This window comes from Marmota marmota, unplaced genomic scaffold (genome assembly GCF_001458135.2).
Source record: "Marmota marmota marmota unplaced genomic scaffold, marMar, whole genome shotgun sequence".
NCBI classification, from domain to species: domain Eukaryota; kingdom Metazoa; phylum Chordata; class Mammalia; order Rodentia; family Sciuridae; genus Marmota; species Marmota marmota.
The window spans coordinates 8,724,910-8,795,969 of NW_026000240.1; the positions used below are offsets into that span (position 1 = coordinate 8,724,910).

General features: G+C 49.7%; 2 protein-coding genes across 2 annotated transcripts in view; both read right to left on the reverse strand.

Moving 5' to 3' along the window:
• Positions 1 to 6,473: 6,473 nt before the first annotated feature.
• Positions 6,474 to 43,654, reverse strand: Erich6 (glutamate rich 6). Its single transcript, XM_048794488.1, has 17 exons — positions 43,519 to 43,654; positions 42,181 to 42,281; positions 39,050 to 39,171; positions 38,706 to 38,914; positions 37,897 to 37,954; positions 29,698 to 29,789; positions 25,210 to 25,272; positions 24,351 to 24,406; positions 24,143 to 24,259; positions 21,751 to 21,849; positions 20,481 to 20,638; positions 20,042 to 20,115; positions 18,962 to 19,107; positions 13,429 to 13,514; positions 11,144 to 11,299; positions 9,106 to 9,334; positions 6,474 to 6,737 (listed from the first exon to the last, which is right to left on the reverse strand). Exons 1-17 carry the CDS (start codon positions 43,652 to 43,654, stop codon positions 6,474 to 6,476), a joined length of 2,166 nt encoding a protein of 721 aa, XP_048650445.1.
• Positions 43,655 to 65,715: 22,061 nt separating this feature from the next.
• The window catches only part of Siah2 (siah E3 ubiquitin protein ligase 2), a 17,231-nt gene continuing 11,886 nt past the window's right edge, over positions 65,716 to 71,060 (reverse strand). The window contains exon 2 of the mRNA XM_015486903.2: positions 65,716 to 67,291. Coding sequence (XP_015342389.1) covers positions 66,734 to 67,291 — 558 coding nt within the window. The 3' untranslated portion in view covers positions 65,716 to 66,733. The remainder of the gene's footprint in view (positions 67,292 to 71,060) is intronic.

Below are 71,060 nucleotides of genomic sequence, written 5' to 3' on the forward strand. Positions count from 1 at the left end.
CTTAACTTACCACCTTCCTTAAGAAATAAGGCCCTTTGTGCCTCTCCTCGTCACGTGGAACTCCAGTGTAACTTGACAGACACCGTCCCTCCTGTGTGTGTCTTCCTTTTCCTTTTTTTTTCCTGTGTGTGTGTGTGTGTGTGTGTGTGTGTGTGTGTCTGGGGATTAAATTTAGTTGTGCTCTACCACTGAGCTATCTTCCAATCCCCCCCTTTTTAAAATTTTGTTTGAGATGGGGTCTCACTAAGTTGTTGCAGCTGGCCTTGACTTCGTGATCTGCTTGCCTCAACCTCCTGAGTCGCTTGGATTACAGATGTGTGCATCCACTCATGTATTTTTTTCTTTTTCTTTTTCATATGGGGGATTGAACCCAGAGGCACTCGACTACTGAGCCACATCCCCAGCCCTGTTTTGTATTTATTTAGAGACACAGGGTCTCATTGAGTTGACTAGCACCTCGCTGTTGCTGAGGCTGGTTTTGAACTTGCAATCCTTCGGCCTCAGCATCCTGAGCCGCTGGGATTACAGGCCTGCAACACCGTGCCTGGCTCAGTGTGAATTTCTTTACACTTTTCTTATGCAAATGTGTCTATTGAAAGATCTGTGGGGTCATTTTGCATGTTTTAAAACTACATAAATTAACCAATTGCAGCCTTGGCTTCTTTGCACTGAATGGAGGGTGCCCAGAGGCTGGGGTGGCCCCGGCAGCTCTGGTCCAGTCGCCTTCCCTGTACAGAATCCCACGTGTGAGCACACGAGGCTCCTCTTCCTGTGGTGGACGGTCAGGGCTGCTGTAGACACATCTGCAGGGCGGAGCCTCTTGTGCTGGCTGTGCACACCCCTTCCTAGATAGTGCGTTCTCTGAAGCAACGCCCACATTCACCTGCTGCAAAGGTATGTGGGCGTTCCCGTGACTGCTGTCCCTGCTCCAGGCTGCATGCGATGGTTAGGACAGGGCCACCCTGCGGTGTCTGAAATGGGCCGTGGGTGGAGCGTGGAGCCTTTGCAGGGTGATGGATGTGGGTAGAGGATTTTCAGGTAATCATCTCCCTACTGTGAGCACGTGCTGCTTGTCTGCTTCCTCCCACCTAGAGGCCCTCCTCTGTCCCCGCGTGGTGAACTCATGCCCACCCCCACCTGGCTTCTCTTCCCAGCGCAGCCTCCCACTTGCTTCCCGCCTCCATGACTAGTGCAGCCTGCTCCTCCGAATTGCTCCTTGCCTGCCCTCGCATGCATGCAAGGCTGCTGCCCTAGGAGGCTTCTCTGAGTGTCGAAGAGTCAGAGCCCAGTGCTGGGCTGCCAGCTTGCGTGAAAACACGGGGGAAAGCAGAGGACCCCAGAGCATCCTGAGCAGAGCCTCCGCAGGGTCGTGTCCTGAGGGGCCCAGGAGCGCCCACCTTGGCTCTACCGTAGCTGACCCCTGCTCTCTGGCTAAGGCCAGGTGCCCCCTCCCCCAGCCTGGGAGGCCTGGGCCTCCAGGCCTTCTCTCCTCCTCCCGAGGCCCCGTCAAGGACAGCCCCTGGGTGCTGATGGGTTGCCGCAGGCCCTGGTGTCCTGCACAATGCCAGCATGCCCCAGGGTCAGCCGCTGTTCCCGGGCAGGGCCTAAGGTTCTTCTAAAATCAGGACTTGTGGCCTTCTTTGACTCTCCCCCCTTGGCCCCCACATGACTTCTGTCCCAGTTGGGCAAGTGCTGTCTCAGTACTTCTTTCTGTGACTTATTTGACTATTTTGTTATGGCTTTTTTTGAGTCTCTCTTTCTCCGAGGTCGAGGACCTGTGGTTTCTAGCTTGTTTCACTAGTCCTTGGTACAAAGTTACCACTGAGTAAATGACCATTAAGCAGATAGACACATGGACGAATGGGATGGAATCCAGACCTGGAGTGAAAACCTGGCATGTGGGGACCTCCTGTTCCTATGGAGTGCCTGCTCCACTCCAGAGAGCCAGGTGCTCCAGGCAGATCCAGGTGGTCTACCTGCAGCCCACGCTGTTGCACACATGCCCAGCGTTGCTCCATTCAGAGTCTGGCAGGTGCTGCACTGTTTCCTTGTGAACAGGAGATAGAGAGGCCGAGATTTTTCTGGTGTGTTGTCCCTCTTCTTAACAGAGACCTGTTGGAAATGGCACCTCAGGGTGCCACTGCTGAAGAGTCTGGTGGATGTCAGCCCGTCACTCCTTTTCCAGTGCCACACCTAAGAGCTGGGATATGAGGAGCGGAGTGAACAGAGACTTCCTCTCCCACGCCTCTGCAAGCGGCCTGCTGCTGGACCGCAGCTCCAGGAGCAGTAGGGACCCTCGGGGGGTTCTCCACTTGGCCTAGACACACACCCTTTCCCTGGCCTGCTCCAGACTGCGGGCCGGCTGTGTGCTAATGACAGCACCACAGACTGGCCTGTTACCAAGAAGGAGGTCTATTGTGGCTATCCTCCAGTCTGAGGTCCAGGAGCCACATGGCCTTCTCCCTGGCAGGGTCTGGGGCAGCTCAGGGTGTCCCGGGGCTGGAGACGGGGTGTGCACACATGTTGTGAGGGGGCTCATCTGCTCACAAGTATCCAATCAGAGGCTCCACACAGATGATCTTCCCTGGTCCTAGTGACCGCCCAAAGGCCCAATTCAAACAACCAAGTTCCACCCACCTGGTACCTCACTCGGGGATCAAACTCCGACATGTGTTCCCTAGAGAGAGCGAACCATACCCACTCCCTCGAAGGCCCAGCCAGAGTCCTCATCCCCAATCTCACTGTCACCAGCGAAGGCTGAAGGAGACTCTGGCCTGTGGACGAGTGTTGCTGGTTCGTCATCTTTTCACTACAGATTATCTTACCCCCACATCGGCCAGGATATTAGTGTCTGTGGGGTGTATTTTGGAAACAATCTTACTCCTCATTTCACAGTATTTTCTTTAATGTTTTATTTATATTTACGTATTCTTTAATTATTTTATTGTTGGATATAATCCTAAAAGGTATCTTCTGTCAGTTCTAGAGTAAGGCAGAGAGCATCAGGAAAGAAAAATAAACAAGTATTTACTATATGGCAAGAAAATGAAACAAAGAATGATCAGGATAAAATTACTTTGAAGTAAAATCTACTTTTTAGTTGCTCTTAAAGTACTTTCTAAAATAACTGGAGAAAAATGTAGTACATTTCATGTTTTAAAAAATTATTATTAAAGTGTAACACTTGCTTCTGAATTTGTAATTGGCATTCCAAATCTATCAATGTTATATAAATATTAAAACAACTTAGACTTTTAAAGCCTTTTCTTAATTAACTTGTTCATTCATTTTTAATAAACTAGTAGTAAGTTTATCAGTGAAAATGGAAATCCTAACAATTTCACAATACATTCCTAGTTTACTAACAAACAATGGGCTTTCATTCAGTTGGCCTGTCTTGTGGTTCTATAATAGTTTAATTTTCTTTGGCTTTTTTTTTTGGGGGGGGGGGGGGGGAGGAGCAGAAATTCAGTTTACTTTTGATCTTTTTTTTTAAATTTAAAATATATATGTGTGTGTGTGTGTGTGTATACAGTTGTTGATAGACTTTTATTTTATTTATTTATGTGTGATGCTGAGAATTTAACCAGTGCCTCACACATGCCAGGCAAGTGTGCTACTGAGCCGCAGCCCCAGCCCTACATTTTATCTTTCAAAATTCTTATTGGCCATGACTAATTCTCCTGCTTGAAAGTAGAAATGTCCACCTTTTCTACAGTGAGCCGGCAGTACTGTTGTTAGTAGGAAAAGCTACCGACAGCGTGTCGTCTAAAACGTTTTGCTCATCTGTTCTGAGGGAGTTGCACGGGCTAACAAACTGGAGACTTTTGCCAAGTCTCAGTCCCCACAGGGCTTTGCAAACACACTTGGCTGCCATATCTACCTGAAGCAAAAAGTTTTTATAGCTTTACCGAAAGGTTACATTGAAGGGCATCTATGCTCAAAAGATCATCATTTTGTCTGTACAAAAAAAGCACAAATTAGATCTAACATATATGAACAAAGTAATAACGAAATCATAATCCTGAGATCAGGACTCAAAGGAGGCGGTGGTTCCTGTCACTACTTTAAGCTGGAAGAACATCAGTAACTCAATCCTCCCAAAAGGGGAGAGCAAGAGCAAGTCAAAGAGGCTGAAGAGAGAGAGAGAGAGAGACAGACAGACAGACAGACACGGACGGACATTCAGAAGTCAGAAGTGGGCTTCTATCTGGGCGGGGGCGGGGGTTGCTGTTTCTTAGAAAGTTCTACCCAAATAAGGCAGAAGGGGAAGGATTACAAGGGACAGGTACCTGAAGCCACGCCTTGGTATCAGAGCTGGGACAACGCCCAAGTCACTATGAAGTGCAGTAGTGGGTCAGAGCCCCCTGCGTCAGGACTGGAAGGCGCGTCTCTTCAGAGCAGCTCCCACATTTAACATGACATCTGGAAAAATCCACCCAGCTAAAGTGTTTTCTTTTCCCTCAATTAATACAATATTACCATATGGCAACTTTACAGCCATAGATTACCTAAAACAGACACACAGAAAAGCAGATATTCTATATAAAATTTAAGGCATACCCAATACATTTTTGGTATAGATAAATGTTCAGTATAAGATTTATCCTTATTTTTAATAATTAAACCCTCAAATAAATAGAACTGTCTTGAAATATGACACTAATTGGCGTATGTAGATACATGAGACTTTTTGATTTATGATGATATTATATCTCAGTGAGCCCATGGTAAATTAAAGATACCCTGAGCCGGAAACACCACCATAAGTCAAAATGCCTCTAACTCACTCGCTCAGCCGTGACCTGTGCTCTGGACACACGTCAGACTACTTGGGCAAATCGTCTGGGCAAGGCCTATTTTACAGTTGTGTGTGCACACGGGTGGGCATTTCACAGGCCTGACGGGACCTGCCAAAAGGCAGTGGCAGACCATCTGCTGTCTCCCTCGAGGTCAGCTGACTGGCACCCCGGGGAGGGTATCCTGCTGCTTGCTGCAGCCCAGGGAAAGAGCAACCCCAAAGGTGAAGGGCAGCTTCTACAGAGTATGTGTGGCTTTCCTGTCTTCCTAGGACAAGAGACCGAACGTTGGGACTACCTGAGAGTGCTTTTCACCCAGGGAACCTTTTCATTTTTAGTGAATTTTAAAGAAGCAACATTTATTATTTGCAGTGTTATAACTTATTAAAAGTAATTTAAAATAACATTCTGGCATTGACGTGAAGTAACTTGGTGAAAGATGTTGTCCATTATTCTGCTAATCTCAATCAATCAAGACTCATAACACCTTCTATGGTCCTTGCACCACACCTAAAGTAGTTTTTAATGATGTGCAAAATCCAATTTCAGTGAGGGCTTTGATATGATATGCTATTTTTTAGAGCTACGCAATACATTCCAGCTTAATTAATATTTCTGTTTCACTTCACGTAAATTGAAAGTTCACTCAGCAATCAAAAGGAAGAGGCTGAAGCAAAAATAAAAAGGACACTTAGCATCGATTAAGAGATGAGTCTAGGAACTTATTTTTCATAAAGGCAGCAATGGGGATTCCAAGAGTAGAAATTAAGAAATAATATAACAATCCTCAGTGTTAGCCAAGTTCCCGGACAGCAAGGGAAACCCGAGGCGGTAAATGGAGACGAGTGAACCCAGCCCTCTCTCAGGGCTGCGGCAGTCCCTGCTCCCATTTATCCTTCCCCTTCTGTTGGCTATTGGGGGAAGAGTTTGGTGTTTTGCTGAGTCCCTCACGTCACACATTAATGCCAAATTCGGAATTGAGGGGTGGGCCCCCCAGCTGCATTCCTCCCTCCCTTGAAGACCAGAGCACCAAATTGGGGGAGTCCAGGCGCAGTGGGGTCCAGGTGCCACTAGCAGGCCATCAGGCTCCCCGACATCCAGCTCTCGGCTCGCTGACAGCTGAGGGCACTGCCAGATGGCCACTGCAGGTTCAGCAGGCCCCTCGGGATTCCTGCCGCTTTGCCTAAGTGTTGTGACGCCCAGCGCCCCTGCCTGAGGGTGCAGGAGAGGAGCATGTCAGGTTGCTCCTGTGGCTCCTGTGGCTCCTACGCCTGGTGTGATGCTGTGACGGCCTCCTGGAGACGTCCTGCAGCCTCTCTCGCATGGTGGGTGGCGGGAGTCACCTCTGGATTTCCCCAAGGTAGCGAGCAGTCCCCTCCCCAGCGCCCTCCCCGTCCCCACCTTCCTGGCCGCTCTGACCCCAGGGTGCTCTGCTGCTGTCTGGTGCTGGGCAGTGAGTGGTCCCTACCAGGAGGTGTCTGGACTCAGAGTGCAGAGAAGAGTGTGGACCTTGGGATTTCCTAGTCATGTAGTACCCTGACTTTGAGACTTCCCAATGAGACTCCCCACCAAAAAACCCTTAACAAAACAATGATACGGAAAAAAGAAAATACATAAGTAAATGCAAAGTAAAAATATGAAAACAGCAAACAAAGGAGAGCATCTCCCCCTTGTTTAAATGTTTTCCTTTATTCTGTCTCTGACTGTCGTCAGGATATCTTTCTTTGCCCCTGAGTTGTGACAGAGGGCAAGTAGTTTTAGACAGAGTGAAGAAAGGTAGGAAGGCTGCTTCAGTCTTCCCCAGACCTGGCTCGAGGGGAAGGCTGCGCCACCTTGCAGCCTGTGGAACAGCCTGCGGATCTTGATTAAGCTGGCCAGCAGGAAGAGGTCCTCTCCACTCACGTACCACAGTACTGGGATCTCCTCAGGCAGGGCCACCTTCCGAGCAGCAGGGAGAGAAGGAGGGTCAGAGTGCGGAGTGGCGCCGTGGTCACCCCTGAGCCGGACAGTGGTGTCCCTAGGAAAGGGTGGAATGCCCTTTTGGGACCCGCTTGGGGCTGGAGGGCAACCAGCGCTTACCAGTTACTCGAGCATCTTAACCAGGTCACAGAGAAGGGAGCGCAGAGGTGCTGGGGCAGACCTGCCTGGGGAGCGCCCCGGGGCTGTGCCAGGCCGGCCTGGGGGCAGAGGGGTGTCCTGCCCCAGAGAAGGCCGACCTGGGACTGCCCAGCCTCCCTGCCTTCTCGTAATGTGTCCCCATCTCTGTAGGCGGGGACAAGTGAACCTCTCTTTAGCCTGTGTGGCCTCTGCTCTCCCACTCTGGGGCCTCAGCGGGGACTCTAAATGCGGGCAGAAGCTTGTCACCGTGAGCAGAGGGACTGCTTACCTGCAGAAGGCAGGACTGTGGCATCTTTCTGCATTGGCCCTCCCTCCACAGAAAGGAAAGCAGGGAGGAGAGGACAACCGGACAAAGGGGAATGGAGAGGTCCCAACCTCCTGTCCACTGTCCAACCCCCAAACCAGGAAGGCCACTCAGAGGTCACGTTGGGGATGGTTCTAATGAGATCTTGTCCCCAGAGACGATTTTAAGGAATTACTGAAAATCAAAACACAGAGGCGACTCTCTGTAGGGATTCATGGCCGGAGACCCTAACCCAGCACACACACGCCCTGAGCTCTGCCGAGTAAGAGGCAGGGGGACCCTCGAGGATGGGGACCCTCAAGGATGGGGACCCTGGGATGGTCATGGGAGGCGGCCCTCTCCGTGCCCCTTGTGCAGGCCGCTGGTGGCCATGGCTCACGCTGCACCAGGCTCTGTGCAGGTCTCCTGCCCCCAACAGCAGCCCCCTGCTCAGATTGCAGCCGGTGGCAGAGCACGCAGAAAAACAGGTTTCAAAGGCAAAAAGGAGCCCGCAACTGAGAGTCAGCCAGTATGAAGGGCACCAGGCTCTCCTGTGGTCTGGTCTAGAGAGAACGGCTACAGGAGAGAAGGCTGATTCTGAAGGAGCACAGACCAGCACCTGATCTCCACCAGGTCAAAATGAAGACCAGTGGGGAGATTCTGGGGAAACCCCAACTGGTCTCACAGTGTCCAACAACTAAGAACCAGGTGCCCCTCTGGGGACTGATTCTTGCCTGAGTGGACAGGAGAGGCTCAGGGAACATCCACAGAGAAGGGCTTGCAGGCAGTGGCGGAGATGTGCACACAGCTTGTGTCTGTCTACGATGGGCACAGTGCGCATGTGTGCATGGACCCACCGTGCCAAGGAAAGGCGGCAGTGGGCATGTTGCACAGGAGCCAAGGACAGCACAGTCTCCTTTACGCCGAGCTCTTATCTAATGTATATAAGCATATATATAAAATATGTAATTCCCCAGGGATTTGAGAGAATATTATCGTCAAAGAAAGGCACAAATTCTATGAAACCAGGCACAGTGGCTCAGGCCTGTAATCTCAGCAGGCTGAGGCAGGAGGATCGTGAGTTCAAAGCCAGGTCCAGTAATGGCATAAGGCTCTAAGCAAGGCTCTAAGCAACTCAGTGAGACCCCCGTCTCTAAATAAATACAAAATAGGACTGAGGGCTGGTGGATGCCAAGCACCATCCCTGGCACTCTGCATCCTAATCCTCGCAGTGGCTGTGGATAGGGTCACCTAGCTTATGGAAGAGAGCGTGAAGTTCACTCAGCCAAGCAGCAGCACTGGGGTTTGGAACTCGAGACTGTGGAACTTACAGTCTGTGTCCTTAACCACAGGCACCACTGCCATCCAGGGGTGCACTCTGGGCTGTGCCCTGAGCAAGGCAGCAGGGCAAGAGGAGAATAGTGTGGAGGTCCACCTCAAGAAGCCCACCATCCAAGGGGAAGGGCAGCCCGATCAGCATGGGTGGGCAGAGGCAAGGCCACAGAAAGCCCCAAGAAGGATGTGCTCAGTGCGGGTGAAGGCCCAGGAGGTCTGGTGTGTGTCTCCAGGAGGTGCTTGGTCTTGAGTGCAGCCAGACCAAGTCCCCTGGCCAAGCTCAGGGCTTATGCCATAACAGGGCGAGAAGCAGACAGGAACCCTAAAGCCCAGGCTCCAGCAGCAGGACAGTCACAAGGCTCCAGCTGTGCTCCCTGGACCAGGTCTGACGGAGGGGTTCAGGAGACACAGTGAGGCTGCCTCAGTCCACCTGAGACACTTGCTGTGGCTGTCACTGAGCTCCCTGGCCCCTGGGGGATCAGGCACAGTGCAGCCCACAGTAATGGCACCTAGCACGTTGCTTTACTCTTGGAAGCTGAAACGCTTAGCCCATTTTAGAGATGTGCCTACCTTCACTTTGGTCCCAACGCTGATTCTTGCCTGTTGTCCCATTGCTAGGAAAGTGATGGAAACCTTGTCCTGCTCTAAGATGCGAATTCCAACGTGATGGTTCAGAGCCAGGAAGACAGGCTTGAACGAAACCAAGGGCGAGGACGTCACGGAACGGGACCAATTCCAGACTCTTATTCTATTGCCAGCTTGATCTGAATATTGACCTCCCAGGAGATTGATGAACACCCTGGAAGGAAATCAGAAACCACAGATAGTGACACCACTGTGCAGGGCTGGAATTTGCTTGTCCTGGCCAGAGCACGGGTGATGGGACCTCAGGTCATCCCGGGAGCTGTCCCACTCTGAATGACTTGCCTACTAATCACCAGTTGTGGTCTGATGGTGGGTCCAAAGCGGGGCTGGAGGGGTGAAGATGGAGCAGGGAGGTTTGGTCTAGAGAGAACGGCTACAGGAGAGAAGGCCGATCCTGAAGGAGCACAGACCAGCACCTGATCTCCACCAGGTCAAAATGAAGACCAGTGGGGAGATTCTGGGGTAGCCCCACTGGTCTCACAGTGCCCAACAACTAAGAGCCAGGTGCCCCTCTGGGACTGATTCTTGCCTGAGTGGACAGGAGAGGCTCAGGGAACACCCAGAGGTCTCTGCAGTGGAGAAGGCAGAGGTGGGCTTCACCTCTCCAGTCTCGGAGCGCCTCACGTTTTACCATGTTACATGTCAGCTTCCCTGTGCTGCCTCAGATCTGGTGGCACTAGTTACCATCTGTCCTACTCAGTCACCTTCTTCCAACCAGGATCACCATCCAAACAAGAGAGCATCTGGGCACTGAGAAAGTTGGCTTAATTGATAATGAATTATTTTTTTTCAAAACTATTATGAACTGCCCATGAGGTCTCCCAAGGCAAGGTAGCTAATGTCTCATATTCCCAGGATTTATAGCTGGTAGTCATCTAACCAAGCACTAATTAAAAACTAAGGTGATTCTCTTGTTTGATCTGGAAAGGGGGAGATTTAGTTTTACCTTGAAATGTGAGTGAAAATAATATCTAGCTGAAAATCCCTAGATAAATTAGCCCTTTTACTTTTTAGCAAACATTCTTTGAGTCTTTACCCTGAACAGATATGTTGCTATATAATGGCAAAGATTCAGAGTGTGCCTCAAGGAACTTCCAGCAAGCCACTTGCACAGAAGGGGCTCTGGGAGCACCCAGGACCGCCGCACCCACGGGAGCCCACTCTCAGGCTAGGGGTTCACACAGCCAGAAGGAAGCAGCCACTGTGGTGTGCGTTACTAAAGCACCCCGCCAGAGGTGACACAGAATGACTGCCAATCACATCCAGTGTGCATGGTGGTAATGGATTGGCTGCTTTGGACTGAAAACACAAATAACTCATCCTGTTCGAGCTTCCTCAAGAACGGGCAGTCTCCAAGTTTCCCAGGTGAGATCGTTATGCCTAGAAATAACTTAAAGAGAAATATTTCTTTCTGAAAAGCTCGGGATGTTAAACTTGTATCTGAAGTTAGAAGCCAGATTTCACTTTGTCAGGCTAAATGAAGTACAAGGATGTCATGAACTGCGTGCTCAGTAGGTCAGCGCAGGGTCAGGGTCCTGGTCCTTCAGGGGACTGCTGGCACGCTCCTCTTCTGGTTGTGCCATCAGACGCTCCTGGTGAGCTGTGGCAGTGCCCGCAGTGACTGTCCCTGAACAGCTGCTTCCACAGATGGGCATCACCCCACCATGAAGCACAGGCTCCTGAGACTGCCCGGGCTCCGGTCCCCAGTCCCTAGAGGGACCACACTGTGTGGTTCACATGTTCTTACTGCGGGTAGAAAGAATGTGACAAGCTTGGTTTTATATAGTTGGTGGAATTTTCCTGCTAAAAAGCTTACGGAATAATACACACCAAAAACAGCTCTGTGCTGGGCATCGTCACCTAAAGACCACTAACTGAGATCATCCTAAAGCCATTCCTGTCCTTTTAAAAAAGTCACAAAATCAAACAGCCAAACTACAGCAAAAGGAACACAGAGGCCTACCAGACATTTCCATTGGGGTGGTAGCAGGAGCTTCTGCCCGAGGAGTCCAGCAGCGCCAGGATGGCAGGGTTTGTGGGCACGTCTTCTTGGACTATACACGTGAAGCCATTTATCTTGTTGGGCACTTGGATGATGGCTAGGTTTCCAGATGGATAGCTGAGATCAGATAAGGTCTGAGTTGTTCTAATGGTCTGTGACTATACTGGGAATAAGTTCAATTTATGAGAGAGCTGTTTAAAATTATAAAGCATTCTGGCATGGGAGTTGCTGTTAATACCAAATGATTTTATGTCTTTTATGTGGATCAAAATATATTTATGAGATGTAAAAATTCCTCAACAAAACCATAGCAAACAGAATTTATATATGTAAAATTTATGCACCATGATAAAATGGAGCTTATCCCAGGAAGGCAAGGTTGGTTTAACATCCGAAAAAATCAATCAATGTAATATACACTGCATTAACAGAAAAAAGCAAGAAACACATGAGCATCTCACAGAGGACAGGAAAATACCTTCAATGAACTTCAACACCTTTTCATGATAGCAAGACTCAACAGTCTTCAAATAGAAGGGAACACCTTCCACCTGATAAAGGCACCTATAGAAACACTGCAGCTGAAGTCGTGCTTCACCACGAGATGCTGCTTGCTTTCCCTACGGTCAGAACTAACACGGACCCTGTTGCTCTTCTCCACTTGGTGGTACCAGAGGGTCTGGCCACGGAGAGTTTGGAAAGGAAAAGAAATGAAGGCCCCTAGATTAGAAAGGGAAGTAAAGCTGTGTTTGCAGATGACATGATGTTGTGTACAGAGAACCCAAGGAATCCACACAGTGGAAGGGTCAGCACTGATGAACAAGGTCAGCCGGGTCGCAGGCTGCCAGCTCAATACACAAAAATAACTGCACTTCTGTATGTTAGCAGTGAACATTCTGAAAGTGAAATAAAGAAAACCATTCCATTTAGATAGCATCAAAAAGGATAAGGTATGCTGAGGAAAATTCACTTAATGTCAATGCTGGGTCCACATGAAGGCCAGTCATAAGACCAAGAAGACACTGGATGGAGGCTGAATCGTTTTGAAAATCAGACACAGCCTTCAAGAGGGCTAAGAAGAATTAAAATCAGGACATTAAATGACAATAATAAAAGTTGGATAGGTTATCTGTACTGATGTAATTGAAATGAAACCTGCTCTTTTTCTCATAGAACCTAGGGAACTAAGACTGCATTAGGACTCCTCTGCTGTGAAAGTCTTGAAAGTTCTGGTTTGTCATTAGGGTTCGGCTAAACATTTGGGAAATTATGACTAAAAATGATTATCTTTTATAAAGGGAGACTCCTTAGTTCATGAAAAGTCCTCATGAAAAAGAAAACTTTCTCTCAGCAGCTCAGGAGGCTGAGACAAGAGGATCGCGAGTTCAAAGCCAGCCTCAGCAATGGTGAGGTATTAAGCAACTCAGTGAGACCCTGTCTCTAAATAAACTACAAAATAGGGCAGGGATGTGGCTCAGTGGTGGAGTGGCCCTGAGTTCAATCCCTGGTGCCCCCCCCACACACACACACACAAAAGAAAACCTTCCTAGAGATAGCAAGAGGTATTAAGAGGCTTTTATGTCAGAATATCCAGTGGCCTGGCAGTCAGGCACCAGCCTAAGTGGTCGGTGACTTTAGTGTTCCAGGGAACGGATAGAGGATTTGGGCATTAAAAAGTAACCTGCTGCTCATGGGTGTGTAAGCAGCACACATGTTCTGGGGAGCAAGACCCATCAACGCTATAAAGTAAGAGGGCAAGAGATGTGGTGAGGCGTTTCATTTCCTAGGAACTAAATTCAAGGAAGTAAGTGGCAGGTGTGCACCAGAGTTGTCCCCGCAGCTGTGGAGCATGACTACAAAGTGGCACCCACCTCCCCCGGGGAGCAGGAAGTAGGCTAGAGGAAGCACAGTAGGTCCATGCCATGAGGTTGCATGGTAACAGCAATGGCCTCGCCTCTCCACGTCCTCGCATGTCACTATTCAGGACGTTATTGATCTACAGTTTCAGCAGATTCATACTCATCCCAGTTACAAACTACAATAAGCAGTTGAGGAACTTATTTTAAAGAACTGTATAGGTGCTTGTAGATAGAAAAAAGTATAAGAAGATGTATTTTATGTCACCAGTTTTTCTCTGGGAAGTGAAATTTGGGGGGTGATATTTTTTTCTTCATACTTCCCAGTATTTTCTTCATCTTTCTTTCTTTGAGAATGAATTGGCAATCTCTTGTTGATGGAAAGGATACAAGATCTGTGTGGTCCCGTCTGGGAACGAGGTCAGGAACTTGCGGCCGTTCTTGTAGTGCCTCTCTAGGAGCTCGCTGGTCACCACCTGCACTGGGAGAGAGGGTGCCAGGCAGCGCAGCCCTGGTGACAGGCCACTTCCTCACGGCCATGTTGGCCTGCTCTACCCACAGGGGCCACCCCAATGGCCATTCAGAGTATGTCCCTAACCCCACAGTGCAACTTGAGGAGAGCTCTCTGGGGGACTCTGACGTCACGTGTCTATATGAGGTTCTTTCTTGTTACGTTCTACACAAAACCAAAGAAGGCAAAACCAGTCCCCCACGACATCCTTCCACACCCTGATCGTGTGTTGGCTGCACACTTAAAAAGGGTGAGTGTCACTATGACATTTGACTTCATCAGGGGAGAGCAGTTCTGAGAAAGCGACTGCAGCCAGGTGTCCCAAGCTGCAGGCACCACTGGTGGAGAGTGGCCTTCTGACGGAGCCCAGCAACAGTCCCAAGCTCCATCCGCTATTGTAGGTCACACTCCACGTGCAGTGGTCGAACCCACATTTCACCATACAGCGAAGGTTTGGTTTAACTCCATCTATTCCTAACCTTGAATCTTACCAAAATGGATGGAGGAATTCCTAGAGCTAAGCCACGAAACAACCTGTTTTTGCATCAACGTTGCCATTTATTTTAAGAAAGAGTTATCCCATCTGGAAATAAAGTCCATGTTTTCACTTTTTAACATAATGAGACATGGAATGCACCCAGGCAAGCCGTGCATTAACGAGTCATTACAAAGCAATCACCCCCAGTGGCCACCCAGGTCAGGGGACAGAGAGCACAGATCTGCTGCCCCAGACAGCCCACCTCAGTGTCCTCCAGAGCAACACTTTTTTCCAGGATGTGATTGTTATCATTTTATCTATACAGAAATTTATTTTTCCCCATTTTTGAATTTTACATAAATGGGATCATATATTGTTTATTTGTATTGTCTTGCTTCTGTCAAAATTGTTTCTAAGATTCATACTCATCCCAGTGTTCAGGTGTAGTGCAATGACTATAATCTAGGTATAGTATTCCACTGTATGAATTTATCACTGTTCATTTGTTCTGTTGTTAAAAGAAATATAGGTTATTCTCAGTTATTGGTTATTACAAACAAGGGTCCTAGGGATATTCTTACACATTTTGTTTGTTTGTTTGTTTGTTGTTGTTGTTGTTGTTGTTTTGGTATCAGGGATTGAACCCAGGGGCGCTTTCCACCAAGCTACATTCCCCACTCATTATTATTATTGTTGTTATTATTATTATTATTTTGAGACAGGGTCTCACTGATACTTAGGACCTCACTAAGTTGCTGGGGTTGGCTTTGAACTCTCAATCCTTGTGCCTCAGCCTCCCAAGTCAGATGGGCTTACAGGCATGTGTCACTGTGCCCAGCTTTATTATGCATGTATTTTGATACCCAGAGGTAAAACTGACGGATCCCAAGGTATACCAATCTTCTACTTCACTAGATAACGTCAAAATGATTTCCCGATTCCATTAGAGGCAAATAACAGCCACCGTTGTTCTGTATCTTTTCCAAAAAAAAGATTTTACACTTTTGCTAATATGATTTGCATGTGCTGATCTCTCATTGTGGTTTCAATTTCCATTTCTCCGGTCACAAATGAGGTTGAGCACCTTTTTATATGCTAATTGGTTGGATTTTCTCCTCTAAAAAGTGTTCAAGGTTGGGTTTTTTTAGCCCATTTTTCTGTTAAGATTGACCCTTTTCATGTTGATTTACAAAAATTCTTTATACATTTAGGATAGAAGACCTTTTGCTTGTCATATGTACTTCAAATATTTCTCCGTTCTGGGTTTGTCTTTCAGTTTTAATGTGTTGAATCCTTTTATATCCTGCTTTTAGGTCAGAGGGCTGTTCTTCAATATTTAAAAAATTCCTTGTAGCTTTGCACTTCAATATAGGTCTTGAATCCTCCTGAAACTGGTTTTTACATGTGGGGTGAGATAAGTGGTTCTAATTTCCTTAGTAAAATACATGGATACTAAATTGTTCCAGAACCATAGAATGAAAGATGACCCTTTCCCCATCGTTGGGCAGTGCCATGGCTCTCCTAAGTCAGGTGTCTGTGCATATGTGAGTCTGGTTTTAGACCCTACCTTCTGCCCCAACACCACACTGTGCTAACTGCCATTTTGTAATGGATCTTAATATCAGGTAGAGAGTGTTCTCCTCCCCTCCATCTTCCTGAAGAGTGTCCTGGCAACTCTAGCCTTTCCATATTTCCACACAAATTTTACCGTCAAGTTACCAAGACTGCCCTTTCCCCCATCCACAAATATGCAATCCCATTAGAATTTGATGGAGTTGCATTGCATCACTGAGGGAAGACTGCCATCTTTAAACTGTTTCCTGTTCCAACCCATGAACGTGAGGTCTGACCTGTTAGATGTACCAGTCAAGTATTCTGTAGCTTGACTTCTGAACAAGGCTTCAGGACACTGCACAGTTGGCCCTTTGCCTCTGTGGCTCCCACATCCCTGCAGTCACCCAAGTACAGAATCAAATTATTTGGGGGGAAATTGTGACCATACTTAACACATGTAGACTTTTTTCCTTGTCGTGATTTGCTGACCAATGTAGCATGAAACCATGGAAACAGCTTTACATTGCATTAGGTATGACAAGCAACCCAGCTGTATGTAAGGTTCAAGGAGGGGGTGTGGGTTCTAGGCAGACCCAGCTAAGCACCTCTGATTTGAAATCTGAAACGCTCCACAGTTTGAAGCTTTTTGAGCACCAATATTATGCCACAAGAGGAAACTTCCACAGTGACCTCAGGTGGTGGGTTATGTCAAAATGCAGGTTCACTAGAAATATGATAGAAAATCACCTTTAGGCTATTGTGGTAAAGTATATATAAAAACAAAAGAATTTTATGTTTCTATGTGGTCCAGTCCTCAAGATATCTCATTATATATATGAAAATATTCCAAAAACTTTTTAAAAATCCCAAATATGAAACACTTCTAGCCTCAAACATTTCAGATAAGGGACATTTAACCTGAACTGTGTGGTAGGGGACTCCAGTATCTCCAGATTTTGCCATCTGCAGGGAATCCTGGAATGTCTTCCCCTAGACATCGAGAAACATCTATAACTGCATTTGACCTTCCTCCCAGTTCACATTCTATTGTCTTGTGTGTTAATTCTGCACTGCCTTCATTATTGCTGTTATCAGCCAACTTTTACATTTATCCATACATACCATGTCCCACTTTCTTTGCTCTTCATTGAATCTCAGGCTGTCTAACTACCACAGAACATTCTTTAGAATTCCTTTAATGAGGAGCTACTCAATTCTGGTTTTGCCAGAAAATGTGCTTCTGGTACGCTGTATTGAGAAATATTTTAGCTGGATATAAAATTCTAGATTGGCTGTTGTTTTCTTTCACATAATGAAACCATTCCACCATCTTCTAACTTCCATGATTGCTTCTGGGAGGTCATCTGCTAGTCTGTTCTTCCTTAACTGCTGTAAACTGAACTTATTTTTTCTTCTGCTGATTTTAAGATTTCCTTTTTGTCTTTGGTTTTGTGCAGTTTTACTATAATGTGTCTGGGATATATATATACACATACATACACACACACACACACATACACACTGCTTGGGATTCACTGAGCTTCTTAATCTATGGATTGGTCTCTTTTTTTTAATCAGTTCTGAAAAATTATCATTCATCATTTCTTTAACTATTACCTCTGCATAATTATATTTTTCCTACACCCTAAGGCATTTTGATAAGCATAATTTGGGCCTTCCATTTTAGATATTGCATCCTATACTCACTTTTGTATCTCTTACCTTTTTTTTCATGGTGAATTTTGATTTTTTTCTTTTTTACTTTTCTTTTAATAATTTTTTCTTCAGCTGTGTATAACCTGTTTTTTATTTAACTCTTATCTCTTAACGCTCTATTTCAGTCATATTTTCTTTTTTTTTTGTATTTCAAACCTGCCGTGTAGTTCTCTATTCCCTCCAGGTCTTTGACCTGACCTTTCATTGTCATAAACATATGAAGTTACTTCCGTTTTGGAGATCTTTGCAGTTCTATTATTGAAGGCTGTTCCTCTGCATTTTGGGCTGTGGTATCAGGTTTCTTTTGTTCTTTGTTATTTTTCACTGTCTTCTAGTAACTGAACTTGAAAACTATCTGAGGGTTGAAGGAGTGACCTTCCTCCAGACAGGATTTGGATGTGCTTTTTGTCAGCTCACTGGCACCTCTTAAATTCCATATCATTCAAGAGAAACAAACTTGCTCTCAGTAATTTAATCTCTGAGAATTTATTCTGAGGAACTATACTGATATACAAATACATACAAAACTATTCAAAAATGCTATTTATAATAGCAAAAAAATGTTAATAACATCTATGTCTAATAACAGGGGATGGTTAAATTGTTGTGTGAAAAATCACTAGTGCCAGTGGCTCAGGAGGCTGAGGCAGGAGGATTGCAAGTTCAAAGACAGCCTCAGCAACTCAGCTTGGTCCTAGGCAATTTAGCCAAAATAAATGAAACATAACAATAAAATATAAAAAATGAAACATAAAAAAAAGACTGGGGATGTGGCTCAGTGGTTAATACCCACTGAGTTCAACCCTGGTACCAAAGGGAAAAAAAAGAAAAGAAAAGAAAAGAAAAATCATTAGCTTTTCAAATCATGTTCGTTTTCTCTATATAATGGAAAAATGTTCTTAATTAAGTTTAACGAGATAAAAATTGAATGTATGATACAATTACAATCACATTAACAAAAACCTATGCAAGGAAAGAAAAGTCTGGAACGTTGCCAAGAGAACTTTTCAGCAGAGCGAGGACATTCTGCGTCTGTCCTGCAGAGAGGCAGCGCTGTCTCCAGGTGCCTGGGACAGGAGATCTGGCTCCAGTGACTGCGAATTTTATTTTAATTGGGCCTGATTTTATCTAGTTGGTTCACTCTGTGAAGCACAAGTCTAGAAAACATTTGAGATTGTTTTGGAGACGTGGTCTGGAGATTTGGAGGTTTTCTTCCCCTCTTTTTAATTTTCTAAGGGCTCCAATTTTATTAATGTGGAACCATCATGATTTAAGATAAAAGGCTTTGTCTAAAACATTTGAAGACAGTGTTTTTTAAAGTCTAGTAGAAGGGCTGGGGATGTGGCTCAAGCGGTAGCGCGCTCGCCTGGCATGCGTGCAGCCCAGATTCGATCCTCAGCACCACATACCAACAAGAGATGTTGTGTCTGCCGAGAACTAAAAAATAAATATTAAAATTTTCTCTCTCTCCCTCTCTCTTTCAGTCTCTCTTAAAAAAAAAATCTTAAAGTCTAGTAGAAGCTGAAATGCCAAATTTGAACCAATTCTTCTTGACAAACAGTTAAATGTGACAATGTGGCCAAGCTTTAGGAGAGCTTTTATAATTTTAGGTAAAACTAAAATTATAGTAATATATTTAAATAGGAAAAAAACAAGACGATTACCTTTCCACATGCTCTCCTGGAATCACAACAAAGGATGGATATATTAGTGTACTTCAGATAAAAGTCAGATAGCCTTTCTACAATTGGCTTTGGTTTTGGAATATCCACCGAAAGTTGATATGTAATTGTTTTTAAGCGCCTTGGATCTAATGGAAAAAGAATCACATGAGAGTAATTATATTTTAAATTTTCTAAGACCATTCTTCTAAAATAAAGTTCCCAGTCCCATTACAGATGCACTGATTTATTGAACATTTTTTTTTTCAAGAAGAAAAATGAGGCTCAGTGAGGGGGCACTTTTGTTTAAAAAAAAAAAAAATAGAATATTTCTGTGTTAAAAAAAGAAAAACATGAAGTGGAATTTTCTGGTCCTTATTTTAGTAAGAAACAGTTGAACATCAAGAAACTTTATACAGTATTAAGAATTTAATTACAAAAACATAAATAAGATATGTCTTCTCAGGGTGCCTTTTGAATAGCTCTGAGTGATAGAGAAGTTGCTTGATGCTGCTGGACTGTGGCTCAGTGGTAGCGGCTTGCCTAGCATGTGGGAGGCACTGGGTTCCATTCTCAGCACCACATGCAAATACATAAAACAAAAACTTTCAAAAGAAAGAAAGAAAGAAATGCACCCCAAACCAGATGGCTTGTAGGGAGAAGGCAGGGTGTATACCCGGGGCTCGGGTTCTGCCATCAGTGCCCTCCGCCATCCATCAGTCTCAGACAGAGCTCAGGTAGGTGACAGTCTGTTCCTGCCTGAGCTTGAAAACAAGATGGGACTGTGTGCTGCCTAAGACACCAGGAGGTCCCGGATCTCTCTGCAGCCTGTACAAAGGCTCCGCAGATGTCGCTAATTTATTTTAATCAATAACAACAATGAGATGGAGACCAAGAACTCCAAAAGCCAGATGGCCCAAACCTCAGATTTCCTGAGTGATTTTGATGGGTGAAGGCTTTACAATACTCAAAAATGAAAAAAATCTCTATATTACCTTTAAATACACCAGTTTTAGGACTCGGCCCAGCCTCAGAGCTTTCTGATGTTGTGAGCAGGTTTAAAACTTGGAGGTCTCAACTCACCTTCTGGTATGGAACTAGTTTGCTCGGTGTTGGCCAGTATTGCAAGATGCCTGGCGGCCAGCCGCTCCTGTTTCCTACAAAATCAAAACCGTGCTGTGTGAATAGGAGGGGGGGCTGGGGCTCCAGCCGCGCACTGGAACTGTCAGCTGCCCAGGTCCCTCCTCACGCTGACCTGGCCTCCGCCCTGTCCCCGGGCAGATTCCTCCCGCAGAGCAGCTCTGAGTCGCCCAGTCATGTAGGGCTGGTAAGTCCAACTTCATCACTAGAGCTCACTGCCCCTCTGGGAGCTTCTGAACCCCTGGTGTCCATCAGGAATAATTATAATAGGTTTTCTTTGGCCAATTTTTAGTTCTTCTCAAGAAGCACATCTTCAAACTTACACATTTTAAAAATCAAAGCAGCTGTTCCGCCTGAGCTCTGGCCCCTGGGCTCCCGTTACCTCCTCTGGGCCCTCTCCTTGGCCTTGAGCCGCTCCGCCTCGCTGCCGTGGGCCGCGTGAGGGGCAATCCTGATCAGCTCCGACGCAGCACATTGGGATTTCTGGTTTTCCTCATAGATGAAGTCGATGAGGTTTTGGAAATGATGGCAACAGGGGGCCTGGAAAGCAAAGAGGTCATTCTCTTCTCCTGAGCCCTCGATGACGGTGATCAGGGAGGAGGAAAGCAGAGCCACCGGGTGGACATGGCAGCCTTGCAGGTTTTCCTTCCTGTTAACAACTTCTCAGGATATAATGCACATCCCACCCCCGTCCCCCAAAAGGCACAGCCCAGCTGGCTTTCAATGTCCTCAGAGTGGAGCACCCATCACCACAGTCACCCCTTCCTCCCAAAGCCAGCAGCCACTCTTCTTGCTATCTCTACTCCCCTGTTTTTCACTGTTGGTATGAGGAACCGTCTGGCCCGTGAGGCCTTACTGGTACTTCTTCCACTTGCCACCATGTTGTCAGGGCCTGTCTGTGTTGAAGCATGTTTCAGGATTTCCTATTTCTATTTCTGGCTAAATAACATTTCATTGGATGGATATACCATATGTCATGTATTCAATCACCAGTTGATGGACAGTTGGGTTGTTTCTACTTTTTGACTATTAAGAAGCATGCCAACTAGGTGCAGTGTGACCCCAGCTACTTAGGAGGCTGAGTCAGGAGAATCTCAAGTTTGAGGCCAGCCTCCACAACTTAGCAGGCCTTGTCTCAAAATAAAAAATGAGAAGGGCTTGGATGTGGCTTAGCGGTAGAGCATGTGTCTAGCATATGTGAAACCCTGGGTTCACTCTCCAGCACCACACACACACACACACACACACACACAAGGGATTGCTGTGAATGTCTATGTACATGTTTTAGTGTGAACCTAGTTGCCCATTTTCTTAGGTATAACCAGGAACAGAATCACTGTCCTGTGGCGACTGTGGGTTCAACCTCTCGAGGACTGGCCAGACCTCGTTCTGAAGGGGCTGCACTGTTTCCTGCCGCCTGGCACCCCAGCAGCGTATGTGGGTTCTGGTTTCTCTGTGTCTTGGCCAACGCTTGCTACCCTGGGTCTTTCTACTCAGCTGTCCTGTGAAGTGCTGAGACCTGCACTTCCCCAGCAGCTAACATCCCTGCACGGGGGACAACGCGGAGGAAAAAGGCAGAAGAAAGGACCACATATTCTAAAAACAGGCTTAAGCTGACACCACTTCCTCAGCACGCCTGCCTCAGGACTTACAGATCCTTCCATGTTAGAGGAAATGTCCACGTTGGAGAGGAATGAGTGGAGGTCACTGTCACAGAATTCACACTTGGGGGCAAGATCTTCCTCTTCCTCCTGCAGAGAGAGGGAGAAGAGGAAGTGTGTGCAGGAAACCTGGGGCTCAGAGCAGCGGCAGCGGAGCCCTGCGCAGCCCAGCGGGTGTCCAGGGGCCAGCAGAGAACACGGGTGTGCACACTTACCTGGGAACTCCAGCCAGACACCTGGGGCTCCCAGGAAGACTTGGTGGGGGACTTCCCAGGGGCTGAGATCCCACACCAGTGGGATGGGGCCAGCGAGGTCTGTGTGTTCTAAAAGAGTGACATCTACAGAAGGGCTGATGAGGACTTGGGCCGCGTGCGCGGTGCCTTGGGCGTTGAGTCCCTTGCAGGCAGGGGATTCACAGAGTATGACCTGAGTACACACACCATGCCGGGCGATGGTTTCAGGCACTTGAACAACATGAACTTTTCCACTCAGTGCTGGGTAAGAAAAGCTCGCCATGCACACCTGGTCACGCTCTCTCCAAGGAGCCTGGGATGGTCTGCCACTGCCCAGCCGTGAGGGGTTAGGGAGATGAGGACGCAATTGAGAGATGGATTAGGGGCTCGGGCTGCTCTGCGAGGGGTGTGTGCACTGTGGCCAGTCGGCTCCCAGAGGCTCCGGGGCAGTTGTCTCGTGGGCCATGGGGGCCATCCTCTGAGACTGGCAAGAATGCCCAGGCAGGCCGGGCGGTGAGGGAGGTCACCAGGGCCACAGGGGACTCTCCACCGCCCAGAGAAACGTCCATACCCCCGGCCACAGCACTGCCCACAGTGAGCACCACGGCTGCTGCAGGCAGCTCTCAGAGCCAGGGCTTGCAACAGGGACGGTGGCACTGCCAGCTAGGAGCAGGACAGCCATGTGGGCGGCCCCGTGATGACCTGTTCCACAGCAGGGGCTGGCTGGGGACCTCCTCAGTCCACCACCCCTCACCCCTTTGCCTGTGTGTGAAGCAGGGTGCGGTGCTTACAAAGACCAGGAGTGGGACAGAATCACACCCAAGGCGGCTGTGGCAGGGGACCAGGCCCCTGAACTTCCCAGGGTCGAGGCCAGACCTTGCAGGGCTGCCTGAGGAGTGGAGGAGGAGCCCAGGAGGCGGCCCTGTCCAGGTGCCCCTGGAAGAGAGGCCACAGCTGTCCTCACATTCAGGGATGTCAGGGTGACCTCAGCTCAAGTGACTCTGGGTACAAGACTGGTTCCAAATAAAAAGGTGCTCTGTTAGGTGGAGAATCTCAACCCCAGACAGTGTGGGGTGACAGGGGTTTAGGAGCCTGGGTAGATCACGCAGCCAGTGCTCACGGATGTCACTGCTGGGTGACAGTGTGGCATCCCCTTGTTGGTGTGAAATTCAGTGCGTTGTCCGGATGGCTGTGAGAGCCCCGTAGGCGCTCACAGAGGGTCTGTCCATCCATCCCTCTGTGGGTCACTGTGCAGGAGTGGTCTCTCTTCTTGTCAGTGAGACAGTCTGCAGCTCTGTGGCTCCAGAAGAGTCCTGCCTCCTGGCCCTTCCTTCACTGCTCTGGTGGAGGGTGGTACGCTGGCCTGGTGGATCACTGGGGTGGCCTGTGTCTGCCCCACAATCAGGCACTTCACAAACACAGCGGTATTCACTTCTATTTCCAGGCTCTGAGGCCACTGCTGTGGGTGAGATCGTGTCCTCCCAAAAGTGTGTTGAAGCCCCCACACCTGGTGCCTGTGCACAAGGCTCGTCTGTCTTCCCGGAGGTGAAGGTGGGGTTGCTGGAGTAGGGTGCAGGCCCACAGAGAACCCAGCGAGGAGGCAGGAAGCGGCCGGGTGCTGCTCCTCCAATGCCACCGTCCCAAGCAGGAGGATCGAGGAAGGATCTTCCTGAAGTGCTGACCCCGGCCAGACCCCGGTCTTAGACCCTGGCCTCCAGAACTGTGAGGCCGTGCTTCTTTCGTTGGAAGTCACTCCCTTTTGCCAGGTGGGGTGGCACACACCTGTAATCCCAGGGGCTCAGGAGGCTGAGACACGAGAATCTTGGGTTCAAAGCCAGCCTCAGCAACTTAGTGAGGCCTTAAGCAACTCTGTGAGACCCTGTCTCAAAAAATAAAAAGACTGGGGATGTGGTTCAGGGGTTAAGTGGGTTCAACCCCTGGCACCAAAAAAAAACAAAGTCCAGCTGCTCAGTTCCTGGTGCGCTGTGGCAGCAGCCCTGGGGGTGAAGAAGCCTTCCTGGGCACCGTTCCAGGGACGAGCTCCTGCCTTTCTTCATTTTTAGTGTGCTCACTGCCAATTGTGCAGATGATAGTGTGGCTGTTTACGTCACTTTTAACAGTAATAGTCTTAAAATACAAGTTGGAATTACCTTGAAGTAAATGTCTAAGTCGGAATGATCTTTTTTGTATGCCAGAATGGACGGCGGCCCAACGCTGGGCAGTGTTGTCAGGGAAGGCTCAAAGAGCTGTGTGAAGTCTTCTTTAAACTGAATTTTAAGAAGAGAGAACAAAGGGACACTCAGTAAGCTGTTTTTCCTGGGAGAACAGTGCGCCGGTTGGTGTGAGGCCACTTCTTACCTCCAGCTCACACAGCACGCTGAGTTTGGGCTCCTCGGGATTGATCACCCATCTGTCTGCAGGAGCGGAGAGTCAGGAGGGAGGGCCGGGCCTGCGCAGGGGACTCCAGGGAACCCCGCACCCATCCTCCCGGGCCACTGCTTCCACGTTTGCACACACACCCTCACACACACACCTTCACACCCTTAGTCATACCCACACCCTCACACCTGTAGTCACATACACACACCCTCACACACATCCCCTCACACCCATAGTCACACACCCCTTACACCCATAGTCATACAAACACCTTCACATCCATAGTCACACTGTCACACTCAGTCACTACACACCCCTCACACCCAGTCACACATCCCTCACACCCATAGTCACACACCCCTCAAACCCATAGTCACACACACCCTCACACACACCTCACACCCATAGTCACATACCCTCATACACAGTCACACACAAACCCACAGTCACACACCCTCAAACCCATAGTCACACATACACACACACACAACCTCACACACACACACCCTCACACCCATAGACCCTCACAGTCACACACACACCCATAGTCACACACACACCCTCACACCCATAGTCATATACCCCCACACACAGTCACACACCCTCACACACAGTCACATACACACCCATAGTCACACACACCCTCACACCCATACACCCTCACACACAGTCACACACACACACCCATAGTCACACACACACACTCTCACACGCCCTTCCTTCTCCTGCCTTCCTGCATCTCTCCGGGGGTGCTTTCTAAGGGGCAGGCACTGTGCAGGTAAGGCCAACCCTCCTGGTGACCTACCTTGTCAGCAGGGGTGACCTAAATGTCCATTACCTCTAATCCTGGAAGCCAGAAGCCCAAAGGCCACTTCCTGTGCTGTAAGGCCTGTCATTGTCCCTTCAAAAGAGAGCACGGTTACCATCAGCCCCCCAGGGTAGGAACAGCAGAACGTAACAGAGAACAGGCTCCTTGGGGGACCACAAGCCAGTGACCTGCACTGCTTCTGTTTTGTCCTTTCTCTGGTCTTCCCAGGTAACCCGTGTCTAGTAGGGACGACAGAGAGGGCTCACCCCTGTGTGGCACACTCGGACACTCCCTGCTTTCTAGTCCTGGGACACTGCAGGAGTAATGTGTTCCTATTTTTTAGCAGGTGTGGCACGTCCTTCTGCTTCTTGCTTCCCGGAATGCCACCAGTCTCATTAGCCTGTCCCTATGAGGCCTTTCCAGGTAGGAGGGAGCTGGGGGACGTGCAGTCCATACAGTGAGCTCAACCACCAGGGCCCTCTGCGGACCCAAGAGCAGCACCCAGGGAGGGAGGGAAGGTGCCAACCTGCCTGCAATGTGAGCAAGTGTCTGGAAGGTCTAGGGCGGCCAGCACGGGGGTGCAGCCAGGACGGGGGTGCAGAGGGTTAGGGGCGCAGCCAGGATGGGGTGCAGAGGCACAGGGGTGCAGCCAGAATGGGGTGCAGAGGCACTGGGGTGCAGAGGCACAGGGGTGCAGCCAGAATGGGGTGCAGAGGCACAGGGGTGCAGCCAGGATGGGGTGCAGAGGCACAGGGGTGCAGCCAGAATGGGGTGCAGAGGCACAGGGGTGCAGCCAGGACGGGGTGCAGAGGCACAGGATGCAGCCAGGATGGGGTGCAGAGGCATGGGGGTGTGGCCAGGATGGGGTGTAGCCAGGACGGGGTGCAGAGGCACAGGGGTGCAACCAGGATGGGGTGCAGCCAGGATGGGGGTAGAGAGGCACAGAGGTGCAGCCAGGATGGGTGTGCAGAGGCATGGGGGTGTGGCCAGGATGGAGTGCAGCCAGGACGGGGTGCAGGGGCATGGGGGGGGGCATGGGGCGTGAAGACCCCTGTCCCAGCAGTCCACCCAGAGGGACGCTGACAGAGGGAGAGGGCTCAGCGTTGATCTATCTGGGTTGGGGCGAGGGGGAGTATCTGAGCCAAGGTTACCTATGTTCTGAGGCACTTTGTCCCACAGAAACGCCACACAGTGTAAGATATTCATGCACAGAGATTCCCACTAGAGCATAGCTTGCCACAGGGAAGAACTAAACAACAAGCACACACACACAATAAAACAACAAAACCCAGCCTTAAAATGTCCAGCAACCTGCTGGGTGTGGTGGTACATGCCTGAAATCCCAGTGACTCTGGAGGCTGAGGCAGGGGGATCATGAATTTGAGGCAATTTAGCAAAAGTTTGTCTCAAAATAAAATAAAAGGACTGGGGATGCAGCTCAGTTGTAGAGTGCCTCTGGGTTCCATCCTCAGTACTGGAAGGAAAGAAAAGTCTAGCAACAAGGTTTATCGCCTAAGTAACAAACAGCAGTATTCGAGGAATGCTGTGCCCTGAAGTGGAGAGGTGTTCCGGCTGCACTCCCATCTTAGGCCATCTGGGCTGCCATAGCAAAGCACATGACACAGAAATGTGTCACTGTTGGTTTTGGAGGTCGGGAAGTCCAAGGTCAAGGGCCAGCAGAGTCAGTGCTTGCTGCGGGCCTGTTTCTTGGTTGCTGGTTGGTGCCCCCCAGCTGCCTGCTCACCTGGTACAGGAGGGAAGGAAGCTCTTTGGCTTCCCTCCCAACCATGCTGGGGATCAAATCCAGGGTCCCACGCGTGTTAAGCAAGTGCTTCACTGAGTCACACCCCGACCCTCGGGGCCTCTTCTATAAGAGCACTAATCCCATTCAGGAGAACTAAGTGGCTTCCCAAAGGCCTGATCTCCAAACACCACCACACTGGCTTGCACATATGGATTTGGGGAGGATATAATAACCGGCCTCTTCCCCTGACCCTAATGCTCATGCCCTCACATGCAGAATAAAGACAATCCAGCCCACAGCCTGGCCGGCCTTGACTCCGCTGCATGGATGTCACAGTCTAGGCGCAGAGTCTCACCTGAGTGCTACCTGAATACAACCCCTGCAGTGGCCGCCTGCTCGCCAGCTGGGCACCTGGGAAGTCAGATATGCATGTTTCCAAACATGACAGTGGGCTGGCATTGGAAGGATGTCCCCAGTCCAAAAGGGAGAATTGGGAAGGAATAAAGAGTGGCAGGTCCCCTGTAAGATGGATGCCCACCAGGGCCAACACTAGGGTCAGGCTTAGGAGCCATCATCTCTGGCTGGACGTGAGACAGGCAGCCCCTCTCCACCTCATGTACTCCAGGGGCCTTGATGCAAGCTGGTCAGCTACTGAGAGCACAGGGGCCTTCCTACCCCTCACCCACTCACTCTCTCAGCCTCAGAAACTAGGGAGCTATTAAAGCTGGGACACCCCACCAGGACTCTTCACGACAAACGACAGTTAGGGAAACAGCAGGTCTGGCCTCGACCTGCCATTGCAGGGTGTATGCCCACCTGTGGGCTCTCAACAGGCAGCTGCTCACCTTCTCAGCAGGCAGAACTGGGCAGGTGGTCCCAGACCCAGGCCCCTCCCTCGAGGTTGAGGCACCCACACTGGACCCAAAGAGAACGCTTTAGAGAGGACCAGGAGCCAACTGAAAGCCCTAGAATCCAGCCCGTCCCTGCAGGCAGCCCCTTCCCAACAGAGCTCTCTTCCCGTCCAGGGCCAGTTGTCTCCCTTCTGCCTCAGCTCGTAGTCTCAGGAGTCTTGTCCCCTTGGATGGAGTACACAAGAAACCACCCTGCGGGGGGCAGGTGCCTCCTAGGCCCGCTGAGACGGAGCTTCCACCTTCCAGACTCTCTGTGGGAGTGCCTTGCCTCCCGCAGTTCTTGGCTAGGGTCAGGAAGCCGAGGTTCCCATAGCTGCGGCCTCTGAGGCCCAGGTGGAGTAGCCACCCCCACTGCCTCTGCGCCCTGCAAGCTGGTGTTCATGAGGACAGCACTGAAGGTTCTACCTATGCCTCCAGAGGTCAGCCACTGGGACCTGCACCACCCCTGCCACCAAAGACACTCCAGGGTGGCTGAAGGGCAGGCAGCAGGGTGTGGAGGGCAAGCCTGGGCCAAGCACCCACTCACTCTGGGCTGTCTCCAGAAGGCCTCAGGACAGGTCTGGGCTCTGCTGTTGAGAAGCTCCACGCTTGGGTGGGAGGCCCCAGCCAAGCTGTCCCCTGTCAAATTTGGCCACCCTCGTTCTCTCTTGAACAAGGTTTCTCTTTTTTTTTTTCTCAACATGGATAAGCTGAGATTTTCCTGAATTTTACATTCTGCTTCCCCGTTAACAATTCTGCCCACGTTCGTCCACCCTTCTCACCCTTTAATGGAAGCCCCCCAAGAGGCCAGCGGCTCTTTTAGCACCAGGCTTGGAGATTTCTTGAGCTCGAGTTCGACCTTCACAGAACACTTGGACACAAGCCCAGCTCAGGCAAGTTCTTTCCACTTTTTAACAAGGGTGGCTTTTCCTTCATTGTCCAATGACACCTATTGTGACCACTTAGAAGAACGAGGCTTTCCCTACGAGCTCACTTTCAAAGCCTATCAGAATTAACTGTGTAAGACAAGGGGACAGTGTGCTCACTCTCCCTGCCTCCCGCCCTGGGGTCCTCCTGGCTCTCTCTATGCAGCCTCCCTCTCCCAAAAGGAGGCACCTGTTGTTCCTTCCACCTGGAACATCTTCCCTCAGAGAGGGACACGGGGCCTTTTTACCTCCTTCAGGTTTTTGTGCAGATGTTTCAGCCCCTATTTCCACAGGAGGCTCCCTGAGTGCCCTGCACATGGGCTCCCACCTGCCTCTCCCGTCCCTCTCCACCTGGTCTTCCTAGTGGGCTGTGTCCTTGCGTGTTTGTGAATTCTTTACCTCAGCATCACCTCCGCCTCCAGCACTTTGGCAGGAGCTGGGGATCGGGGATTGGGTCATCCTGCTCGTAGCCATTTCCCTGTGGTGGGGGCTCAGTCACAGGCAGCTGCTCAGGGGCCTTGGATGAGTAAGTGACCCAACAAGAGATTTGGACATGAAGGTGAAGGGAGAGCCCCAGGGTCCTCCCGAGGCGAGTCAGGACTTCAGGGTTTACATGGTCTATTTCCCCATAGGTGTGTCATTTCTATGATAAGATGAAGGCATGCATCCAAACCATGGCGACAGACTGTCTCTTGGTGAACAGATACAACCATTTACTGAATGTAAGTGCCAAGGTGTCTGAATACCTAACCTCACTTTGGTCAAGGAAACAATCAGGTGATGGTGTTATGGTCACTAAGAGATGAAGAACAGACTCTGAGGTGGAGTCACTTGCCAATGTTGCAGTGTGAGTCCTTGCTGCAGAGGGGATTCAAGGCCAGCTGTGGGCCATCCTCACCTGCAGCTTCTCCCACTGAGTCCCACCTCCCAGCAGTCGCAAAGAGACCCAGCTGCTCACCTGTGTCCTTGTCACCAAACATGTCCTGAAGCCAGCTCTCTTCTGTTTGTACCGACGTTGGAACTCCTGGGTACAACCCTTTATAGATACTTCTGAAATCAGATAAGACGTCAGGTATAAGCAGACCTACCTGGTCACTTGGAAGCCGCTGGGAGACACTGTCCACTGTGGCTCTCCTCGCATCCCTGGAGCCTGACTCTCATTTTATTTGAAATACTTCCCTCCATTCCCAGTCTCTTCCACAGAGCCAGGCGCAGAGTCATTGGGCCCACTCTCTGGAGCGTCTTCCTTCCTAACCCTGCAAGCTTCAAGAGCTGCCTCGTCCCCGTGGACACCAGCACTGCGCTGCAGGAGCATGGCACTGTGTCACTGTGCGGCCGCTGTGGGCATGGGACACTCACTCAGATTTAAGTGAGCACAGAGTGTTCATTTTCAGTAGCTTCAAAACTGCCCAGGCTCCTCTTGCAGGGCTGATGTTGACCCATGAGCTGTAAGGAGCAGGCTCTGCTTCCATGTAGTGGGGTCCAAGGTTGAGCCCCGCAGGATGGAGGCAGGGAGGCAGGTGTGCGTGTAGTGGGGTCCAAGGTTGAGCCTGCGGGAGGGAAGGTGGGGGGAAAGGTGTACGTGTAGTGGGGTCTGCGGTTGAGCCCCACGGGAGGGAGGCAGGGAGGCAGGTGTGTGTGCCTTGCGCTCCCTACAGTGACTCTTACTGGGGACTACTGTCAATACTCCGTTTGGGTTCCTTGGTCTCTGACTTTCAGTTTTACAAGATAACTTGCTGGGTCTTTGTAAGTACTCAGACAACATTTTCCCAGATAACTCAGTCAGGTTCGGTGTGTGGCCTGTGTACCTTTCCAAGCCGAGTGTCTGTTTCTGGCTTCCTTTTGGTGGCTTGCTCCAGGGCACGGGCATCCGGAGGAGCTCTGTTGTTCACTTCTGAGCTGACTGTGCAAAGCCATGCAAAGCCCTCCTCTGTGGAGGCCACCTGCGCAGTCTCTGGGGGCATCCTGTTTACCTAGCCTCCCTGAGCAACAGGCTCCGGGGACGTGACAGCCGCAGTGGACAGAGTCCCCAGACGGCAGTGAGCGTGGAGTCTCAGTCACCTTCCAGCCCAACAGTCAGCAACAGCAACAATCATCCACCCAGAGCTCTTCCCCTTCAGTAAGCCAGCTCCCCAGATTGTCCCTGGAGCTCTGCTGAAGATGGGGGACAGAGGATGATGGCAGCACCACTCAGGATTCTCACGATCACAGAACCCAAGCAGCTGCTTGTCCTTGCTTTGTGAGACACGGACATTGAGGCTCGTGGCAGCGAGAGAACCTCCCTCACCCAGAACCTGTTTCTCCACAGGCATCTGCCTCCTGAGTGTGGCCCCATTTCCAACCCCAATAGCGAGAGGGCTGCTGAAATAGGGGTTGAGCCTCAGAGGTTGCTCTTTTAAGACACGTTTCTTTAAAAAACAAAAGAAAAAACAACAAAACACTCATAATCTCATCAAATTCGCCAGAGAATACTTTGGAAACATGTGATTTTAAAATCAGAGCTTGATGGTGCCACTTAGTAGCAGGTTCCTCCCGACAAGCCCGCACGTGACATCATTCACAAGATGCCTGTTCCCTCCTGCTACACTCCCTTTCTCATCTGTTTATTTATATCCGAGTGGTTCTTTTCACTTGTACACAGGGTGAGGTTCCCTGTGGTGTATTTATAGATGCACATGACATGATTTTTAAGACTCCATGTGCCTCCTGGTGCCTCCCCGATCCACCCTCAGCCTCTCTCTTGGCCCGTCAGGGACCTTCCCTTTATGATGCCGCCTCCTTCCTCCTCCTCTCCTTTATTTTACTCTAGCTGCCTTCCACATGAGACGAAACATTTGACCTTCGAATTTCTGAGTTTGGCTTATTTCATGTAGCATGATACTCTCTGCTTTCATCCTTTACCAGCAATTTTTTTATTTTTTAATGGCTGAGTAGAAGATATATATAATCACAATTTCTTAATCCATTCCTCTGCTGACAGGCGTCTGGGTTGATTCCATGATTTAGCTATTGTAAGCTGAGCTGCTATAAGCATCAAGGTGGCTGGGCTGTTGTAGTATGCTGATTTTAGGTCTTTTGGGAAGGGACAACTGGGTCATATGGTGGTTCCATCCCCAGGTTTTTCCCCAGGCGGGTTGCACTAGTCTGCAGTCCCACCAACCAGGTACAAGTGCAGCTATCCCACCCCCAACCTCACCAGCATTTACTGTTATCTGTGTTCTTGAAGGCTGTCCTTCTGACTGGAGTGAGATGACATCTCAGTGTAGTGTCCACCTGCATTTCCCTGATTGCTAGGGATGTGGGACATTTTTTTCATCTATTTGTTTGGCCATTCCTGCTTCTTCTTTTCCGAAGTTTCTATTTAGTTCTTTAGCCCATTTCTTGATTGGGTTATTTCTTTTGGGTGTTCAGTATTTTGAGTTCTTTATATATTCTGGATATCAATCCCCTGAGTAATAACTGGCTAAGATTGTCTCCCATTCTGTAGGCTCTCTCTTCATGCTCTTAATTATTTCCTTTGCTGTGCAGGAGTTTTTAGTTTGATGGCATCCCATATCTTGATTCTTGGTTTTATTTCTTGCACTTTGGGTGTCTTGTTAAGGAAGTCTGTGCCTGCACCTATGTGATGGAGTGTTGACCCTACGTTTTCTTCTGGCAGTTGCAAAATTTCTGGTCTAATTCCTGTCTTTGATCTATTTTAATTTGAGTTTTATGAAGGGTGAGAGATAGGAGTCTAGTTTTATTTTTCTACCTATAGCTATCTAGTTTTCCCAGAACCATTTGTTAAAAGGCCATCTTTTCTCCAAGATATATTTTTGGCACCTTTGTCAAATGTCAGGTGGCTATAGGTTTGTGGGTTTGTCTCTGTGTCTTTTATCCCATTCCATTTGTCTTCTTGTCTGTTTTGATGACAACACCCTGCTGTTCATTTGCTACAGGTCTGCAGTATCATTTCAGATCAGGTATTGTGATGCCTCTGGCTTTACTTTTCTTGCTTAACATTGCTTTGTCTATTCTGGGTTTCTTATTCTTTCATATGAATTTAAGAATTGCTTTTATTCCAGTTCTGTTAAGTATGTCATTGGTATTTTGATGGGGATTGCTTTGAATCTGTATATTGCTTTTGGTAGCATGGCCATTTTGACAATATTTGATTCTGCCTATCCAAGAACATGGAGTGACTTTTTGTCTTCTAAGGTCTTCATTGTAAAGCACTTTTCCTCCTTGGTTAGATTAAATTGTTTTGTTTAGGTTATTGTGAATGGGATGACTTTTCTGATTTCTTCCTCAGCTGAATCACTGTTAGAGTATAAGAAAGCTATTGATTTATAGGTATTGATCTTATATTCTGCTATTTTGCTGAATTCATTTATAAGCTCTAGGCATCTTCTGGTGAAGTTTTTTTTGGTCTTCTAGATATAGAATCATGTCATCAGCAAACAGAGATAGTTTGATTTCTTCTGGAAAAAAATATTTTAAAGCATCTGGAAGAGAAGGTCATGCAATTTATGAGGAGAAATTGAAATTCTGACCTAGGAAAGAGAGATGCTCATGGACTTGAAATGATGTCACAGGACTCCCAAGTCAAGATGACAGCTGAGGACACACTTCTCGTTCCCTCCCAAGATTTTACCAAAATAACAGATACTTCAAACAACCCCCCTCCCTGGAAAAACAAGGTATTTTTGGTAGATAACTAATATGGAAGAAGTACTTAAGAGAAAGGCAATAAGTGGCTACAGAGTGACGGAAACCACAACAGAGAATCCTGCAGCTCAAGACTAGTGATGAAGGGTCTTTCCAGAGGGAATAGGAAGCCTCCAGCTCAACTCGACCAAACCAGAGCAGAGGGGTCTGGCAGCCATCAGAGCAGTCTAAGGAGTGACCCTGGAGCCCCTGTCCAGGCAGGCCCCTTCCTCCCTCTGCAGCAGGGCAGCTGGCAGCCCTTATTTTCAGAGGAACCCAAGAGCAGCTTTCTGAAATACTGAGCAGTCTCCTGGGGAGGTGTTAGCCCTGGAAGAGAAGGTCATGCAGGACATGCCCCACAGGCTCAGGGAAAGAAGGACTTCAACCAGAAAGTGAGCGTTCTTGTCCTAACTCTAGCAATGGTGGGGCTCCTCAGCCTGACTGCTTTCTGCCCAGACACTCCACCCTGAATGGGGCTCTGACGTGCTCCACCCAGCTGCCCAGGGGCTCCTGTGAGGGGACAGAACCGCCCAGCTGCAGGAGGAGTCCTTTCAGCCACCTCCCAGTCATTCCAGTACACAGATAATCAGGATTGCCAGTGATTCAAGGACTAGCCATGAGGTGAAGGACAACTGACCCTGAGAAGACAGGGGAAATGCACAGAATAAAGGAGCACTTTACTACACTGCAATAGCGCCCTTTGAGAGATCAAAAAAACTATCGTGAATGCCAACAATCAGAGAACAACTGGTTCTCAGAAATGAAAAATATGAATCACAAAATTAAAAAATTCTGCACAAGGGCTATATAGTAGCATGTAAACATCAAAAATCTTGAAAATGTGAAGGAAAGGCAGGGAAGATGGAGGAGCTATGGTCGACATCCTGCAGGAGCTCTGAGGGGAAGAAGACAGACGGGGAGCAGATCACGGATGGTCAGCAGGGTTTGAGAATCAGCAACTCTGTACCAAGAGGGAAGGAGGCAGTATCCTCAGCTCTGAGGGAGAGCAGTTTAAAGCGATTCTTTTCTGCTAAGATGTATCATTAGTAAATAAAGTAAAAGGGCAAAATGAAGACACTTCCAGGCAGGCAGGAACTCAGAAATTCGACTACCCAGGAGACCTACACAAAAAAGTCACCTGAGAAATCTCTCCAGCAAAGGAAATGGAGTAAAAGAAAGAAAGTAAGATGGGAATCAAGAAAAGGTGGCAGTTGAGCCCAACACAGAAAAACTGAAGGTAAATAACTTCATTACATGCAGGAGCATGCCTTAGGAGGCTGAAGCAGGAGGATCCCAAGTTCAAGGCCAGCCTCAGCAACTTAGCAAGACCCTATCTTAAATAAAAAAATTAAAAAGGGCTGGGAATATGGCTCAGTGGTTAAGTGCCCTCAGGCTCAATCAACAGCATCCAAAAGAAAACAGCAAAACAAAGATAAACTGGAAACAACTGAGTTGAGAATTTCACTTTTCAAGTTGGTACACAGCAAAGAAAACAAAGATGTGAAGAGAGAGCCTTACAAAATAGCAGAATGCCTTGCTAGGGACTCTGCTGACAGAGGGCTATTATCTGAAATATATAAGGAATTAAAAAAACCCAACTTAATACATGGACATAGGAATTAAACAGACACTTCTCAAAAGAAAAAAATACAGATGGCCAAAAAATATATGAAAAGGTGTTCAACATCAGTTAACAATTAGGGAAATACAGATCAACACTACACTGAGAGCTCATCTCACCACAGTCAGAATGGCAGTCATCAAGAATACAAATAACAGGGCTGGGCTGGGGCTCAATGGTACAGTGCTTGCCTGGCATGCGTGAAGCACTGGGTTCGATCCTCAGCACCACATAAAAATAAAATAAAAGTATAAAAAATCATATAATACTTAAAAAATAAATAATAATAAATGCTGCAGAAGATGCGGAGAAAAAGGAAGACCTTTACACTGGTTGGTGGGATTATAAATTAGTACAACCACTGTGGAAATCAACATGGAGGTTCCTCCAAAGACTAAGCATGGAACCCCCATATGACTCAGCTATAGCATCCCTTGGAGTTTATCCTAAAAGATTAATGTCATCGTGCTACAGTGACACACGCACACCAACGCACACCCACATGCACAGCAGCCAAAACATGAAACTAGCCCAGGTGTCCATCAGTGGATGAATGGATGAAGAAAATATGTATATACGCAATGGAGTTTTACTCAGCCATAAAGAAAAATGAAACTATGTCATTTGCAGGAAAATGGATGGAACTTGAGACATTATGTTGAAAAAGCCAAACTCAAAAAGGGTCAAGGTTGTGTATTTTCTCTCATATGTGGAAGCTAGAGAAGAAAAAGGAAAAGAAAAATGGTCGTGGGGAGAGTTTCATGAAATATTTATTATTATAAAGGGAAATCAGTAGAACGGAGGAAAGGACACCCCTATCCCCGCTTTGGGGTAAGAGGAGAGGAGGGAGGGGCAAGTGCAAGGAGTGATATTGGCCAGATTATCTTGTTATGTTGTGTGCATGCATGAACACGTCACAGCAGATTCCACCATCATGTACTACTGCAATGCACTGACAAAGAAAAGAGAAAGAAATCTTCCCCTTTTAGGAGACAAGTTGCATAGACATAGGATCACATTTCTTTGTGCACAGTTATAATCACTCTGCTTTCTAAATATGAAATTGAATATTGTTCATTTCTTTTTTCTTTTCACTTATTATTTATTTATTGGTACTGGGGATTGAACCCAGAGGTACTCTACTGTTGAGCTCCATCCCAAGCCCTTTATTTATTTATTTATTTTTTTGAGACAGGATCTCATGAAATTGCTGAGGTGAGCCCCAAACTTGTGATCCTGGGATCACTGGTCACTGGGATTACAGGTGTGTGCCACCAAGCCTAGTTATTCATTGGTTTTCAATTTTTGAATAAAGGTGTTCCCCAAAACTCTAAGGGTTAATTGTAATTAACAAAACATAATAAAGTAATACAATTTCAAAGTAATATAATTTTATATAAATTTGTAATTTAATATAATCTGTTATATAATATTTAACTTGTTAATTAGAAGAAAAGAAGTGAGAGATGGGAGGGAAACAGAAATTCATTAATGATCTAATTTTTATAATAGTCAATAGATATGAAACTGATTAAATAATAGAAATTTAAATACTTAAAAGTCCTAAGTGCTAAAAAACTAAAAATAATATACGTGCTGAACATGGAGAGGGAGGAAGCCAATAGTTATATCAGAAATTGATAAATCAGCTGGGCACATTGGTGCACACCTATAATCCCAGCATCTTGGGAGGCTGAGGCATGAGGATTGCAAGTTCAAAGCCAGCCTCAGTAAAAATGAGGTGCTAAGCAACTCAGTAAGACCCTATCTCTAAACAAAATACAAAACAGGGCTGGAGATGTCTGTCGTTCAGTGGTCAAGTGCTCCTGAGTTTAATCCCTGGTTATCCCCACCACCACCACCAAAAAAATAAATTGATAAATTAAGGAATAAAAATGTTATTCAAAATTGTAACTGAAACAAAACTGCAACTGTTAATAGTATGTTAACTCTGAGGAGTGGAACTGGGGTGGAAAGGGTGTCGAGAGGCTCAATTTTGTTTCTTTGTGTACTTTTTTTTTTGGTATGGTACTAGGGATTGAACCCACAGGTGCTTAACAACTGAGCCATATCCCAGCCCTTTTAATGTTTTATTTTGAGACAGGATCTCAGTAAGTTGCTTAGCACCTTCCAGAGTTGCTGAGACTGGCCTCAAACTTGTGATCCTCCTGAGTCAGTGGGATTACAGAAGTACACCATGGGACCCAGTTTATGCTTTAATTTCTTAACCAGGCACATATTATCTTTCATTTAAAAACTGAACTAAAAGGATAAGTAAAAACACATAGTGGGACAGAACAATTCTCCTTACACTTAAGAATTTCAAGGCTGCTTAATGAAAGTGAAGCTCAGGTGAGCAGTAGTTGAAGACTTTGGCCTCAAGCCGCATTTTATGGATTTAGGATTTAGATGTCCCAAAGATGTTTCCCTGTGTTCCTATTATAGTTAAATCACTGTGAGTCTAAGAGAGAAAGAGAACAAGCGAGGCCATAAACTCCACTTTCTTCCACCAAAGATGTCCCTGGTCACTCTTGCCTCTAAGAGAGAGGGGGGGGGGGATCGATCTATGGATGTTCTAAGTTTCAAAGTACTTACTCTTGAACATATGACATATTTACTTTGTTGACAATGGCAAATGAACATGGCATGTCTAGGGATGGGTAATAGGCTGCAGATAGGCGGAGACTGTCTCTCTCTCTTTAAAAGTGTCTAATATTACAGATTAAAAGAAAGAAGTTTTGAATAAATAAGTTGTAAGTGTCTTGGATTATTTTATTCTACTTAACCTGTTTATCCAAAAGGTAAACATTATTGACTTAAAAAATATGAAAATTGAAAACATTTTCTTACCTATCTATATTTCTTTCACTCGTCTCTTTCTTAAATGTTTCAAATATTTTAGGAAAACCTGTTGAACGAAACACTTAAAAATTTAGCCATTCTCTAAATCAGTGGTTCTTGAAAGGGCAATTTTACTCTCCCCCTCGGAGGTGGGGAGGTGGCAGTATCTGGGCCCTTCCAAGCAAGGGCAGGGGTGGACCAGGAACATCCGGGAACTCTGGACTGGTCCAGCAAAGCACCCCAGGCCAAAGGCCAAGTTTGGGGTTTGCAAACCCTGCTCTAACTGCTCTGCTTCTGTCAAAGGCAATGCCTGGAGGGGCTCGGGTTCAGGAAGAGAGGCCCCAGGGCTATTCATCCTGAGCTACAGTCCCCACCACTGCGTCTGTGGCCCAGGGTGAGCCGGCTGGCTGTGTGGACCGCTGCTTGGACTTGAAAGCAGAGTGGTTGGGGAGGAGGCTGAGGCCCCCGTGAGCCAGGGGCAGTGGCAGAGCCAGGGACAAGGGCAGGGGAGGCCCAGGGCTAGGGACAAGGGCCCGACCAGGGGGAGGCTAGGGACAGAGGCAGGGGCTGGAACAGGGCCAGGGCCAAGGGCAGGAACCACCCAGGGGCAGGACTAGGGCCAGGTGCAGGAGTGGCCCAGGGCTAGGGGCAGAGGCAGGGGCAGGGCAAGGCCAGGGGTGGCTTAGGGACAGAGGCTGGGGCAGGGCCAGGCCAATGCGGGGGCTAGGGCTGGGGTAGGGCCAGGGCCAGGGCCAGGGGTTTGGGGCAGGGTCGGGGCAGGACTGGACAGGGGCAGGGCAGGGTGGCCCGGGCGTTACTTTTCCTGGAGGAGGCACTGGAGAGCGTGATCTGGCTCGGCGTCCGGACCTCGCTGGGCGGCGTCGGGGTGTGGGGGGACCGCGGGTTCTCAGAGGTGCTCGACTGCTGGGTGAGAGTGGACGTGGAGTCCAGGCTGGGGCTGACCACGCNTCGCCCGCTGCGTGGGTTGCCCCGTAGCCAGATGCAGGGGGGAAAGTCCAGTGAAACCCTGCTCACAAGACAGGGGCCGGCCCTCGGGCTGCAGTTTGCGCATTGGATATTTTAAAATAGTGCCTGAAATATTAGGTTGATTGGTGAGATTTTTGGCGTCCCTTATATTTTGCAGAGAACTTCTCGTGCTTACGGCCGGTGCCTATCCATCCTGGCGGTGGAGAAGGCCCCAGGCGGCTGGACAGCCAGCACCACCTTGGCCTCTGTGTCCCCAGGTGTAAACTGGGAACACTGATGTGCCCAGGATGCCTGTGGCTATTAAGGGATGCAGAGTGGTCTGTGACCTTCAGCCTTTCCGCCCGAGCCCCGGGAACACAGGTGCAGCCCTGCGGGTGCTGGAGACCCTGTGGGAGGACTTAGGCTTTGTGCGGAGGACTTAGGCTTTGTGCGAAGGTTTGGGAGTCCTCTAAGGCTGCAGGACTCTGCCCCAAAGCAGGCGCATCCATTTAGTGGGCACAGTTTGTATTTAGGCAAAACTACAAAGGGTCTGTGTTTTGTTCCCTTTTATCATGGCATAAGGGTAGCCTTATCTGTGCTGTGACTCCTTGAGCAGGCTCCTGTGCCACAGAACAAATGGGCTGCTTGCGGAATGCAGCAGTCTGCCATGATGCCATGACACTGAGCCCCAGCTGTGACAACACGTGGGGCTTCCAGCCAGGGCCTTCCCACCCAGGGGATGGGGCGCTAAGAAAGCTATTGAGGGATAGGGACGTCAGGTGTCTGGCACTCTGAGCAATGTCAAGCCTTACCAGGCCCTGCCCTGATCCAGGCCTCCAGGTCCTTGGCATGCATGGCCCGGAGAGCCACCCCTGTCCCCACTAAGGGCGGGCACCTGAGCATCTGGTAGGAGCCCAGAAAGCCATCAGCTGCAGGGCAGGACCAGGCAGGTGAGGGGCACCAGCTGCCCTGTGCTCCAAGGGCAGAGAGAAAACACACAATATTTGTGAAAGAAGAGGCCTTTCAGCTAGTGGGGCAGTTGGGACGTTTGGGAAGGAGGGGAACCTGGGTGACTGCAGAGTGGGACCCCCAGGGAGCAGGGTGCCCAGGGTGCAGGGGGGGCAGGTGGGAGTTGAAAGACAGAAAGGCAAGGCCGGCCTGTTCTGTTCTGTACCAGCACTGGGAGTGCTGGGGTGGAGCCTGCCTCTGCCCCCCCCCCCCACCTGCCTCCCCCCACAGCACCTGGTGCTGGCAGATCTTCAAGGTCACGAAATGCAGCCACCCCTTCCACACAGAGCAAGTGACTTGCTCAGGAGAAGGCACGTGTTTCTGTTCCCTGGGTGCCCCGAGACCAGGCTGGGGGTCAGGCGTGGGAGGGGGCCCGGAGAGAGCGAGGGTAGTGTCAGCTGCCCTCCCTGGCTGGGCCCTGTAACTGCCACAGCATTTTCTTGATTGCATGGTGCATTGAACTTTTCAAGTACTCCTTGTTTAGAGCTGTTGTTCAGATCTTTAAAGTCTTAGGGGATCTTTTTCCCTTGGGCCCACATAATCCACAAAGAAATGTCTTATTTCCCCATAGGAGGCGGTGCTCTCCTGTTTTGGCCTTTCTGAGACAGTGCTGTGCAAAGCAGGGCCACTTTGTATTCCCCCAGGATTTGAGAGCCAGACCCACCCTTTGACTCCCAATATCACTGAGATTATTAAATCTCAGCTCCTTGATATGTAAAATGAAGTATCAGTCATCACCTTTCCATTTACTCCACAGGGATATTTTGAGATAAAATTTAATTAGTATTTTAAGTTTCTTTTTGAGAACTGATCATGTATTTTTTAGGAACACTTAATTCTGTTTAGAAAATACCATCAGCTGAGAAACCAGCTTCTACCTCAGAGCAAAGCCTGTCCAAGGAAGGAGGCGTGACCCTTGTCCTTGGAAAACCCCACAGAGCCTTTCTAGGCAGATAACCACCCTGCTGAGTTGTTTGTCTGCAAATAAGGAGAGGTCTGTGGCGCCAGGTGTCCCTGACTCAGTTACGCTAGGTGAAGACCCATTACAACACCCTAGCAACCACCAATCAGCATGAGACAGGGAAAATACCTGGGATGCCAGATGACCCCGCAGTAGTTTATGGTGGTTTGATAACATGTTGGGAAACCATGTAGTTTAGCACGTACACCCCTCGTGGCCTAAACCAATCAGTTATTGTACTAACCAATCACCCCTACCCAACTTGTTCCCGCCAGTGAATGTGCTAATCAATGTTAAGAGTTTTGTTTGACTTTCTCAGGGTATGGAATGATTTGCTGTGTGATGTTGTGACACATAGAGTATCCCCCCCAAACCTATAAAATCTCACTGGACAAAGGACCGGGACTCACTCCTTGGGACCGCTGCGTCGGAAACAGTTGTGAGTCCAGGCTCGAGCTTGCAATAAAGACTCTTGTGTGATTGCATAGGATTCGACTCCTGGAGGTCTATTGGGGTCCCACGAATCTGGCATTACACAGCTTCTATAATCTGTAAAATAATGTCTTGGGTGCTTCAGACATTTCCTGAAGGAAAGGAGGGAGCTGGATTTTTTTTTAAAAGACAGTTTTCCTACTGTAAGCATAAAGCATTATGTAATGGTCTCTACTGCATCATGTGCTGTTTACCATGCTCCCTTAAGGTTCCCACGATCCCACTGCTTTGGCAAAGTAAGAGGGTGAATTTTTGTTCAGTGCAAATGTCTTACATTTGCAGGATGTTCTGGAAGCTTTCTGGCAGGTGCCTGAGGCTTGTCCCTGCAGGAAGCACAGTGTGTCCTCCGAGTACTTTTGTTAAGCCTTGCTCTGATGCACCGCGGAAGACCATCAGCGGAGCTCCGTGGCCTCGATGATCGCTAATTAAGGCTGTGCCTGGCTGGGCCAGCTGTGGGGCGCATCTTCCTAAAGTCAGGACCCCCTCCTCACTAGCTCCTTGCAGAGGTTGCTTTCCAAAACCCATTTATGCCTCTTAGTTAGCAGTGACATCCACTTTATCTTCGTCCTCAAAACTTTTTGTGAGACTGTCAGAGGGTTGGTGGGGAAAGGTGGTGGGGCACAGTCTCCTTCCTCAAGGCCAAGGCCCTGGTCTTCCTGCTCCCGCTCCCTGACTTCACAGCCTCTCCCTCGCCCCTTTGGCCAACCCCTTTCCATCTCTAAGCCCAGCCCTGTGTGTCACCTCTGGATGGTTCTGCAGTCACACAGGTGATGTCCTTTATTCTGGAGGAGATCCACACTGCAGGACTCTTCACCCTCCCCCCAGGACTTTGCATTCATTGGATTCAGCACATGGAGTTTGTTCACCTGAAAGATGACCCCTGAGCGAGTGCTGTCCAGCAGGCACTGTTCCTGGCTCCGGGGAGACAGCAGAAAACCAGGTCCCTGCCTTGTGGGGTCAGAAGGTCCTAAGAGCTAAGGAGGAAAGAGATGAGGGTGAGAGAAGGTGCAGAGCCCTGGGCAGAGGGGTTCTGTAGGGGGCCGCTGCAGACCTCCCTAGGAGGCTAACTTGAGAGCCAGCCCTGAAGGAAGGGGGAGCTGGCTTCAAAGTGCTGGCGGAGTGTCCTTGGACAGAGGAGCCTGCGCTGACCCGAGGTTGTCACCACACCGCAAGGGCTCTGTGTGCCCGGCCCTGCTATGATCAGCTGGAGCAGTTTTTTTTTTTTGTTTGTTTGTTTTTTGATGAAAGCTGTTTAGTAAACTGTACTGCAGAGAAGCACACCGATAATGAGTGGGCAGCTTGGCAAATTTCATAAAATAAACACATTAGGATAATTTTTCTTCAGTGCTGGGGGTTGAACCTAGAGCCCGCACATGCTAGGTGAACAGCCCACCGCTGAGCCACTTCCCCAGCCCTTTTGATTTTTAATTTTGATACAGAGTCTCACTAAATTGCCCAGGCTGGCCTCCCCCTTGCCATCTTCTTGCTAAATGTGTGTAGTTCACATAGACTTGTGTGACTGACGACAGGGTCACCATTGCTGTCTTTTCCCCAATCACCACCACCCTCAGCCGCTGGTTGGTGCAGACTCACCCACACAGGCTGCTACTCTGAGACTGTCAGAGGCTGAGCCTGCCGAGGGCTTGCAGGTGGCCCTCACTGCAGCCGCTGGCCTCTTCTGTTTCCACTGTAAGCTGCTCAGCTGGCTGGATCAGTCCTGGAGGCACCCACCACCTCACAGCCCCAGAACACTGTCCCCTGCCCTTGGGGGCTGGCAGTTGAGGCAGGTAGGTGTCCCCCTAGACACTCAGGGCACAAAGGGCCTGAAGGAGGGGTATGCTTTTCTCCTAGATGTCAGAGCTGCGTGGTCCCCTGAATAGGTGATAGGGCTTCTCAGAGAGACACCCCTGAGGATGCCCAGGTGCCCGGCATGTGCTCTCAGGAGTCTAGTGGGTTGGATACATGGCCACAGACTTCTCCTCTGCATTGGAGCTTTGCCACCTGTTCCATCAGGAGATGGATCCACTCTCCACTCCCTGAATCGGGTCTAGTCAGGGATTTTCTTTGGCTGAAGGAGTATCAGCCTGTGTTGGTTTTGCTTCTAAGAGCTGATGGTAAGGGGTGTGTGGGATAATGGGGAGGTCATCGTCCCATTCGCAGCCACAGATGGCCAGCCCTGCAGGCTGATGAGCAGGGGCTCTCACCATCCGGGCAGGCCAGTGTCCTCCGTAGACGAGCAACACCACTTGCTGCAGGGTTCTCGCGCCCAGTTTCTCTCTCCTTCGCCAATTCTGGAGAGACTGGGGTTGGGTCTACATGAGCGCTGGGGTGGGGACCCATTCAGGGCCTACTGTAAGTAATCTTCACTTACTACATTTCTCATAAGCAGACCTCACTGTGTTTGCTTCACCAAGATGTGTGGAGCATCACTTTAAAAAAAATATTCTTTAGTTGTCAATAGGCCTTTACTTTATTAATTTACATGTGGGGCTGAGAATTGAACCCAGTGCCTCACACATGCTAGGCAAGCACTCTGCCTCTGAGCCCCAGCCCCAGCCCTAGCCCCAGTGTCATATTATTTTCATTGGTTTTTAGTCATAAATTTAGTGAGAATTTTATGAATTCAAGTCTTGGTTCTTTAGAACAAGATGGAGGAGGGTTTATTTAGTTTCTTCCTTTTTTCTAATTTTAGGAAAGATATTGAATGTACTAAGTAAGGTAACTGAATTCTTGTATATTAGTTATAGAATGGAATGGAAAACAAGGCAGATCAATTTGGGAATAATCACGTTTCCTGAGGAAATTGCTGGGTGGAGTCTATTTACAGGCTACATTTTTAATTATCAGCATCTGCAATTTAACAGCGGTCCCCTCTTTTATTTCCAATACCAAGTTGGCATAGCAGCCGCAGGGAAGATCTTAACCCTAATGTGGAGTTTGGGCCCCAGTGGAGTGACTGGGGAATAACTGGGAAACAGGAAGGAGCCCAAGCCAAGCTAGGGCAGGACATGTGGGCACCAGAGCAGAAGCCGGTCCAGGGAGGTGGTGCCCCTGAGTCCAGCGTGTCTCAGCCTCTCCCCCATCACAGGGAATGCCACTGAGTGGTCACAACCCAGAGGTGTGGCTTCAAGAGAAGACTGGCAAGCATCTTGCTGCCACAATCAGAGCCAGGCCACTCTGGTCATTCTGTCGAAGGTTCAGGCAAAGAAACCAGATGAAAAAATAATTCACGGTACCCAGGCAGGAGGCCAGGTATGACAGTGGCCAGCACCAGCGTTGTCCTTGAAACCCACAGGGAATTAGCTCTCAGAAGAGAAGTCACTGCTGTCCAGGGTCCTATCCTTTTCTGGGTGGACATGTTTAGACAGGCTGAGGGCGGCTTCCCAGCAGGAAGATGCTGTTTCAAGCAAGTGGGAGCCCTGTATGGGCCAGCAGAGTGACTGTCCCTGACACCCAGGTGTCCCCAAGAAAAGACCACTAACTTCAATTTGAAATCAAATTAAAGCAAACTTGTATTTGTGTACACAAAGAGAGCTGATCAGTGGCTGTCTCTCCCAACATGTGCTAGAGACCACCCCCCAGTCCTTAGGAACAAGGTTTCATAGCACAAAAGTTGCAAAGTGGGGGGGGGTATCTTGTGAACTTACAGCCAACAGATTTTGACAAGCACAATACAAAGGCAGATAGTAGGTTAGTGACCTACATGGCTTAACATTTCAAAGTAGGAAGTAAATTCAGATCCCAACAACAGAATTTATGAGGCACTGCTGAGGTTTCAGAGAGGATTGTTATCTGGTTAGGGGGAGCCAGGCATGGGTGAGTTCAAGGCTTGGGCAGGAATTCCAGACAAGTTTAGAAATCGCAGTAATTTATAGCAAAACAAAAATTAACTTTTCATGACTTCATGACTTCGGCTCCCAGTCTTAAGATGGACTTAGACTGAGTTCATCAGTTCGTCTGGCTTTATCTTTCATAGGAACTGAGTCAGAAAACAGGCACTTCCTGACTGCTGTGTTGGCTGTGGATTGGGCTCTCTTGCTGCTGAGGCACTCATCCTGGCTCTGCCCCCAGGGACCCCTTCTTTTCTCATGGGCATTAAGGTGGCTTTAAATTTGGGGCTTTTCTGAGTCATGCCCTTGTGAAGCCTCCCAGGGCATGACCTTTGGTGACCACATCATGCACTCTGTTGTATGTTATTTTTAGTTATAGAAATAATTGAATGCCCCACCTCAGTCCATTTGGGCTGCTATAGCAAAGTGCCACAGGCAGGGCCGCTTACAAACCACGGAAATTTAATTTCTCACTGTTCTGGAGGCTCAAGTCTGAGATTAGGTGCCAGCATGGTCTGGTTCTGGCAAGGACCCTCCTCCGGGTTGCAGACCATAGTCTTTTTGTATCTCACATGGAAGGAAGAGGCCAAGAGAGCTCTCTGGGCTCCCTTTTATAAGGGCACTAATTCTATTCACCGGGACTTGACCCTGTGACCTGTCTCCCAAAGGCCTGGCCTCCTAGTATCACATGGAGGGTCAGAGTTTTAACACACGCATTTGGGGAGGAGACACAGACATCCAGCCCATGGCAGTCCCCTTTGAGTTAGGAACTGTTTGCTGCTGTAAGGAATTGAAAAGTAAATACAAAGCTGTGTGTCAAGGGCAAGCTCAGGTGGGCAGCAGCCACCACCCACGAGGCTCTGGAATGCCACCAGCCAAGTGGCCTCAGCCTCCGCCCCTCCTGCACCCTTTCACTTCACCCTCTGGCAGGAGTTCCATTTTTCTCCATTTTACAGACCAAGAAACGGAGGCCTAGGGAGGCCAATGCCCCGAAACCGCTCACCAGCAGGAGGAGGAGCCGGATTGAATCCAAGCGTTCCCACCCGGAAGCCGAACTCCTTCTCTCGAAGGTCCTGCCTGAGCGTGGCCCCTTCCTGCCCACGCCCACGTGGAAGGCCTCACCTTGCGCATGACCGCCCCCAGCCACGCCCCCTGCCGCTGTTGCAGGGATGCTCGCTCCACCGCTGTTCCTCACTCCCCCACCCCACCCAGTGCGCTCTCACTGCAGTCTGACTGCAGCCCACTCCTCAGCACGTCCTCTCTGACTAAGGTCCCCTGACGCCTCTGTTGCTTAACCGCATGGGCATTTCTTAGCCAACATGTCACAGATGACCTCTTGGCACTTCCAGTAGTGGGGCTCACACCTGCTAGGAATTCCTCCTCTGGCTTGGAGACTGCTCCCTCTCTCCTCCTGCCTCTGCACTGTCTGCTGGCTGATCCTCCTCTCTCCAGGTCCCTTCTCTCCTGATTCCATACCTTTTCCCTAAGTAAGCTCACTGCCACCCATTTACCATCTATACTTTCGACAGAACTAGTGGAGTGGCCTGGCTGACTGTGGCAGCAAGATGCTTGCCAGTCTTCTCTTGAGGCCACATTCCTGTCTGTGGCCACTCAGTGGGGGAGAGGCTGAGGTGCTGGAACTCAGGGGCACCACCTCCCTGGACCAGGTTTCTGCAGCATTGCAAAATAAGCAAAAGAAGACAGCGCCAATCTGACCCCTGCCATTTCACCTCCTGACCCAAGACCCGAACAGTGCCATTGTCCTGCCCTGGGTGGTCCAGGTTGTGGTCCCTGCACCCTCTGGCCTGCTCCTGCTCCTCCAGCCTCCCTTCCCTGGTCTACATGCTGCAGCCACACTGGCCAGCTGACTGTCCCTCGCACCTGCCCAGCTTCCTATGTCACCTGATCCCTACACACCAGCGCCTATGGCACCCCACCCCCTGACCATGGACACAGCCTGTCCCTCTCCCCTTGGACTTCGCTTTCCCTGAAAAGACTTCCTGAGCCCCCCGGCAAAGCCAGGACTGTTTGTCTCAGAGCCTGTGTTGCGGCTCCTTCACATGATTCTACTATTCAACTATGTCAACAGTTGCTTAAAGTCATTCTACGGACAGAAGCTTAGTCTCCTGAGGACGGAGACTGCCCCTATGTGGCTCTGCCTGTCCCAGCACGAGCAGTCTCTTGGCTCTAACAGATGCTTGAGTGAAAGAACTAATGTCCTGCTGTCCCTCAAAACCTCCAATGCCATCTCTTCTGATTTGCCTCCCTCTGATTTCATCTGAGGCATTCAGAATGCTAACAAAAGGAGAGTAGTTTAGAGTTGTTGATGCTAATGTGGCCTGCGTGGCTCTGTGTCACCAGCATCAGAAAGAAGTGATCTTACACCATGAGGTTCTTAGTGTCAGTAACTGCCAAGGAGGCACTGAACATAAACACTGGGAAAGGCTCCTTCATGTTAAGATGGCTGCGGGAAAAAAGACAGGCGAGGAGCCAGGAAAGAGCACTGCGGTGGCTTTGGATCACGGTGGCGGTCCCTCTGTATTAAAGACCGAGTCACCACGGGACCCAGCAATGCCACTGCAGTCCTACCCGAGAAAAATGAAGATGCAGGTCCACACAAAACCTGTGCGTGAGCATCCACCAGCGTCCATCGTGATGGTGAGAATGTACCACGACTCAGCTGTCCTCCACCGACTGATGGCTACCCGGAATGGGGCATGTCATTCAGTGGGATGTCATTTGGCAATAAAAAGTAAGCTCTCACACATGCTGCATCATGCGGAAACTTGAAAGCATCGAGCCACAGGGAGGCGGCCAGTCCCAGAGGACTCCATGGTATGAATTATACATCAATAAAGCTGTTTTTAAAACAGGCAGTGGTTTACTTGTGAGGGCACACCGAAGACAGACCACCAGGCAATCCTGATAACTAACAGGCGGCTTGGACCCTCCTCAGCAGGTGTTCTTGCTTTCAATGATCTTCTCTGTAGAGCACAGTGCCCCTTGAATTTGCTTTGTTCTGATGTGACCTTTTTTTTTTTTTTTTAACTTCTGCCCCTCCTTGAATGGTCAGGCATGCACGAGCTCGAACTGACAGTTCTCTGCTCAGGACTGCTGGGAGGATTAAGGGATTTAGCCCATGTAATGCACTTAGCATCGTGCCTGGCGCATGGTAAGGAAGTGTTAGCAACTGTCCTGACCAAAAATCAACTATCTTTTTTTATTTGTTTGTTTCAGGAAAACAATAAGAGCTATGGACTATTTTTGTTATGTAAGTCGCTACTACTTTTGACAGTTCCACCACATGTCCAATCCCTTTCCTTTCCCTTTGTGGACTGGGACCTCCCTCCACTCCGCCCTGCACAACAGAGTGTGACAATGTAGGTCAACACTAGGGGGCAGCACGGAATTGCAAGAGAGAAAACCCAGCACATTGGAAATCCAGGCCAGAAGGCGTGAGCGTGAGACCTTGGGTCGCCTTCCCTTAGCGCGGGGTCTCGGGCACTCTCCTGTAGGAAGCGAGCTGAGAGGGCGTTGCTTCTGCAAGCACGGCTGCAGCATCCTGGGCTTCTCCCCGCACGCACCGCAGAAAGGAGCCCGCAGGGCCGTCTCTGCGCTGCTCGCGCTGCATGCCGGTTCCCTGGGGGACACGTAGCTGCTGCGTGAGTTTCTGCGGCGACAGCCCTGATGGGAGGTGTTTGCAAGCCTTCCTCCGCACCTGCGTTTTCACAGGTAGCGGCCCTGGGAGCCTAGAGTGGCCCGAGGAGCTCTAGTGTCCGCCGGCGGAGCGCAAGGGCAGAGACCACCCCACATCCCCTGCGCCCCTGCAGTCCCTGGGCGCGCCCTGGTGAAGTGGACTGGCCTGTGCTGGGCTAAGCTGAAGCCTGAGAACTGGGACGGGGCTTCACAATCAGGACCTCCTAGTGGATTGTCCTTATTATTTTTCTACACTAATCGATGTGATTCTGCAACTTGTATTTGGGGTAAAAATGGGAGTTCATAACCCACTTGAATCAAATGCATGAAAGATGATATGTCATGAGCTTTGTAATGTTTTGAACAACCAATAAAAAAAAAGTTTAAAAAATTACCTTCCATATCCCTTTTCACTTTTTATAGACATTCCACTTTTACTTGTATTTATAAAAAAAAAGTAGAAATACATAAAAGTCCAGAATACTTAAAATACTTATAATCCCACCTATCCAATATCAACTAGGGGAATACCAAATATGTCATTGTGTGTTTACCTTTATGGCAACATGGGGCACAGTATTCCAGTATACGATGATACTATCTTTATGTAGCTAATCTCCCTCTTTTGTGAATTTAGGCTATTTCTAAGTTTTTTTTTTTAGTTTTAGGTGGACACAATATTTTTATGTGGTGCTGAGGATGGAACTCGGTGTCTCATGTGTGCTAGGTGAACGCTCTACCACTTGAGCCACAACCCAGCCCCCTATTTCTAAATTTTTAATGAATTTTTTTAGGGGCTGGGGATGTGGCTCAAGTGGTAGCGTGCTCGCCTGGCTTGCATTCGGCCGTGTTCGATCCTCAGCACCACATACAAACAAAGATGTTGTGTGCGCTGAAAACTAAAAAATAAATAAATATTCTTAAAAAAAGAAAAATGGTTAAAGTCTGGATGTTTTTTTTAAAAAAAAATTTAGTTGTTGATAGATTTATTTTATTTATTTATATGCAGTGCTGAGAATGGAACCCAGTACCTCACACATGCCAGGCAAGTGTGCTACCACTGAGCCACAGTCCCAGACCCTATTTCTAAATTTTTTTAAAAAATATTTTTAGTTGTAGATGGACACAGTATCTTTAATTAATTAATTAGTTTTTTTCTGTGGTGCTGAGGATAGAATCCAGTGCTTCACACATGGTAGGCAAGCTCTTTACCACTGAGCCACAACCCCAGCCCTATTTCAATTTTTTTTTCTCTTTTAAAAAACAGTCTGGTGAAAACCCTTGTAGCTAGGTCTTAGCCCACACTCAGTAAGAGTGCCTTAGGATAAATCGCAGAACTTCTGGGTGATGGGTAATTTACTTTGTCACTAACAGTGACAGTGCCCTTGATCAGATGATAAGTTTTAATTAAACATCACACCAGAGCTCTATAATTTTGTCTCTGTACTGTCATCCCAGCTCAAAACATTTGGTGAACTCTGTGTTTGGTGATCCAGGCTATGACTCACCAAGAAAATAAACCTTAATCTCACATAGTGTCTTTGATCTTTGCTCAGAGAAATCTCATTTACCACGAAAAGGTGAAGAAAGCAACATGGAGAATATTCATATAAAGATGCCGCTTCTCTGGAGGTAGGAGAGAAGCACTGTTCTGTTTGGAACAGGGATACAGCAAGAAGCATCAGGTGACCTGAGGGTCAGCTCCAGTTGCTTGTGTCCTGATAGAATGTGTAAAATGTGACACCCTAGCCCCCTGGACTCTCAGGGTTCTGCTCCTGATTCTTTCATGATTTGAAGGGACTTCTCTTTTCCTCCTGCCTATTTTTCTAAGCCTTTTTGGAAATTAGAGTTGAACATCTGAAGACCCGTTGGGGGTTATGACATGAGGGCCCTCTCCACAGTTGTCTTAAAGCTTTCCAAGCTCCTATTTCTTTCTTTTTCTTCTTAAAAAAACAAAAAAAAACCAAAAAAAAAAAACCAGATTAGTCTGGTGGCCTGGAGGGCATGTCACCCACAGGAGGGTGCCCTCCAGGCCTGCAAGTAGGTGCCTCTCCTGCTGGCACTCACCTGGCTCTTTGCAGGAAGCACCCTGTAGTGGGTCTGTCCCTCCACCGACTCCCGTGTTGGGCGACTGTGCGGCTCTTCCTCGGGGGACTTACATCCCCAGCCATTGGTGAAGGTTTAAAATTAAAGGTCACTCAGAGGACCAGGCTGCAGTGGCCAGGAGAGGAGAGGTGAGAGAAGCTGGTGCTGCGGCGGCTGGGGAAGCAGGGAATGTGGCTGGGTCACAGGCAGGGTCGCAGCATGGACGTGGGCTCCACCTGGCCAGGCTTGAGGGCCCTTCGTTTCTGACCACCTTCCAGACCCTTCCAGACCGTCCAGAGGGCTTGGGGTTATACTTTCTGGAGGCGAAAATAGGCGCACCCTTCCCCAGGCCCATGCACACTTGCCTGGGGGTGGGGTCAGGGGCGGCTTCACGACCCGACTGTTGACTGTCGCTGCGAGGACCTGGGCAGGGCATTGTGGACATCGACCCACTGTGCGGACCCTCAGGGCAAGGCATTGCTCCTGCTGTGTGGACCGGCAGGGCATATATAATAACTGGACTGCTTGCAACTGTTCCTGTGGCTGTGAAGGCCACCACAGGGGCTTCTGTGGATGCTGAGTGCCCAGCAGGACCAGGGCCTTGCCATCGAGGGCTCCTTGGGGCTATAGCTGGAGGAACCCCTGAGAGGCGCCAGATGGCCAGGGCATCGCCAGGCGGTCAGGGCATCGCCCCTTGCTGCAGACCCTCAGGGCAGGGCATCACCCATTGCTGCATGGATCGGGCAGGGCATTGCCTCACGGTGCCTCCGTTTCCCCGTTTGTACACCAGGCTGGTCCTGGGCCTCCTTCGTGGGCTGTCTGGATGCCCGAATGAGGAAAGCGTATAGAATGGGAGGAGGCCTGGTGCTGTGGCCGGGGCAGGTAGGTAGGGGGAGTCCAGGCGATGCTCAACCATGGAGATGGAGGATGGCCACGGAGGGATCTACATGGGTGGGAGCTGACCATGCACTAGCAACAGATGGTGGGACCCTGGTCGGCCGTCCTAGCCCCATGGCCTGGGGAAGAGAGCAGTTGCCACCAGGAGAGGGTGGCAGGCCAGAAGTGCAGGGCTCAGAAGTGCAGCTGGGTTAGACTGGCCCCACGGGAAGGGGTGGACTGGGCAGCTACCCTTAAGCCCCCTCCCTTTCAGGCTCCCATCTCTTGCCCATGTCCCCCTGAGGTCAATCCAACCAGAGGCCAAAGGGCAAGGCGATTAGGTGGAGACCAAGCAGTCTGCAGGGCATGGAGAGGTGGCAGAGCAAGGCCGAGGCAAGGAGCCAGCAAGGCTTGTCCAACACAGATGACCCTCGGTACTGAGGTCATGGTTCTATGACAAGAACTGTCATTTTAGCCCTTGACTGAGTCTCATTCCTTGCAAACAAAACAGCCCAGCACAGAGAAGAACAAGGGGGACACCTAGGTGGCCTATCAGGTAACCCCAGGGAGCTGCACTGCTTGCAGCTATTCCTGCGGCTGCGAAGGCTCCTTACAGGCCACAACAGGGGCTTCTGTGCATGCTGAGTGCCCAGCAGGACCAGGGCCTTGCCAACTAGGGCTCCTTGGGTCTGTAGCTGGAGGAACCCCTGAGGGGTGTCAGCGCCTAGGAGAGCCAGCTCCTGCAGCATACAAGAGTGGAGCTGCTCTGGGACCTTGGAGAACTGCTCCCTTGAGAGGTGCTGGGCTCTGAGTGGTCACAGGGCAAACTGCGTGTCCCTGGGTACGGTAAACACTTGTTGGCAGCCGGGAGCAGAGGGCATTGTGGTTTGGGTCAGGAGATGCCTGGCCCAGAGCCCCTCTTTCCTTAGTCCCCATTTAAGCCAAGCTTTGGGCTTCCCTGAGTCTCCTTGGCTCTTGTGGCAACCCCCGGAGCAGGCCACTAAGTCTGCACAAGTCACTGGCAGCATCTGGGTTTGAGCCCAGGTGCAGGTTCTAGAGCCTGAATTCTTACCTGAGTTGGCGTTTTCGTCTTCCCGGCCACCATTAGAATTTGTGTCCCTTCTGTTACTTCCTGACTTATTATTTACCTGATATTTTTCTTGAAATTGCCCTTTTGTATTTTACACAATTCTACTTGAAAAGGAAGCTCTTTCCACCACACATGATACCTAGACTCACCTATTGCAGATAGAGGTGCCATCGATACAAATAAAAGGAAGTCCCTGGCTGCAGCTGGCTCCGGACCCTAGAGCAGGATGGTACTGAATAACTCCAGCCCTGAACTGCTTGCCTTCTGTCATCTGGGCCTCAGGTCTGGAGAGTTGGATTTGAAATGGGACACAGTTAGAGGGGTGCTGGTGACCACTTTGCTATCAGCTCTTCCAAACACGAATAGGTGTATTTTCTCCCTCTACACACACATGTGCACACACACACACACACACACGCACATGCATGCACACACATAAAATTTCTAGAAAAATTATATGGCTATAAAGGAACAGTGGCACATGATTACAAGTAATAGTAAGATAAGTGCTATTATTTGTTGTAAGGTCTATGTAGCCACGTAGTTCCTGCAGAATGTTTTCAGGGCTTTTTACTGAACCTGGTGTTGCCAGCCAGCCTGAGGCTGAATTGACAAGCGGGAGTCTCCAGGTCCTGAATGTCGACTTCTCCAGGAAGATTAAAGTGAGGCAACTTCAACCTGGAGGAGTTTGTCAGACGCTCACTACCTGGGGCTGGGCTGGGGCTCAATGGCAGAGCGCTTGCCTGGCACGTGTGAGGCACTGGGTTCCATCCTCAGCACCACATAAAATAAATAAACAAAATAAAGAAATTGTGTCCATGTAGAACTAAGAAAAATTAAAAAAAAAAAAAAGAATTTCACTACGTCATTGATGCCATCAATGATGTGAGTGGCTTTTTCTTTTCTTCTGAATTGGGTGATACTTTTGACTACTGGAAAAATATTTCCTCAGTTTTTCCCCCTCTATTTGCAATGATTGATTCCAAGTCTGACACACTTTTAAGTTAAAGCTCTACTATTAACAGTTTCTCCTGGTCTTTGTGAAGTCTAGACACCACCAAAAAAACAAAAATAAAACAGAAGCCAAGCCTCAGTTGCCATGTCCCCGGCTGGTGCCAGCTGCCACGGAGCCCTTGTTGCACACGGCCATTAAGTTATAAATCTATATAATTCCTTTTTCAATACTAGCCAGTACCAGCTGTGTTTACAGCCGGCTATCAGGTTCCTGTGAATGTGGTTCTTGCAGGTTGGGATACCACTGATTATAGCCCTTATCTGAGACCAGGCAAGCTGCTTGTGCCATATGCAGAATCATGTCTGCTACCCTGAGATGTGCGTGCTCCACTCTGCTGTGCTTCACTAAAACAGAGAGAGCTTATCTCTCTTAGGCTGTGCCCTCTTCCCCTCCTCCTCTCCTCCTTTCCTTCTTGCTAACTCTGCTCCCTACATACTCCTTGAACACACCACACATGTCACCTCAGGGCCTTTGAACATGCGATTTCCCTACATGGCTGATGCCTCACCTTCTTTAGGTCTTTGCTCCAATGGCACCTTCTTGTGAGGCCTTCCCAACCACCCTACTCATAGCTGCTACCCTCTTCTCCTCTGTTCCCCCACTGACCATCCCTCTTCCCTGTTTTATTTTTCTCCATAGTGTTGATTATCCTCAGTGTATACTACCCTGTGTAGAATACTTTTGATTATTTTTTTATTACCTGTCTCCCTTCTGAGACTGTGAGCAACACAAAGCTTACATTTTGGGATCTGTTTTGCTGGACCTTCGAGGTATAGAAAGTGCCTGGCACACCACAGGTAGTCAGGACACAGTGTTGAATAAACTGAAAGATGAAATAGCAGAAGCCTAATGCGTGTGTGTTGAATGAACCAACGGATGAGTGAAATTTTGCCTCAAGTCCTGGAGGCACCGGGTTACTTTGGTGAGATTTCCTTTGACCTATACATAAGATATAATTCATATACATGGAACTCATCACTTTGAAGTGTATGTCTCGGTGGTTTCTGGAATATTCAGAATTGTGCCGTCATCACTAAAATCATTTGTACCACTCAAAAGAACCCCGTGCCCACAGCGTTACTCCAGCCCTGCAGTCTGGCTGCTCTAGGGGCTCCTTAACTCCCTTCCTGCCCCGGAGACTTGCTTATTCCCCAAAGCTCATGGGAATGTAGCCGTAGAAGAGCCAGCAGTCCCCACCTGGCTTCCTTCAACTAACATAACCGTTTCAAGGTTCGTCTCTGTGGCAGCCTGTTCCATTCCATTATAATGGAATCTCATTTAATGGTAATGAGATTCCATTATAAGGACATAGCACGTGTTATTGGTTCCTCAACTGGTGAAAATCTGGGCCATTGCTACTTTTGACCATTGTGAATAATGCTGATAAGAACATGACATACGGGTTTTGTGTGCCTCAGTCTCTCCCTTGGTGTACAATGGCTGGGATCAACCTTCACTATGCGTGAAGTTTTAAAGAGGGTCAAAGACAAATGTAAGAGGTAAAACGTATACTCTTAAAAAGAAAATGTAGGCATAAATCTTTGTGACCTTAGGGTTAGGGTTAGGCTTGTGGTGGGATATGAACTGGTGCAGCTGCTTCTGAGAACAGTCTGGCGGTTCCCCAAAAGAGAAGCCTGAGGCCAGGCCTCCCCACCTCTAGCCAGTCCTATTGGTATCTGCCCTCTGGTGCAGCACCGGTGGGCATGCAGCGAGCCTTCTCTCCCTGTGAATTGGTTTGTGTTTCTCTGAGGACTCATGATGGACGTCTTCCGAGTGCTTATTGGCACATGCATTTCTTCTTTGGAGTAATATCTCTTAGACCTTTTGCCAATTTTTAAGTTTGGGTTTGTGGGTCTTTGTTGCATTGAAGAGTTCTGTATATATTCTGAAACTAGACCCGTATAAGATATTTTGTTTATAAAAATGTGTTGTTTTTTTATACAAAGTTTATTCTAGGCATTCAAAGGATGAGTGTACTAGTTTTTTTTTTAATATTTATTTTTTAGTTGTAGGTGGACACAGTGTCTTTATTTCATTTTTATGTGGTGCTGAGGATTGAACCCAGTGCCCCATGCATGCTAGGCGAGCGCTCTACCCCTGAGCCCCAGCCTCAGCCCCTGCAAAAACGTTTTGAGAATGTTTTCCCTTTCTTTCTTAATGGTGTCCTTTGAAGCACACAAGCTTTTGATTTCAATGTGGCCACATTTACTTCATTTTTTTTTTTGCTAACCTAAGGTCACAAAGATTTATGTCTACGGTTTCTTTTTAAGAGTTTAAGTTTTACCTCTTACATTTGTCTTTGACCCTTTTTAAAACTTCATGCATGGTGTGAGGTTGGGATCAACCTTCACTCTTTTGCATATAAGTATCCATTTTTTTCCCCCAGCACTATTTGTTTAAAATCAATTTTTTTTCCTTATTGAATTGTCTTGGTTGAAACCCTTGTCTAAAAAAGGGGGTGGATTTTTTTTTGGGGGGGAGGGGATTTTAAATCAGATTTGTGTGGTTAGATTTTCTTCCTTGTTGATATATTTTGGTAGAATCATCAAAAATTCTAGTCAAAGTCTATTACTAGATGGTGGAAAGTCCAATCAACTGGATCAGGTGGGCATAAGGGGAACCCCAAAACCTACACTGTGGTTGGTTTTTTTTTTTTTGTACCAGAGACTGAACCCAGGGGCACTTTACCATTGAGCCACATCCCCAGCCCTTTTGATTTTTTATTTTGAGTCAGGGTCTTGCCAGGTTGCTTAGGCTCTTGCTAAATTGCCCTGGCTGGCCTTGAACTCAGAATCCTCCTGCCTCAGCCTCCTCAGTCACTGGGATTACAGCTCAGCCACTGGGATTACAGGCGTGCGCCCCTGCACCGGACTCATAATGATATTTTAACAAATGCTACCTTACTGGTTACTTTGCGGGGTCCTCATTATTTTGAAAACCAAAAAGGGAAATAAGGAAGTGTCTATCGCACCTTTCCCCCATGAGACATCCCTTGGGGTGACTCAGTAACTGAAAGGGGAAGTTTCTCACTATGGAAGTTTCCGGATAATAGAGCGTGCAGACATCTCTCTGCAGCCCTGGTAGATGATGTCAGTGGCTGATGACACCCCGAGAGAGGGAAGCTGGGAGACGGAGAGGCACGTGTCCCTTGTTGGGAGCACGCATGGCCACTCACTCCAGTGAGATGGAAGACTCCCATCCTCTGTGACGACTCCCGTCCTCTGTGACCCACAGAAGCAGCTGGATCCCAGGTGACACTGGTGTGCAGCCGGGCCGTGCGATCTCTAGCCATCGCAGACCTGGGTTCCTCCACAGCGGTTTCCAAAAAGGAAGGAGATGGAGGGCGAGTGTGTGGATTCAGAGTGACCTGCCTGTCACCGGTGGTCCCGAAGGACCTTCAGGGGATCCCAGTTCAAACCGACTGTGTCATTTGCAGGGCTGTGAGTGCTATCGGGGTTTGCTCGCACTGAGGCGTCAGGACTGATGGATGGAGCGGGTGTTAGAGTGCGGTTGTGTGTGTGCTCTAAACATTCTGCACTAACATGTGTGCAGGTGAGGTGACATGGTCCCGGCACTTCAAGACAGCCACCTGCAGGTGTCGGTGAAGGTTGGCAACGAGGGTGCCTGAGAGTGGCCTCATGCAGTTTCTTCATATTATCCCCCTTCCTCCTTTTATATCCCGTATTTTGGGGGCATTAAGATCACTCTGGTTTGTTGCTTGGTATTCCTACACGCAATGTGACATAGCTTGGCCGATCCCTTCCTTCTTTTGAAAACTTAGATAATAGAAGAGATTAAGAAACGCTGTGCTCTGGCCATAAGAAAATAGACTCAAACCACAGGGGCTGGGGGAGCCTTCTGGGGAGGGGTCATAAACACAGGGGAAGGAACTGGGAAGGGCCACCAGGCCCACCAAGTCCCCCCAAGACAGGAGCCCTTGGAGGGGACTGGCAACTGAGGGGTGGGGGCTGCTCCCGCCCTCCCTCCTTCTCCCTCCCTCCCTGGCACCCCCTGACCTTCCAGGCCCTAGGAGTTGGGGACCTGCCATCGACTGTCTTTGACTCTCTAGGAGGGAGGGATCTGCCAGCCCTGGTTGGCTCAGTCAGCCGTGGACCCTTGGTGACTTGGATTAGGGAGGTGTGCCGGGTCGGGCGGTGGATTTCCATTCCCAACACATGAAGAGACTGATGCTCGGAGGCTGAGGACTGGGTTTCTGCGACTGCGAAGTCCTTGTCTCTAGAAGGAGCCGTGAGTCGCGGGCAGGGTGGTGGTGGGATCCGGCTGGCATGGGGGTGATGGCGGCAGGAGAGGCCGGAGCCCAGGCTGCGCTGTGGACTGGGGTTCTGACCTCGTGCAGGAGCACAGGACGCACCGGGGTGGGAGCTGCAGAGGCCACTGCAGGTGACAGGGCTGGGCTGGGCATGGAGCCCAGAGAGCTTCTTCAGGAGAGGCAGCTCCTTCCTGGCACCTGCTGACACTTGCCCCGCAGGTCCTGCCCACCATCAAGGCCCAGGGCACGCACCGCCCCTTCCCCCACGCCTTCCCTTCCTGTCCTCCTCTGGCCTCCAGAGCTGAGCATGTTCTCTTCTTACCTTAGCTGCCCTGAGAAAGCAGACTTGATCATTTCCTTATTTTCTGTTACTGCACGTTGCCTCTCTGTCTCTGCTTTTAGATTTCTGCTGGACTCTAAAGTCCTTGTCCTCATCACATTTGCAGGCAGGACAGTAGGAAGGGCCACAGTCCTAGCTTTAAATCCCATTCTCTCGCTTACGCACTGTGTGGCTTTGGGGCTGACCTGGCACTGCTCTTGGCACTGGGAGGCCTCTGTCCCACCTGGAACCCACCTGGCAGCCTGAGCCTCGCCCTGGGCCTTCCTGGCTGTGAAGAGCCCACCCCTGCCTCCTGCCTCTCCTTTCCCAGTGTTTCCGGGTGAACATTCCCCTTTCTGAGCAACCCACAGTTTCCTGAGTTTACTCCCAATCCTATTCTGTTCTTCTTACTGTGCAGCTGGAAGCATGGAGCTCATGCACCCCAATTGTGCTGGGTTGGTTTATTGATTATTTCAAGCTGAGAACAATGGGGAGACTGTAGCTGCATAAAGGCTTCCTGACCCTGCGATTCTTACACACAGCAGGCCACAGAGGCTCCTTCAGAAGGAGGCCGTCCCACACTGGGACAAGGAGTCTGCAGCACTGGGGCTGGAAGTTGGCACCTCAGTGTACCTGAACAAATAAACTCAAAGAGTGACTTCTCTTCCATTAGCTCACACCCCGTGACTCCCCTAGAATCACCATCCCTAGCCTAGACACCTTTGTCTTGCGATTCTTCACGAATTTATCATTCTTTGTCTAGGAAGTAGAAACGCTCCTGCTTTGGCTATTTCTTCAGTTCTCTACTTCCTTGCGAGGGGACCCATTTGTTTTAGTTCATTTTCTGTGGCTGTAAGAAAATACCTGATGCTGGAAAATATATGAAGTAAAGAGGTTTAGCCAGGTGCAGTGACACACACCTATAATCCCATCAATTTGGGAGGCTCAGGCAGGAGGATTGCAAATTCAAGGCCAGTCTCAGCAACTTAGTGAGACTCTGTCCTAAGAAATACAAAGGACTGGGGATGTAGCTCAGCAACAGAACACCTCTAGGTCCAATCCTTACTACTGAGAGAGAGAGAAAAAAAAAGGAAGAAAAAGAGGTTTATTTGTCTTACAGTTTTGGAGGTTCAAGATGCAGTGTCTGCTCAGCTCTGGTGAGGACCCCTTAGCTGAGCCACAATGTGGAGGATGGTATCGTGGTAAGAGCTTGGGTGAGAGGAGAGACCCCTGACAGGCAGGAAACAAGAGGGATTCAAGGCTTGTTCTTATGACAACCTGGCTCTGGGGAACGACAGGTCCCTGAGAGGTGCTCAGAGACATACCCACCTCTTACAGGCTCTGCCACCTCCGCACGGCCATCCTGGAGAGCAGCCTTCAGACTGTGAGCCTCAGGGGGCACCCACAATCCACACCCAGGCCACCCCTGGGGGGCACCCACAATCCACACCCAGGCCACACCCAGGCCCAGGGGATGCTGAACAAGCCTGCACTCTCGTGTCCTGCAAATCTGCTTTGTGTTGATTTGGTTCCCAGACCCAGCTGGAGAGCCACCTGCAAACCCAGAAGGGCAAGGTGATTAGTGGTCTCCCGCTCCCAATAATGCCAGGGACGTGTGCAGAGGGGAGTCTGCCAGCTTCCAGATGCCCGTGTAACCCCCTTCTCCTCTGTTTTCCCTCCCAGCGCCACACCCCTCGTCCCGGGGACACCGTGACAGTAAGCGCGTGGTGTGTGGGCAGAATTGGGCAAGAAGGTTGAAGTGTATCCACGGTTACGTCTGGGAGAGGTCTGCATTTTCTGTATTAGACCTTTTGATAATAGCCCACCATTAGTTCTATAGTAACTTTTTTTCTTAGAGAAATGAGTGTGGCCTTTGGAATCCTGCAGACTAGATGTGGCTTCTCTGTGACTGTGACTTAGGGCTCTGGGCCCTGACCTCAGCTGCCCCCTCTGTGAAGCACAGGTGTGACACCACCTCCTTCACAGGGCTGCTGAGAGCACAGGAGTCTTGACACAGGATGGCCACCAAATACTCTGCTTCTGGGAAGGAGAGACGCACAAGGGCCTGGGCCCCTCTCCAGCTCATTCCTGTTTACATGAGGAACTCCCAGCACTGCAGATGCGAAGCTAGTGTATATGCACGTGTGTGCAAGGAGACGAGGGAAGGGAGGCTAGTGTATGTGCTTGTGTGTGCAAAGAGACAGGGAAGGGAGAGGAAACTCCAGCAGACGCCCGGCTAGCTGACTGCATGTCCTGCCCTGAATGTGCCTTCTTGGTGGCCCAATGGCACGTTTTATATGCACACCTTACCACCAAAAAAACAAACAAAAAAACAAACCATGAGAAAACCAAAACAACTTCAAGAAACATGTCTCAGCGAGGAGGGGAACATCTCTCCTTGCCGCAGGCTCGGGCCTCGGCCTTTTACCACGTGGTGCAGGAACCACTTGAGCTGTTTTAAAAGGTGCCATCGTGGTTATGCGTCCTCTGCCACAGGCACAGCTGGTCCCTGGCAGGGCAGCGAGCTGGGAAAGCTAGGGATGGGGATGTGGAAGGGGAGCCCTTTCGACTTCCTGAGAGCCTTGAGGCCTATCCCCTGCCATTTCCTCTGGCCTCTCTTCCTCAGCCCTGTTGCCTGAGCAGGTTCTCTGCAGTTGTGGGAGAGGGAGGGACGTGGCACGCAGCCCCTGGCTCCTCCCGCAGCCTCTGCTCCTGCCTGGGTGTTCTGACCCTGCCACTGATCAGGGTCCTCCCGTGAGCGGACGCTCTCTCTCCATGCTCTGCGTAAATGTTCCTCACAGTGGGCCTCCAGGTGGGTGGTGTTATGTCCATTTGACAAGTGGCCCCCGGGAGGCCAGTGGCTTGCAGGCTACCTACCCAGGTACAGCCAGAGGCTAAGCTGGGATCCAGATTTGACCTGTGAACCTCTGAAGTCCACCCTCCCCGTGGTCCTGGGTAGGCCTCTCCTCTTTCTTTAGTTGCAGGATAAAACCGGGCGAAACCAAGAGGAAGGTGTTGGGGTCTGTTGGCGTCTCCTGGGAAGCTCTGCGAGGCACAGGGAGCTCCGCCTTACCGCCAGCCACGTCTAGGTCCCGTGTGCGGAGGGACATGGGGCTGAGCCCCTCGTCTAGACCAGGCTCTGCAGACTTGAACACGTGTCCACATCGCCTGCACCTTGGGTCTGAGTGCAGATCCCCCTCAGTAGGTCTGGTGCGGGCGGACGCTGCGCTCCTAAGCGGCTCCTGGGTGATGCTGAGGTGCCCAGGGGGACGGCACCTTGTGCAGAGAGGGTCTGAACGAGCCCTAGGTGAGTGGCTCCTGTGGATGCTGTGGCGGTGCAGGAAGCAGGTCTAAGGCACAGGTGTTCCCTGCACCCGAGACCCTGCCCACCCGCATCTGTGACATACAGCAGCATTTCTGTTGGTGGTGAGATTGTGTGAAAGGCCGACCACACGACCTTGGGCCATGAGATCTGGTGCAGGGCTGTGGACTCTGTGAGGAGTTCCTGTCCAGCTCTGCCACAGTGGACAGGCTCCTTCCACTGAGGCCTTGGCTTTCTCCACTCCATAATGGGGAACGTGAACCCTGCGTACCTCACCGGGAGGACTGAACAGGTTCACCCAGACAAAGCCCAGGCGCACCCAGGCTCTTAGCGTGTGACCTCAGCAGACTCTGAAGCTCATCTCAAGCCCCAGCTCCTTGCAGGCTGGAAAGCCGTGTGCTGGGCAGGGTCTGCTGGAGTCTGACACCAGGTGCCTGACCACAGACGAGATGTCAAGGCCCGGAGCCCTCACCAGAGATTCTGTCCTTGCTGACAGGGTGACAGGGCAGAGGAGCCGGCTGTGCCCTCCCTCTCTGCACCACTAGATGATCTCTTTTCCCTACCTACCTGCGGCAATTTCCCCAGTGACTTTTGGCACCAAAACAGAGAATGTTAAGTCTTAGGATATTGGTTTAAGTGCTGCTTTGAGGTGAGGTCATTAGTAGTAGTTTGTTCAGTCAGATCTTAGTTCAGTGCTTGGTGCCAGAGGTCCAGGAGACCTCACTGTCTACTATCAGGTGTTGAGCAGATGGATGTGGTGGCCATCGTGCCAAGCGCCATTGGAGAACAGGCTGTCTGACCCGGGCGTGAGGAGCTGAGACGCCTGGGACTCTACTCAAGGGCTTTCTGATGGCCTGCGTCCCATGCACTGGAGCAGGAGGGACAAATGCTAGGGGCTCTGATGTGGTCTGGGCCCTTAGGTGGGGGCAGTGACAAGGGGAGAAGTTGGCAGATCCTGGAGGGGAGCGGGGTCCCTCTATTTCCCTGATTATGAATTGGCGCCTGGCATGTCATAATCCCCTGCTTTTTCTCAGTACAGAAGACACCATGTGTCAGCCTAGACTATTCCAACCAGCTGCGGGGTTTTGAGGCAGCTACTTCCCCTTTTATAGAGCTTTTGATTCCTCAAATGGCAGTGGGAGTGCGCGTTGGGGTCAGTGGGGTCCTAAGCCTCGCCATCTGGGGACTCCCGACCACAGTATTAGCAGAAGGAGATTTTAAGTTTTGAGTAAGCAGCAGAAGCAGAAGGGTCAACGATAGAGAAGAATCTCCCATCCTTGAAGCATCCGTGCCCCTTTCACAGGGTGGTGGAGTCACAGTCACGCTGTTATAGTGGAGAGGCCTTATGGATCAGGAACCCCTTAGGACACCGCCACAAAGCAGACCTGGTCTCTGAGACAGACTCCGCCAGGCTCCAGCCAGGGGAAGCAGAGAGGTGGCTCATCTGCTGGCTGTGGGGAGCCATTCTCACACGTGACTGGGCAACTCCCGGTTTGGGTCTGAAGTGCTCTGGCTAAACTGTGTCGGAGCTTTCCCGGCCCCCTCCTGGTGCGAGAGCCTGTCCGTGTGGGGGTGTGACTGACCACTGACCCCGGGGGCCAATCACTGACCCTGACCTTGGAGTGCGGCCCCCCCTCAACCTTCATTGGATGGAATTCTCCCCTGAATTTCTTGTTCCCCAATAAAAGGCTACTCCCTGGCATGCTCCCTCTCTCTCTCTCCTGCTAGCCCTGAGTAATCCTTGCTGCCCTACTGGGTGGTTCGAGGTGTGAGCCAGAGGGGGAGCCGTCTCGGACCTGGCAATAGAAAAAGTTAACTGAGTCTGTGTGTTTATTTCGATCTCACTAGTTAACTTTTATGCCAAGAACCTCTTTAATGAAACCAGTGCGCTGGTCGCATGGTGGAAGCTGGCGCTGCGGACACACGATAGGTCAAGTGTCCGGTTCCGGGGACACTGACTGGATACACAACTCAACTTTCAATGGCTTGATGTCTCCAGAAATTAGCACTGAAGTATGAGCATCTAGAAAGCAAACCTCCTGAATTTGCAAGTCAGGAAACAGGACCAGAGGCCAGCTGGCGGGCTTGGAGTCCCGTGGCTGGCTACCTGGAAGTCCCAAAGCCTGAAGGGGTCTGTGCAGGGACAGTTTCCTCAGGAGGGTCCCTGGGGTGGTGGCACAAGGCAGTTGCTGATGCTGTCAAGCACACTCATGGCCAGGAGCTGGGGTGCCCTGGATGACCGCAGGTGCTTCCTGAAGGGGCCCCCGGGGACAGGGGCCTCAGTGGCTCTTCTCTGAAGTCTCCTAGCATTTCCACGGGGCAGTTCACCCCGAGGACTGTCCCCTCTCAGTCCTCCAGTCTTTGGGACTCAGGAAGAAGACTGATTCTTCCCCTCCAAGAACTGGGAACCCGTTCTCAAGGTTGGTTGGTTTTTAAAGAATTGGTGACCATCCACATTTTCTCCTGAGGTCCTCTGAGCTGCTTTTTTTCCTTTAAAATGACTCCAGCATCACAAGACAGGTTGAATCTACCATCTTGTTTGAGCAGCCAGACCTTTATCAAATTAGAATAATGAACGAGGACAGGAAGGGGGAAGAGATTTTCATTGTTTTATTTTTAGAAACATGATACTTATGTGAATCACGTGACCAGTTTTGACAAAAGCCTCTTTAGGTTTAAAAGTGCATTTGCAATTAAAACTATATTAAAAAATAGCACATAAATTCGCATACTTTTTTTTTTCACTTCCTTTTAAAACAGGGAATAACCTGGGGATTTTTTTTGTGTTTTCTGGCAGAAACTTCAGGTTTTTCAAGGAGGTCAGAGAGTGAAGGTCAAGATTGATGACTTCTGGGGACAGGTTAAAGGGAGCTACATCGAGCTGGGCTGCTCCCGTGTGGGAAGCTCTGGAGACGCTGAACAGGTGTGAATGGGCGTCGAGAGGCTGGACACAGGTCCTTCTGCCGCCTGTGCCCTGTGGCACCCTCATGGTTCCTCTGGGGGCTGAAGAATCTCACCTTCGGTGCTCTCTCCCTCCTCAGGGTCTCTGTTCAGAGCTGTGCCCTTTGGGGCACTGCTGACCCTCAGTCCCAATTTCCACCATCCCATGTGACCAGGAGGGGAGCCGTGGACCCACGGATGCTGTGGCCTGCTGGCTTTCACTCGCCCTGCTGCCGGGGCTCAGGCGGGTGCTGGATGCCATCTGGGAGCAGCCCTGCGGGGGTCGGCGTCCACTGCTCCAGGGTCCTCCGGGATTGAGATGTGCCTCTCCTGGTGGTCACGGCTGTGGCTGTATCCTATGGACCTGGACCTGCGGCCCAAACCCGCGACTAGCAGCCTGCAGTCACCGCAGCGCTCCCCTCCCGCCAGATCCCTAGGCTGCCTGAGACTCAATGCGGCAGTACATTTGGAAAACAGACAGCTCCAAGCCACGCTCCTGCCTGGTGTTGTCCCGATGACCCCAGGCCACCGAGGTAGGCAGTTGGAAGTCCCTGTGTAGCATTCGGGACTCTTTTGAATTCTTTTGAGAGTTCAGGGCTGGACTGAGGGAGTGTGACCGTCACTGTTGGCATCAGCCTGGCCCTGGGCATCAGCCCAGCCTCTTCCTCTGACTCTGGACACTGAGAGCCCTACTCTTCTTGCATGAGAGCCGGCAGTCAGAAAATGCAGTCTTGAGGACACCCGCAGCACGATGTCAGCCCATAGCACAGAGATGTAGGTTGGGCCCCAGGGCCACCCGGGACCTGCACCATGACCTTGAGACATGGCTGCTTCCTCCCATGGAAACAGGGACACTCCAATCCTAGAGGTGGTAGTGAAGCTTCTGGCACCTGCACACAGTAGGAGCTCAATAAACACCTACTGCTCAACCAGGAAAATGAAGCACAACATTCATTTCTGAAAAATATTTATTAAAAAACTAAAATGAATGTGGCAAAAAAACAAAAACAAAACAACCATACAACCAACACATACCTATAAATAGCAAGCATAAGACCCGGTGGTACCACTTTCCAACCGCAGACCTAGTCTTTCAACCAGCTAGTCTAGGAAGGAGGCAGAGGGAAGCCGTGTGTGTGTGTGTGTGTGTGTGTGTGTGAGAGAGAGAGAGAGAGAGAGAAGGGGAGGGGGAGGGAGGGTCATTTGCACTAGTGGTAAGCGGAAAGTGAGAACTACCAACGGCAATGACCTGCTTTCCTCCAGGATGCCCAACCTGGGGTCAGGAGGGGACTCCTGTGGCCTGTCCTGGCTTTAATTGGCGATGGGGGCTGAAACAGTAAAAAGACAGGCAGCATCAGGAGAGGGCAACCTTAAAGCACCTTTAAAATATGGACCCTTCTGTGATTCGAGCCAGTAATTCTCAAACTTAATTGTTGAAAAGAACCACCCGGGGAGACTGAGAGCTCAGGGACCTCCAAACCTGCATTTCTAGGACAGTCCTCCCAGGGATCCCGGGATTCCACCTAGATTGGTCAGTCCTCCGGGTTGAGAGATGCTGTTGAAATGTGAAAATGCATTAAGACATTTCCTGTCCCCTAAAAGCACAAGGGGTCTGCTGACCATCCCCCAGCTCTGGTCAGCACGGGGGACCAATGCAGGGAGGCAGGCGGGAGGCAGCCGCCCATCCTAACCCAGCCTCCAGGGCCCTGAGCAACCTGTCAAGTATTCAGGAAGTAAGTACAATTTAACAAGAGAGTTGGTTTTAGGGGGCAGGACAGCCTCCACTGGCTGCCAGGCAGCCCGTTCACCCAGTGGGATGAGCTGGTCGGGCCCGGTGGGAAGGCGCAGCTCCAAGTGAAGCGGGGTGATTGTGGGTCCTGACCTGTGAAGACACAGCGAATAAAACATCTATAAAAACTTTATTAAACACAGCGCACGCTGCCAGCGGCCTCAGCGGCTGTGGGGCTCACGGTGCTTCACGGACAGCACGTCGAGATAGTCACATTGATTCCCAGGTTCCCATTATCCGCAAAGAGATGTGCGATGGCTGTGTCGAAGACCAGGCAATCGCTGTTCACGATGGCCGCGGCCACGCCGTCGTGGATGGACCGGGGCGTGGCCTCCCAGGTCAGTCTCCGCCGGTTGCCGTTTAGCTCCAGCCGGTAGGCGAAGTTCTCGGCCTGCTTGCGGGTGCCAATGAGCAGCACGATGGCGAAGAACTGCTGGTGGCCCTCGTACTTCTCCTGCTTCTCCAGCACCAGCATGAAGTGGTGGCCGAAGCAGGACTGCATCATCACCCAGTCCACCGCCCCCGGCAGGTTGATGTCCGTGGCCAGGAAGACAATGTCCTCCCCCTGCAGGGTGGTGATGCTCTTGTGGGCGTGCATGAGGTGGGACATCACGGCTTCCAGCGACCCCTGCCACTTGCAGGAAGCTCCGGGACACGGGCAGGAGTAGGGACGGTATTCACAGATGTCCTCGTGTTCCGGCTTCTCCGTGTGGTGCAGGGTCAGGGAGCAGCCCGTGGTGGCATACTGCAGAGACGGAGAGAAGCACACAGGTCACTACACCTTCTTCAGCATCTGCTGGCACAACCCCGAGCCCTTGCCCCACTCGGGCTTCCTTCCTTGCCTGCACTCCTGTCTCAACTGCGGGGTTGGCATGAGTGCATACAGGAGGCCACAGATTCGGTTCCCATATGTCACCAACAGTGTCAAGCACGAGGGCCTTTCCTGAGCCAGGAATGTCCTGCTCCCCAGGCCCACCCCCATTCCAATGCTACTAAAAGATGAGAATTAATGTTCTTTTACTACAGTGAACACATTGAGAAGCCAACCTGGCTTTCCTCTTATTGTTTGTGAATCTGTTGTTTGTTTTTATATCAAGGATTGAGCCCGGGGGTGCTTAACCACTGAGCCCCAGCCCCAGCCCTTTTATTATTTACTGAGAGACAGGGTCTCGTGACGTTGCGTAGGACCTCACTAAGGTGCCGAGGCTGGCATTGAACTTGTGTTCGTCCTGCCTCAGCCTCCTGCTCTGCTGGGATCACAGGGCACCACTGCGCCAGGCTTCACCCCACCCCCACCCCACCAGGATTGCTTTGGGGGGAGCATTGGCATTAGACTAGTTTTCACATAATGACACATTATTTCTGTGACTCCCTCTATCCCTTCCTGGCTTGAACTGGTGACCGGCAGGTGGGCCACGCGGAAGGCTGCCCTCTGGGCACTGCAGGCCTGACCAGGCTAGGGCAGAGGAAGGTGGAGACCCTCCACACCTCGCCTTCCTATCTGCACCCTTCCCCAGGGCACTCTGTCCCTTCTCTTTGGGTGGAAAGAAAGCCCAGCTGAACGCTCCTTGGATATCACAGAAGACGGCTCATTGCAGGGTCCCAGCCAGGGGCTGCCTACTGCCCAGCCAGCCTGCCCAGGGCCAAGGGCCATCATCTCTATGAGGGGCAGGGCAGCACCCGCAACAGGCCCTGAGAGCGGGGATCGAGGAGCTGACTGTCACCGCTGTCCTGGGACCTCACAGGGTGGAAGGAGAGCAACTCCTCCCTCGCACTCGGGTGACATTTCCAGGAAATAAGTCACCCCATCCTAGGAAGACCTCTCTGAAGGGAATTATACTTCTGCTCCCAACCTTCCCAGGAACGACAAAGCAACTCCTAGACACCAGAGGAGAGTCAGCCTGCAAGAGACACTGCAGAGGACTGTCCTGTTGTCATACAAGAAAGAAGAAGCCAGAGTCACCCTGCAGGTGAGCCCAGGGCCTGGCCTCAGACCTCGGGGTAGAGCGCAGGTGAAGGTGAGGAGCCTGGCTGCTGCCCAGGGACACGACGGCCGACACCAAGCAGGGGAAGAGCCAGGCCATCTTCTAAGATGCTGTGTCTGATTGCTAACAGAGCAGCACCCTCCTGTGTCAGCCTCTCCCTACCCGGTGTTACCAAGTGGCCCCTTACAAACTGGGAGTAGGTCAAATTCAAAGCTTTGTGGTTTGAACGTTGTCACCAGAAACAAGGAGGTTCTGAGCCCTGTCTCTGTGCAGGAGGCCAAGCTACAACCCCCGAGAGGGCAGGCGCGAAGCCCACAGTCCCACTGCTGGGTGTCCAGTCTCCTCAACCAGCAAAGAGGATTCCAGAAGACAGCCAGCTCCTTCCGCCCACCACTACCTCCCCATTACCTCACACAGATTATAGCCTTCAACAGGGACCGGCAGAAAGAACCCGCTGTTACCCGCTTTGCTGATAGGGTCTGCTTGTTCATGTTTTGGAACCATAAACTAATTTTAAAAGCCTGGATATAAATTAAAAAAAAAAAAAAAAACAGAAGGAGAAACAAATTTACCCATGTATATTTACACACTCTGTTACTAACTTTGTAAAGCTCAAAAAAAAAAAAAAAAACAAGTCCCTGTTAACTGTGTTTTTAAACCTGGGGCGTGGCTGGGAGTCCAGAGTTCTTGGATGTCCCTGTGTGAGAGGCAGGCGAGGCCCTTCTGTCCAGAGCCTGGCGTGGCTCGTGGCTCGGGCTGAAAAAGGCCCTCAGTATTTGGATGAAAGACGTGTCAGCATGGGCTGTTGATCACAGCTACCCAGGAATAACCCAGGAGTGAGAGGGACTCTGCCGGGGGCACCCAGAAATTCCCCCAGGCCTCCCCCACTCCACGTTAGGGTCTCACCATTCGCCACAGATATTGACCCCTGGTGATGGTTTCAGAACTTTCCCCACCCAAGCAGGAGTATTTACATTCTGAATTATGGTTTTGCCTTAAAAGTTGCACATTCAACTATTCTTTGAACCCAAATATAGACAGCAGGGGACCTCCCCTAATGACACAAATAGAGAAAGCATTACCTTGCATTTGTGAGGACAATGACCCTATGAAAAAAGACCTTGCTACAGCACTCTTCTCTTAGACAAACATACTTCTAAAGGCCTGTGCTTACTCTGCTGTTTCTAAACAAGCAGACCTTTAATCCATTTCTCCTCTCCATGGGGGGGGGGGCGTGTCTCAGGACCCCGGGGGCCACTTTAATGACAACTGGATTAGAGCTGTTGTCTCAAAGGGAAGCCCTAACCTGCACACTCACAAGGGCCATGTTTCTGACTGAGGCTTGGAGCCACGCTGGAACCCAGTCTAGAGCATGCAGGATCCCCTCCACTGGGGCGCCCACCCAGGGATCATAGAGGAGTTGAGGGGCCTGTGGATTCTCTGAGTCTGCATGTAAAACTGCCTAGGTGCCTCTGAGCAGTCAGCCCAAATCTCCTGGGGCCCTGGCCTGGGGTTTGTATTTTCTTGAAAAGCTTCAAGGATTTCTGAGGGTTGCCAGGGCTCTGAACCTCTATGGCATGCAGTGGGAATAAGCTGTGGATCCTCCAATAGTGGTATTTCCAGTAGGAAAGGACCATATGCTGCAAGAATAAAGAATTCAAAGACAGTTGTCCCCCTTTATCTGCAGTTTTGCTTTCTGTGGATTTGTTACTTGCAGTCAGTTGTCCAAAATTATTAAATGGAAAAGTTCCAGAAATATACAACTCATAAGTTTAAATTGTGCACATTTCTGAGCAGCATAATGAAATATAGCATGATCATGCCATCATTCAGGGTATCCATGCTGTATATACTATCCGCCCAACACTGTCAGGCTTAGTGATCCAGGATCACTTGAAGCAGATAATCTTCCTCCTGATGTATTTTCAGAAGATCAAAAGTAGCCTAATGGGGTTGGGGTTGTGGCTCAGCGGTAGAGCGCCCACCTAGCACATGTGAGGACCTGGGTTTGATCCTCAGCACCACATAAAAATAAATAAATAAAATAAATGTATTGTGTCCAACTACAACTAAAAAAATAAATATTAAAAAAACAGCCTAATGTAAAGTCACAACCTCTCTGCCATTCACCTCACTTTATCTAAAGTACTGTATCGTCTGATATCACTACAAGAAGGGTGAGAACAGCATAGTAGGCTACATTCACATATTTTTTGACAGTATATTGCTATAACTGTTCTATTTGATATTTAATTATCAATCTTCCACTATACCTAATTGATAATTGAATTTTATTATGGGTATGTATATACAGGATAAGACAGAAGTGCAGAAACCTCATGACACTACCTCCCCAGCCTCCCCTAGGGGTATGGGACGTGTTCCTAGAGGATAAGCGGGGGAAGACAGTACATCACAAATACTGTCCAACACAGGAAGACTGAGCAGGGCAGGCGGCGGGCTGAATCAGGCAGGATGGGTGAGGAGGGCAGTAAGGAACATGTAGCTGTGGACAAAGAGAATGGAGCG